This window comes from Magnolia sinica, chromosome 6 (assembly GCF_029962835.1).
Source record: "Magnolia sinica isolate HGM2019 chromosome 6, MsV1, whole genome shotgun sequence".
In the NCBI taxonomy this organism is placed as follows: domain Eukaryota; kingdom Viridiplantae; phylum Streptophyta; class Magnoliopsida; order Magnoliales; family Magnoliaceae; genus Magnolia; species Magnolia sinica.
Genome location: NC_080578.1, coordinates 81,047,472 through 81,119,560, shown reverse-complemented (window position 1 = coordinate 81,119,560; position 72,089 = coordinate 81,047,472). Strand labels below are relative to the sequence as shown.

General features: G+C 39.3%; 1 protein-coding gene across 1 annotated transcript; it reads right to left on the bottom strand.

Annotated features, from left to right (window-relative positions):
- Positions 1–32,059: 32,059 nt before the first annotated feature.
- Positions 32,060–67,915, bottom strand: LOC131248927 (pyruvate kinase isozyme A, chloroplastic). Its single transcript, XM_058249453.1, has 6 exons — positions 67,211–67,915; positions 65,329–65,419; positions 65,040–65,233; positions 64,754–64,875; positions 57,946–58,424; positions 32,060–32,511 (listed from the first exon to the last, which is right to left on the bottom strand). Exons 1-6 carry the CDS (start codon positions 67,763–67,765, stop codon positions 32,210–32,212), a joined length of 1,743 nt encoding a protein of 580 aa, XP_058105436.1. The 5' UTR covers positions 67,766–67,915; the 3' UTR covers positions 32,060–32,209.
- Positions 67,916–72,089: the final 4,174 nt, after the last annotated feature.

Here is a 72,089-nt window from a genome sequence, read left to right as displayed (position 1 = left end):
CAAATCATTTTTCTGCATTTCTTTATGGTTTTCCCTTTCTTTATATTACATCTATAAAGGAATTAGATGGTCATGATGCATCCATTCCATAAATGTAGGACCCATGGTTTGATAATCCAGGCTGTTGATCTAAAGGTATAGTCCTAGTTCCAATAATAAGATTTATGACAATATTGAATAACTATACACCGGAACTCGGTGTAGATTCATCTATACCCACAATCATTGCACATGCTCTCTAGATCCTGACCTTTCAATCCACGGCCCCTCTTGAATCTGGCTAGGCAGCAGAATTACACGCTGTTGAACTATATCCTGGCAAAGGGTCAGCAAAAATTGTGGACGACCATCTTGAGCAGACGATCAGGAATATTTAATCCGTGCAGTTTTCACGTCTGGGCCGTCAATGGGTGGTCGAGATTAACGGGGAAGTGAAGTGATTGGACGATTAGTGATGGGTATATACACCTAATCACAAACCATATTGATATCAATAATAATTTTGGTATTTTATATGTAGTTGTCTGATGTATGTGAAGACGTTGGGTTGGCGTGTCGTGTATCATTTCGTCCCGTAAAGCTATGTCAAAACACTATATATTATATCCGATTAGGTGATTACACTCCTACTCTAATTATATGAAATCAATAGATACATGTTATTAAGAATCAAGTTGAGTGTTTTCATCTTTATACCTTGGAATCCACGTCTTCCTTTTTCAATCCTCTCTCTCTCTCTCTCTCTCTCTCTCTCGTATATCTATGTGATACTATAAATATAAATACGCGAGTAGCTTTTGTACGCGTCTTCTGTATTTAGTATGGTAGAAAATACATTAAATGAATTCATACGTATTTTTAGCATTGAAAAATGTAATCTCTCATACTCTACAGTGTGGCTCATTTGAGCTTTGGATTGGCCTGATTTTTTGTTTTTATATATTGTAAACGCAGGGCGACTAACACCATGGGTGGAGTAGATCAAATGAAAACATCATGTAGGTCCCACAGTAGTCCATTACCACCATAAATAATGGTGGTATCGGTATCATCTGAGGCACATTTTTTTTTTTTACTCATGCGCTTACACCTCACACAAACTCACGCACTCACACCACGATGGAATTTCACCGCAATTGGTACTCGAACCAATGACCTCATGTTGAAACTCTTGTAAATTATCTACCACTAAGGCATGAGTACGGACCCCATTTGAGGCACATGCATACACATGCGTGTTTTTATGCATGTCCATCTGTAATAAAAATATTAAAAATAAAAAATAAAAAATAAAAAAAAGCCCACACACATATATTTTAGACACCTCACAATAACCCATTACCACTACAAATAATAGCAGCCCAGCTCAATTCCCAATTCTTTTTTATCACTCCATCAATGGTACCACGCGGCAACTAATGATTGGCTTGGGTTTATAGAAATCCAATTTCAACCTTGTTTTCTTGCTTTAGACCTTACTCAATGGTATGTAGATGATATGGAACTTTTATGTTAGTTTAGAGATGAGATTTGGCTGCACTTAAAGAGTCATTTTTCATTCTTAATTTAGATCAAGTGGTTTTATTATTTCGGATAGTTTTTTTTTTGGGTACACAACACACCCCCACGCACTCACGTCTTAGTGGGATTTCAACACCTATGAGTACTCGAACCCTTGACCAGGTGTTGAAATTCCTGAGAGTCTACCACTGGAGCAAGAGTAGGGACCTTATTTTGGGTAGGTTGATTCTTAACCTATCTCCTTTTAACTTATTTTTTCGACTTTTTTATTTTTCATCAATGACTTTCACAATACCTTGTCTTTTTCTTTTCTTGCTTTTCTTTGTTCTCTCATTTAAGCATATACAATAGGTAGTCATTTTCGATTCCAACTGTTTTTAACTGATTCTTTACTTCTTTTCATGCCAAGGTAGATAAGAATCTCCATACTTGAGTCCTGATACTTTTTCAGTAATCACCAAGTTAGACAGTAATACATTAAGGTAACTTCACAGAATATGAGTCAGACATGAAATTTGAACTAGATTCAACTAATGTTTAAATTTTCTAATTAATTCATTAAAAATATCTTTGTTCAAAAGTCTATTAATCAACTAGACTATAGACTTTCATAAATTACGTTGTATCTTATCATCTTATACTCAAATACATGCAGATACACAGAATATCAATCTTCAAAAAGAATTTTTAAATATGAAAATTGAAATTTATTTATTTATTTATTTTTCTCAAAAACTAAGAAAATGCTCATTAATTTCATTTAATTTCACCCCAACCTAAAATCTACATTTTCTTCAATGAGAAAAGATATGCAATGCATTATAACATGAGATAATAAAAATAAAAGAGAAATGAATGAGAGAGTACCTAAGGAAGATTAATATAATGTCATCGATTCTCCACCATCTAAAGGGATTGGTACTAAATAAAAATAAAGGTAAAATAAACTTAAACTATTCTATCCTAATCCTAAGAAATAAATAGATAGAAAGACATTCATCAGACTAGAAGGTTGATCCTGATAGATAAACATATCCTCTAAATCAGATTTCTCAACGAATGGTTTAAGGCAATGATCGTTCACTTTGAAAATGTTACCATTCATCATATTTTCTACCTCGATAGCCCAATAAGGATAGACTTTTTTTTACTTTAATGGGGCCGGTCCAACGAGATCTCAATTTACAGGAAAAAAAATATATAAATTCTCAAGTTATACAATAGGATTTTCTAGTTTTATTCAAAGCTTTTTCAAATAATGTTCCTGTTATGGAACACTTTCATCACGTCCTTGTATATATAAGAGTTATTGTAAGTATCATTCTGAATTTCTTTAAGTTCATTCCATTGTAACTTGCACAACGAACCGGCTTTGTCAATATTCAAGTTGAAATTCTTTATACCCCAATACGTTTTATGTTCCAACTCTCCAGGCAAGTGACAAGCCTTTTTATAAATGAGTCTATAGGGTGACCGCTCATCTGAGGATGATAGGGGATGCTCACTTTATGCAAAATACCATATTTCTTCATTAATGATTCAAAAGGTCTATTGCAAAAGTGTGATCCTCCATCACTTAAAATGACTCAAGGTGTTTTAAACCGGTATAAAATATTTTCTTTTAAAAACTTAATGATCGTGTGATAGTCATTATTCTAGAATGGAATTGCCTCAACTCACTTGGAGACATAATTAACAGCGAGTATAATGTAAATATTTCTAAATGATTGGGGGAATAATCCCATGAAATCAATGCCCAAGTAATTGAATGCTTCAATGATAAGAATGAGGTTTAGTGGCATCATATTTTTATAGAATAAACCTTCCAATTTCTGACATCACTCGCACGCTTTGCAAAGTTCATGTGTGTCCTTGAACATAGTGGGCTAATAAAAGCCACACTGTAGAATTTTCGCTATGGTCTTTTTAGCCAAAAGTGACCACTACACGCATATAAATGGTAAAAGGATATAACACTTTGTTGTTTATGGTCAAGCACAAATCTCCTAATGATTTGATATATGCAATATTTAAAAAGATATGGATCATCCCAAAAAAACTTGCATACCTCAATAAAAATTTAAAAAAAATAAAAATAATTTCTTATCTTGCGTAGTCCAGTGAGTAGGAATTATACATGAGGCAAGATAATTGGCAATATCATCACACCAAGATAATTAGGAAACTTTAAAAATTTGTTCATCAAAGAACATGTCATTAACAAGTATTGTCTCCATAAAATCAGTAACAACAAGCCTAAAGAGATGATCAGCCACTACATTTTCTACTCCTTTCTTATCTTAGATTTCAAGGTAAGACTTTTGGAATAGAAGAATCCATTGTAGTAAATGAGATTTAGCATCCTTCTTAGAGAGAAGGTACTTCAACACCGCATGGTCAGTGAATATAATAATCTTGGATCCTATCAAGTAGGACCTAAACTTGTCTAAAGCAAACACTACACTTAGGAGTTCCTTTTCCATAGTAGAGTAGTTCACTTGGGTAAGGTTTAGAGTTCTACTCGCATAGTCGAAAACGTAAGGTTTCTTCTTTTCTCTCTGACCTAACACAACTCCAATTGCATAGTCGCTTGCATCACACATGATATCAAAAGGTACATTCCAATCCAGTGAATATAATAATCTTGGATTCTCAGCTTACCATCATTATTATCCAAAATCGAACACCACGTCTAGGCCGACTCAATCTAAGGAGAAAGGTGGATTGTATCTCTTAAAAGAAAAGGATGATCTCAAGTATAAAGTGACTACGCTCATAAGAAAATTTGAGGCCATGGAAGGAAAGAAGGATAAGGTTAATGAAAGTGTTTGCGGCATCTGTGATTGCAACATTCATACAACTGAAAATTGTCCTACAATACCCACCTTTCGAGAAGTGTTGAATGAACAATCCAATGCCGTAAATACTTATCAAAGACCTTTCAATGGACCAACCTCTAATACGTACAATCCTGGTTGAAAAAATCATCCAAACTTTAGTTGGAGAAATGGACAAACTGCTACTCCTCAAAGTTTCTTCAATCAAAATCCAAATCAGGGGAAACCTCAAGAAGAACCGGTTCAAAATTCCATACAAGAGCTAACCCAGGCATTGCGAGATTTTATGCAAAAGATGGATTCATGTATGACGGTTATAGAAAAGGAGATGCTTCCTACACAACCGCTCCCCAATCCTAAACCGTAATACAAGATAAGTAATTCCAGCTCTTCAAATCAAATGGAGCACGCTAAATCCATCACCACTCTTAGGAGTGGGAAGATCATTGATAAAACTCTTCCAGTAAGGCCTGAAAAGCTTTAAAAACCAGAAGAGGATAACAATGATTGATCTAATGAGGCTCCACAAAAATTAGAACCGGAACTTCTAGAAAAGTCAGTTGCCCCATTTCCCAACGGTTGGTCGCACCAAAACCTCTCTCTAACTCTCAGGATATCCTAAAGGTGTAGAAACAAGTGAAAGTTAACATTCCTCTACTTGATGTCGTAAAACAGATACCTTCATATGCCAAATTCCTGAAAGACTTATGCACGACCAAACGACGGCAGAGTATTCAAAAGAAGATCTTCTTGACCGAGAAAGTGAGTATCATCCTAAAGCAAGACGTGCCACAGAAATTCAAAGATCCCGGTAGCCCAACCATATCATGTGTAATCGGAGACCATTGAATTGATCACGCACTTCTTGACTTAGGAGCGAGCGTCAATCTGATTCCCTACTCGGTATACGAATAGTTAGGTTTGGGTGAATTAAAACCCACCCTAACCATACTACAACTTGCTGATCGCTCTGTTCGTGTACCAAGAGGGATAATTGAGGATGTGTTGGTACAAGTTGATAGATTTTACTACCCTGTAGATTTTATCATCCTGGACACCGAACCCATTAATAACATGAGCACTCAGATTCCCGTCATTCTTAGTCACCCATTCCTTGCCACTTTAAATGCAATTATCAATTGCAGGAATGGCGTCATGATTATATCTTTTGGGAATATGACATTGGAGTCAAACATCTTTTTCAATAATGGCAGAAACTTAGAGGATGATGACGATTTCCACGACAAGAACAAGTTTTTGGTGCCGTTGCCAGGGATTGACAGTTACGTTTTCTGAAATTAACTAGTTTTAGGATTAGTTTAAGATTAGGATTTTTCTAACTTTAGGTTTTGGTTTTTCTGATTTCTAGAAACTAACCTGTTTTTCTGTTTTGTAGGATCCTGACATAAACTTCTAAATTGGTAATCCCTTTCTAATTCCTCTACTTTTTCTATATTTTGGATTAGGGTTTGAGTTTTAGAAATTTTCTAATTCTAGTATTTTTCTATTTTTAGGAACTAGTTTATTTTTAGAAACTTTCCTCTTTTGTTTTTAGAAACTAGGTTAGTTATTTTCCTTTTTAGAAATTCTTTCTAATTTTAAAAACTAACTCATATTTCCTTTATTTTATTTTTAGAAACTTTCCTTTTTAAGAATTAGTTTATTTTTAGAAACTTTTTAATTTTAGGTTTAGATTTTCTATTTTAGAGACTTTCTAATTATAGGTCTTCTTTTTAGAAACTAGCTTAGCTTTTAGGTTTAGGGAACTTTCCTTTTTAGAAACTAACTTTCTATTTCAATTGGAGGAACTTTCTAACTTTAGACTTTCTATTTTAGAAACTAATCTCTTTTATTTTCTTTTACAGGATCTTAACATAAGAACTTCTCATTTGGTACTTTCTTTCTAACTTTCCCTCCTATTAATTTCCATATTGCTGTAGGATCTTTTCTTTTATTTTTCTTAGGATTAGATTCAGAGTTCGGGTTGCACCATGTATATGTACGAGTGGGAACATCAGTATGCTGAGAAGAATAACATATATTGGGATGATGATTATGATGGAAATCAACCTATGTCCCAAAACTTTTCTGAAACTATTATCGAGAACCGATCGGAATATAAAGATCTACCGGTTAAGAAGTCCTTACGTGATCATATGCAGGAGAACAATTACACCCCACGGATTAACAAAATAGTATGTGAGTGTTGGGGTTATCACAACTATGGGAGTGAGAATTATTACTAACCATCAGATTCTCCCACCTATGATCCGTATGACTGTAATCAGTGGAAACATCAAAATTGGAGAAATGAACCAACAACATCATGTTATAATAATTATTCTCTTGGATCCCCTATCTTTGAGATCCAACCAGAAACGATCCAAGAGGATTCAATTCAGAGTAACATGGCCTGTCTTGTGGAAATTAGAAAAGCAATGGAAGCACTTAATTCTCGCCTCGATAGGATAGAGGAAGCTCGCTCATCCCAACCACAACCCAATCCAGAAATACAATGCGAGGAAAGTGATCCTCACTCACTTTTGAAGAAATCTGGAATTTGGAATGAGGAGTTGGATTCCATTAATGAGCATATGGTTCACTTTCCCGATGAGTCGATCTCGATGACGGTCCAAAGGAATGTTCAAGAGACGTGGGTATCTTTCAAATACAGTGATGATGACACACCTCCCTCACATGACACACAGGATTTCAATGATGAAGTAAATGTTAATTTATTCGAACCTCAACCTAATTCAGGAATGAAATGTAAGGAAAGCGATCCCATCCCGAGTGTGCACTACTGGACAGAATTAGACAATGATGCATATTGGGATGACTATTATGAACGTGCAACCCAAATTCCCCTAGAATCAATCTCAAGTTTGGTCCAGGTCAATGATCAAGTCGTACACGAAGTGGTCGGTCATAATGAGCCACTCCCTTCACCTGACATGTCTAATTTAAAAGTAGAGGATGAGCCCCTTACAACCGACCCTTCTAACTCTTATGAAACATGTTTGGACCACTCCTCTGAATCAAATGATGATGTGATTCGAGAGAAGGACGAGTTGCTCGCTACAACCCTAGAATTTGAAACCACTCAATTGAGGCCATCATCTGAGTTATACACATTTGAAAATTCAACGCCTCAATTGAGTAGTTTCAATGAACAGAGTGATTACATAAATGCTTCCCCTATTGATTTTCAATCTGTCAGTGCAGGACTGAAGCAAGAGAGCATACCTCCATCCACTTTCAAGGATAATGAATTCCTTGGACAGATCATCATGAGCTCCAATGTGAAAAATAAGTCACGCTCAGCTGAACTTTCCAACTCTTTGGATGATTACTTGGCACACTTTGCAGATTCAAACGATCCCATGTCAAAAGACAAAGTGGATGCCTTGCAAGACAACATCTCGGTAGTCATTACTGACCGAGAGTGTCACGCCCCAAACTCGGAAACCGGGCTCACAAAATTCCCAATCGCCGAATCCGGCGCCGACAGCCTCCGTAGAACCCCATTCTCGGCTCCCAGCACCCATTCGCCAGGTTCCGATCCTGGGATGCTACAAGGAGGATTTTCAACATCAGTTTGATTCGTAATAAGCATAACCAAAGGCATAACCCACAAACAACAACCAAAAATTTCATCACATTTCCACTATAATCAAAAACTTTACAAGTACAATGAGCATAAGGGAAATACAATGAAGATGAACAAAACTCCAAAAATGATCTGCCACGCGCCTAAGCCTCAGCGCTGCTACGATCCAACGTCACCTGCACGCAACAGTCGTGCATAAGCTTATAGAAAGCTTAGAGGGTGGTGAAAGTGTATGCTCAAGGTGGTAATACAGTTATGCAGTATCAGAGTAATGCGGAACATGCTGATGAATGCCAAGAATACCATAGCCGTACCAAGGCCATGCGATGCAAAGCATGAATGATGTCGGCCATACCAAGGCCATGCAATGCGAAATGCAACTCAAGCATACAAATCCTCATCTAAGTCCACATATCAATATAGCTCAAAATCTGGAATATCACCGGGGTCTAGTACACTCCAAGCCAGATTGTCGCCCCATCGCGCGCAATAAGGTGAGTGGAAAAGACCTCACTATCCGCCTGCTAATATCGGGCTCGGCTCGTCAATAGCGGACCCATTCCTCGAGTGGGTCACTCAACCTAGCATTGCCCTCTACTCTCGGGCGGTAAGGTCGCACCCCCTTCCAACCGACCACATCATAGTGGGAGACGCGCCGTCTGGTAATCGGCACTCAGCGCTCATGCACCCACTTGGTCTAGACGTTGGAGCAACCTCCTGGTACCATAAGGGTTTAGGGACTTTCACCCAGGGATATCTATCGCACCCCATGTAGAACAGTATTTTCGGTATCCAATCCTGCCAACCACGATACGTCTGTGGAGGCTACGGCCCTGATGTCGCTAGGGCGTACAGTAACCATATCACACAATGCGAATGCATGAATCACACTATTCAGTCATGCAGCAATCCTGCGCGTATCGTGCGCTCATGTAGGGCAACACCCCCTGTACGGGAGCCCCTAAACAATCTGCCCGAAGGCATATGCTATGATCAGTCATTTCTCATATCAAGCATACGTATGATGCATATGATCATGAATCATGGAACTAAACATGTTATATAGGATGGATGATGTGCATAACGAAGATGGGCCTAGACGGCCTACACATTACACATACGAGCCTAACAATGGGCCCTCGGAAAAGGCATAATGTGGACATTTAACCAACATTATACTTACAATGTGGACGTCAAACCGCCATTGCTCCCAAGGTACAGCCCGACGTAAACATCATTACATAACCCATGGTACATAGAGACCTTAGGTACATCCCATTGGGCCTTAAATACGTCAAATGGGCCATGTCATATGGGCCTTATATTCATCAAGTGGGCCACATCATTGGGCTGCACCAATGAGCCCTATGTGCATTGCAATGGACCATGACCTGTGGGCCTTATAGTGCATCAAATGGGCCTACTCACATGGGCCTTATGTGTATCAAATGGGCCTCGCCAATTGGGCCCCATATGTACATCAAATGGGCCTCAACCCATAGGTCCTAATACATCTTAATGGGCCTTAACCCATGGGCCCCTAACACATCAAATGGGCCTCGACCCATGGGCCCATAACACATCAAATGGGCCTCGACCCATGGGCTTCTAATACATTAAATGGGCCTCGACCCATGGGCCTTACATATATACCAAGGTGGGCCTCCATAACAGGCCACAAGCAAACTGAGGTGGGCCTTACATATATATCAAGATGGGCCTCAATCACAGGCCACAAGAAAATTGAGGTGGGCCTCCCACACCAACAAATTATATATAAATATATATGTACAATATTACACATAATATAATATTATGTATATATATATATATATATATAAATGTACATACACACACGCACACACCACACACGCATGCAATAGGCCCACCGTCCCTGGACGGTGGGGATAAAACACTTACATCACTGCTGGCCCCACCGTCCGCCTGGACGGTGGCCATAGAACACATACATCAATGTGGGCTCCATGTGGGGCCCACCACAATGTTTCTATGCCATCCAACCCGTTGATAAGGCCACATGGGCCTAGATGAAGGGTGAAAACAAATTTCACTCTGATCCAAAACTTCTGTGGGCCCAAAAAGGGTTTCAAAGGTAAAGGTTCAATCCCATTGATTCCTACGGTGTGGGCCGCCTGAATCTTGGATCAGGCTGATTTTTGGGGTGGGCCCACGTCAGGGGGTGGCCCACACTATGAACGGGTTAGATGACATATAAACATCAAGGTGGGGCCCAAGGCTAGAGCTATGGGTTGCTGACCTCCAGCCCGTCCGCCAGCGTACGTGCGCAGGTAGCAGCAAGTGCTGTCTGCTCTCTGACAACGGCAGCAGCGTTGCTGCTGCCCAAGCAAACAATCTACTCCGTCCAACGGCCTTCCATAGCTCCTGACAAGCAAAACAAGCCCAATATTGGGCCTGTTTCGGCGTATAGAAACAACAGGGAATAATTCAATGGTAAACCCGTTGTTTGTCGTGCCATGGCCTGCCTGAAAGTCTGATTGGTCCCATCTTTCGGCTTAACGCCTAAAACAAGCTTGGGAAAGGAATGGACGGCGTGGATTGAAGACATACATCAAGGTGGGGCCTACATGAGTGGGCCTCCTCTATTAGCTTCGAACTAAGCTTATTTTTTTGTGTTTTCAGCAACCGTCCAGCGTCCCTGGACGCTGGACTCTCTGGCCGAGCAAGGTGTGCCTGCTCATGAGGGCCACCACTGATGGATGGTGTGGGTACAATACACGTAAAGTGGGCCCCACTTGTAAATGGTTTGGATAACATACTAACTTCATGGTGGGGTCCATTCAAGTGGGCCACACAATCTCATTATCATAACAAAAAATAAAAATAAAAATAAAATAAAAGGGAGAGAGATAGAAAGTGAGACCCGCGTGATGGAGGGACCCCGGCACTATGGGCCCTCCCTTGCACTAAATCATACATCAAGTGGGTCCCATTACATGTGGGCCCATTAAAATTAAATCCAACGGTGGAGATCCCTTCTCCACTAAATTAGATGGTCTAGATGACCCTAAATATGCAAGAAAGTAAACATCATGATGGGGTCCATGGAGAATGGCCCCATCATGGAATGATCATGATGATCCAAGTGGGCCATTGGCCATATCTTAGGGTCCAAAGTGAGATCCAAACCATTGATCGGTTGGCCTCACTTGGCCCATCTTAAAAACATCAAAATCTACCCTATCAAAACACCCACCACTTGATCTTCTTGCTCCCTTGGCTTCCTTAGCTCCTTGTGCTTCTCTTTGATGGAGGAAGATGAGAAATGGATGGTTGAGATGAGAGATCTAAGGATGGAAAGGTGGGCCACACATGTTGCTTGGGAGATATGGGGAGAGGCTCATACGTATGGGATTTTTGCTTATGGGAGAGTTTGAAATTGAGAGAGACTTGTAAGGGAGAGAGAGAGAGAGAGAGAGAGAGAGTGATGGGTGATGGAGTGATGGATGGGAGAGAGAGGGATGGGTGTGTAAGAGGCTTTTTGACTTTTTTGGCAAAAGTTGTAAGAGAGGGTATGGGTGGTGTAAGAACTTTTTGACTTTGGGGTTTGCTTGGGAAAGGGTGAAAGGTGATGTGTACTTGACATGATGGGATTGATGGGATTGATTGATTGATGTGACACCTTGTAGAGATTCCCTCAGAATTCGCACGCGCGGCGTTTTCCTCGCACCGAACGCTGGCCCACATCTCCCAACCACGGTATCGCCTCGGCGCGCAAGTCGCGGCATCGGAACCGCGGCGACGATGCGGTCGCTAAGGTATAAGTCCTGGGTTGAGTCGACTCGGGTCAACGGCATGAGAATCAGGGTCGCGCGCAAATACCGGTTAAGGGTCGAAGGTTGCCGAAATTCGACCGGGAAGACCGCGGAAGCCTATAGAACGGTACGGTTTAGGATACGGGGCTTACAGAGAGAACCCTTACTCTGAAGCCCCTCCTTCTCCAGACCCTGAATGTTTACCATTAAAGGAAGATGAGTTAAAAATTGAACTGAAGTCTGGAACTTCGGAATGCATTGAGACTACATTACTTCCTGAGAATTTTTCTGAATTTTATCTACTTGTAGTCTCCGATTCACCATAGGGTACTAACTCTGAAACTTTCTTTGTCATAGATGATTCATATATACTTTGGACACCTCAGGAAATTAAAAGGAAACCTTATGCTGAGGTCCATAAATTTTTCTGAAAATTCATGCTCCAGGGCATCTAAGCCTATTACAAAAAGGGCTTTTGGATGATCTTGTTGAGAAATCTAATGAGAAATTTATCAAGATACTGGCCGGAAGAAGAACCTTGCGGCATGACTAAGTAGTTTCTCCCCTGCTTTCATAGGATTAGGTTAGTTTGCTTTCCCATTGTTTTAGGATAGTTTACTCTTGTGCTGACCCGCTCTCACGATGCGATCTCGTTGGTAAAAGCTTCTTGATTCCTTCGTCCAGGTAAAAGCTTCTTGATTCCTTCATCCAGGTACAATCTTCCCATCACTTCTCATTTACTTTCATTGTCTCAAGTACATTGCGAACTCCTATCTTTTACATTGAGGACAATGTAGATTTTTGGTTGAGGGTGGGAGACTAGGTTACCTAATCAGTGTTTGCTTGGTCTTGAGCGAAATTTGTGAAAAAATTTTAAAATTTTTTGGACTTTCTTGTGAATTCGAAGTGATTTTGAAGGATAGTCATGATTTGAGAAGTATAAGATACAGAATGTTAGTGATTTACTACTCTTGGATTTAGTTATCTGTTAGATTTCACAGTTACAGTTTGAATTGTTAATCCATGATTAGAATTTTTAAAACATTGATTGAGTCAGGATTTTACATATCGCATCTCGCTTTCACATTAAGGTTTCAGTTTGATATTGAAGGGTTAACTTGGTAATCACTAAGCATGTAAAGAATCAAGCTTCGAAAATTTGTCAGTCATGATCAATTAAAGAAAAAGAAAATACCCAAAAAAAAATCTAGGGTTGTGCGAATGGTCTTCACCATAGGTTTGCTCCCTATAGGTGAAAGTTCGATTCCCCACAGTTGACATTCGGAAAAGGATTGGGCGAATGGTCTTCACCATGGGTTTGCTCCCTATAGGTGCGGATTCGATTCCCCTGCTAATCGATGGAAACATCAAAAGCTGGAAGAATGAAAAGAAGAACTGTAAGGCAAGTTCTAGTTTAGGTTGTCCTGAATGCTCTTTTGATCATCAATGTATGGAAAGTGACGATTAGATCTCTTAATAATGGTAAGCTGAGACTACACTATACACCCATGGAACTCGATGTTTAGAATTTTTCTAATTGATGGATTAATACTCTGAACTTGATTATGAAGTTTACCGTGCACTTGAGTGCAGCAGAAATTAATGTTCAACATTCATAATCTCAGACTTTTAATATTTGGATTGTTTTCAAAAATCACTCGAGTTTATAGAAATTGTCCTGTAATTCTCAACTTATTTTTTGCACACTTTGCTCGGGACTAGCAAAATGCTGGTTGGAGGTTGTGTTGAGGGTCAAATATTGCATATTAGACCCCAGTTATTTTCTGGATTTACGAACATGGTACTGTTTAACGGCCTGATTTAATCGTATTTGTGACGTAGGGTGTATTTACAAGCTTAGATCGAAATAAGGTGCTAAAAGCATAGATTTGATGCTCTGGCATCACCAAGGCATTGGACGGGACTCCATGGGACCAAGATCGAGGAGTTACACACCAGAGATCAGAGAAATTCCAGCCACTCACTTCAAACAGGCCTAAAAAACATCCAGAATGCAAGATCACAAGGTTCCCACCATCTGATCGGCTCGAAAATTTATACATGGCCTAAGGACCATAAATTAACCGTACACGTCGAATTTCAACTGTTATATCTCTGTGGAAGTGACGCAATGGATAGATCATCTCATAAAATAGAGATTTGGGGCCCACCTGATATCTGGATGCGCTTCAATTTTGGTTTCAATAGTGTACATGAGGTGAAAAAGTGGATGGATGGATTGGATTTTGCATATACATCAAGGCGAGACCCACTTTATGAAAGTGGAGTGCACAGAAGCCGTGCACTCGCCGTGCACTGAGTGAACCAAGTCGATCAGCAGGCGTTGACCCGACTTCTCTTACTAAAACGGAAGTTTCCATTTTCAGCAGTGTGAAAACTGTAAGAGGGAGTTCTGTCGACTCCTGGTGGGCCACCATCATCACATTTTTTGAAGATCCACACTGTTCAGTAAATTCACGAGGTCAAATCGACCGGACCTTGATTCACCTCCTGCTTTTCTCGGATGCTACATAAACATGGAGGTGTAGACGCAGGATTAGATGGCGCCAAGCAAAACGACGTGAGTCTCGACGAAGCTGATCCAAAACCGATCATGACCGACCTTTTTTTCATGGGAAATCGAATGGACGGACTGGATTTCGCAGATGGAATCAATCATGGGTTCACCAACCGCAGCGCAAGACTCCTCTGTTTGCACACTGTCCGCCAGCGACCGAACAAAGGATCTTGGTGGGCCACCATCATGATCTTTCTGATCAATCTAAACTGATAATCTGTTCCAGGGGATATCCACGACCATGACCACGTGGATCTTTGGTCCCATGCAAGCAATTGCGAGAATATATCATCCAAACGGAGGATGGATGGTAGAGTAGAAATCCTGATGGGCCAGACCGAATTCAAGCCGTACCTCGTCATTTCTGAAAGTATTTTCGTGCACAATCCAATGAACGGATTGGATCTTGCGAGAAACACCAGGAAATGGGCCCCACCAACGCCACAGTGAAAGAGATTCGCATCCCTGTTTCGCATCCGGACGTAACCCGATTTCTGCGGGCTGTGGTGTGTGCTCGGTGATGAACAGACGGCTAATCTAGACCGTCCATCAAATAGGTCATCCCAAAATGGCCCAGGGGGCGATAACGTTTTGGAAAGAAAGTAAGGAAAGAGGAGTTTTCTGGATCGCTTTTCTGTTGCATAAGGTGTTGCGGATGCTACAGTCGCTTAAACAGCTATCCATCTCTTACCATGCACAACCGCACCGGCTCCAGCCCTTTAGCAGCTAACCTCTCATCCACCGTCCTTGATGGCTATAAGAAACAAGGAGAGAGAACGTGAAGGGCATTCAAGTTTCCGACGAGATAGAGGGAGAAGGAGAGAGAGATTTGTTTTATATTTTTATTTGTTTGTTTTCTGAATTTTTGGAGGATTAGCCGAATCATGTCAGGCTGAACCTCTTAGCTAGGGCTAAGAGGTGAAGCTTGTGGCGTGATGGGGTTGATCCTACGGCTTCGATGCATGTGATGAACTAATGTTGATTCTAGTTTGATTAATAGGAATGCCTTTAGTTTTAATAGTTTGTTATGACTGAAATTACAATAGATCTGCGATGGCTTTGAGTATTTCCTTTGCATTATAGGGTTTGTGAATTTGGGAACCCTGTTGTTCACCATCGTCTCCTGGGCATGGTTGGATGACGGAAACCTTCCTAACATTCATACATCCCTTAGAATGGATGTGGATTGGTTTAATTCTGTTGTTTGCTTTGTCTCATAGGCATGGTTTTGTGATGGAATCCATTCTAATTTACACCCGTCTGATCTCTAGAAAACTAGATTAAATGAAGTTCAGAATTGATTTTCAGGTTATATCTTCCAACTGGATGAAGATGGGACTCAAAGTCCAATTGAGTTCATGAATTGACCGTAGATCTCCCAGATCTCCACAAGTGGATCCTCTGAATCCCTAGTTTCCTACCTCTAAATTTCTTAAGTTTTACATTAATATTTCACCATTATTTCTCACATTATAATCAATTTAGATTTCATCTTAGTCTAGTTCTAATTCTACCTAGTTTTAGATGACGTACAGGTTTCAGTCCCTTGGGATTCGACCTTGGTCTCACCGAGTTTATTACTACATCACAACCCTATACTTGGGGAGTGAACAACTATTCTATGTGATTTTGATCAGACCAAATTAAGGATGAAAATTCCACTTTCTCGCTGGACTATTCTGCACAATTTAGGTGGCACAAAGTCTGCTTTTGGAATTATTTCCAAATTTTCTTTTTTAGAATCGGAATTTCAGAATAAGATTTTTCTAGCCAATTTTCAGGATTCATTTTCTTCACTACAAATCTTTGATTCTCTTAATTCCTCACTTAGTTTCCTTGGATCTTTAGCATGTGAATTCTTCATTAATAACTTTCAAATCTCCAAATCTTCATTTAGTAATTTTTAACATAAATCTTCTCTTTAAGCGTTCTTTTCTCCTTAGTTCTCAAAATCACATCGCAAGAGAAAACATGTGAAAATATATCAAGTAAGCATATTTATGTTTCCAAAAATAATAAATAACGAGGCAAAAATATGCAATATTTGACCCTCAACACCTAACCCCCCCCCCCTCAAGCATTTTGCTAATCCCGAGCAAAACATGTGTGAATCAATCTTTAAATCCCAAATTTCAAACCTCCTTCAAAAAATAATCTTTTTGTGCGATCAAGTATGAATGAGTAGGAATCAAAGATGAGAGTGTGAAATTTTAAAAACCTAAAGTCGAATCTCATGAGTAATCAATTAAATCAAGTCTTCCTACTTCAACTAACTAAGAGCATAAGTTCACATATCAAGTTTCTAATGTGCTCAGTAAATCCCAACTCACTTTCCATAAAAAATAACTATTGTTTCATAATGTTAGCCATGCTCATCACTTCTAAGGCGAATGGATTAACACAAGCACTGATTCCAAACTTGTCCCTCTTTCTTCTTTTTCCAGCTTTAGATTTTTTTATTGACAGCCTTTTTCACATCATTTTTAGATTTTTCCTTTAATTTTTTCCAGTGAAATTTCTTTGGATGCATTGCCTTTTTGTCGATCTAACTATTTTTTTTACTGGATATTTTCATTTTTTTTTAAAGGTGGATCAAGCTCTCCAGACTTGGTTTTCAGTTTTCAATACCCAATAGTGATATACATACTAACAATTAGAAATTGTAGTATTCTCCACAAAAGACAAGTCAAGTGTGAATTGTGAATTAGATTAAGTTAATATTCAAACTTCCTCTTAACCAATTAATTGGAAGAACTTAGTAATAGTCTACTTAGTAAATCAAACTTCAACAATTCAATCATTTAAAATTAAATCAACGTTAAATTTAAATTTAGGAAGTTATTTTAAATTAGTTCCTCTTAAAATTTCATAATTTAAATCAAATTAAAATTAACAAATAAATTTAAATAAATTCCAATTGTAAAAATTTTAGAATTTAAATAATAAAAATTTTAAATTATCGATAGACCACTCAACTCTAAATCACTTGATCACCTCGAATCAACCCAAACTCAACCTAGACACAACTCGAACTTGACCTGAGTTGAGCTCTCTCTCTCTCTCTCTCTCTCTCTCTCTCTCTCTCTCTCTCTCTAGTTTCAGACGTTTAATTTTCATGAGAATTCTCAACCGCTTCCGCTGGAAATTTCTAGAAATTAGTTTTCTTTTGCATGTCGCTTGATGGGTTCAATTTTCTGACACATTGGGTTTGATTACATCTGAGAAAATAATCATTATCGTGGGTTCTAATATCCCATGTAATGAGTAGTTTTGTTTAGAATAGCTAGTTGTTTAGCGATCTAATCTATGGTTGGATTTTCTTAGCGAGAAAGATGACTATTGTTGAGGATCATTACATTAGACAGATTTCAACAAACCGATCTTCCTAGATGATTTGACTTGTTGTAATGGAGCATGAGGATCCAAAGTTTTGAAGTTTTAGATACGTTTGCTCAGTGAGTTCTAGAGATTATATTTTCTACCACTCCATAAGGTTGAAGAAGTATTGTCAGTTAAGGAGTCGTTCGGCAGTGATTTTCTTGGGATTACGGAGACTACAACGGCATTGTTCCCATAGTTTCAACGATCTTGATCAGTAGGTCAGGGCTTCACTAGGATGGATTAGTTTCCACAATCTGAAGATATCATAGACAAAGGAGAAGATGATGGTTTCTCGATAGCGCCCAAAGAAAATGGGATGACAAGGGTTGTCGAGTCCATCATTTGGATGGTCTGGATTGAAGAGGGATGGGTTTTGCTGCAACAACGTCCGAAAATGATAGCGGTAACACCCGGAGAAGATGGTGAATTATATTTTACACAGTAGTTGCATAAGTTGGGTTTGGATTTTGCAATAGTGTACACTGCCATGCCTCTCATCCGTCATTGTGCGTAAGTAATATGAGGATTAGACGATTAAGATTAGATGACTAAGGTGGTGGGTCACTACACATGGTTCCAAAGTTGGATAAGAAGAGAAGAATTAGATAAGAAGTTAGGGGTAACACAATCAGTTTCACCGTAATGTATGTAACTTGTGTCTATTTGTATTGGCCCCGGTTCACACGAGTGAATGGGTTGGATTGGAGATTGTACTCCACCCCTACGATTATGTATGGAGGAGACCTCTTAATAGATAGGTCAGATTAAAGGAACGTGGGATTTAAACAGATCTTTTATAATATGGTCTAGAAAGTTTGTAAGTGCTTATAGTTTTAGCACACTTAAGGTTGTCAAATTTTATAAGACAAAAATGATACTAGACAGATTGCAAGAACTGCCAGATCGCAACTACTCTACATGTTTGAAGATCAACTCAAGATCGGCTTATCATCTCAAGAGAAGATGTCACTCTATCTCAAGTTTAATTGAACTATGTATCTGCTAAACAACAGATGGTATAACCCTAGAAAGACCATAGGTTAGGCTCTTTCAAAATTTCATTCATTCTGGGTAATCTATAGTGTATTTGCTCTAAAGTTCGACCAGCCTAAGTTCTGGTTCGGCCAGCCTAACTTCCTCGGCTAACATAATTTAAAGTTCAGGCTAAAAAATCAAAATTTGTTAAAAATTTGGTTAGCTTAACTTTTGGTTCGATCGGCCTAAGCTTGAAATTCGGCCAACCTGAATGAAGTTTAGGTCAAATTCCAGCAATGCATTCCTTTGGAAATCGTGGGAATTTGGCCAACCGAATTTCACCTTGAGCCAGCCAAATTTTGGATAGATCTTATCCCGCGTAATCTAACAGCCATTGGAACAAATTTGGTGGAATCCGGCCAACCAAACCTATTCTTAGGCTAGCCGAATTTTCAATATCTTTGGTTATAAATAGGGACCTTCTCTCATTCATTTTGATAACGAAAAATCACTCTAAACCTTCTGCAAGTGAGAGAGAAGCTCAGGTCCTCAACAAGATAATCGTGTGGTATTTATAATTTCTTTTAAACTTATTCAATTCCATTTCTCAAGATCATTTCAATCTTATTTTATAACAGTAATTTATACTCCTCTTGAGATCTAAGAGAATTGAATCAGTAGCTTTTGGTTTTTTTTCATTTTTTAAATACTATAGAACCCTATACTCCTTCTTTTGAGCGAATATTGCTTCATCTATATTTAAAAAAGAAGATCTCTGCTACAAGCTTATACTACATTTAGCCAAATATATACATTATCTAGCCCTTTATAAGTGGCATCACGATCAAGGTCAACCAAGTAGCAAGTGACAAGCCTCCATGTCAACTACATCACATATTATTTTATCTTTATAATGTTTGTCAATTGAAAAGGATATGTTGTACTATTCAGTTACCTTCGTTTCACTGACCTTCTCAATCCAACCGATCGTATATGGGGAGGGATGGCGATGTCTTTAATTGTAACTTTTCCACCATGACCTTGGAGACGATGTTCTCTCTGCTCCCATTGTCAATGATTATGTCATAAACTTTTCGATTCACCGTATACCTAGTTCGAAAGATATTAAACCACTATGGGTGTACTTCTTTCCTTAGCGCATACAATAGCCACTTCACGACGAGCGACTCGCTATGATCCTACTGAACCCAACCTGACTCATCTCCCTCGTCCTCTATGGCGTGCACCTGTTCCTCAACATACGGATCTTTATCAGTGTTTTCAGCACTACCGTCATTGATGACAAGGTTCACCGCTTGTCATTGGGGACAAGTATTTAATAAGTTACCTGGTTGGCCACAATGATAACAATTGTCAGGTCTTGGCCGAGCATAGGGGTTCGAGATCCTACTCGGACAAGCAGCAATTGATACCCCCCGTTGGGGCCTAGCTTGCCCAATTCCTTGACCTCTGGTCATGGGTGTAGGAGGTTAAGTCCGCTCATATGGGATCTTTCCCTCTTGCTATGGAGCTCCCTAGGACGGACCTTCCGCGGCGACCTTGGCAGTAAGATAGGTCCATGTGTTGGGGCGTTCAAGATGTGTTTCTGCTTATGTATCCAATTTGATTGCATCATTAATCATCCAAACGACATGCATCTGGACCCAATCCTAGATGGGCATACGTAATCCACCGTTAATCGGGTGACTTGTTGCGATTGAGTCTCCAACAAATCGTTGCGCACCGCCAAGTGGTAGAATTCTTCTGCGTAATCTCTCACTAACCGACTACTCTGCCGACAATTTTGGTATTGTTAGAATAGTACTTGATCGTAATCACTATGGAGTCATCGTGCTCGTAACAGCTGCTTGATCTGCTACCATGTGCTGATTGGTGCTTTCGTCTGCCTCATTCATGCAAGTTGTAGCTGCTCTACCAAGCTGAAACTCCGCCCTTCAACTTGTAGGCCACAAGTTTGATCTTCTTCGTTTCAGGAATCTCCATGTAGTCGAAGAATCACTCAACTTTAGAAAGCCAATCGAGGAAATCCTAAATATGAAGTTGGCCATTAAAGTTAGGGATATCGACCTTCATCCTGAACTCTCAATCTGACTAATCTGCTCAATCACCACATTGTCTAGGATGTTGAAGGATTATTTCATCGACCTCCTCGTCTTTGGATGCCCCTTCCTCGAAGATGATTTTTTGGTTTACTGCTGGCACCATCCTGTGATTAGGGTGATTACGAGTTCCAGCAACTGCTAGGGGTGGATCACCACCATGAACACGGAACTGTCCTAGGGCCTCCGTTATGCGATCCGCCATGCAATCAATTGAAGCCTGCAGTACTTGCATGGCTTACCGATTCTCTCGTTGTGCTACTTCGAAAGTCATCGTCGTTAAAGGATAATTCCATGAAGCACCGTCTATGGGATTATTGCCCGACCCGTCGTTAGAAGCCATAGATCCGAGGAAAAGCCTTGCCCTGATACTAAACTGATACAGGGAATGACGTGAGGTCGAGCACCGTCTTCCCCAAGGGGATAACTGTTCCGAATCCACGAACTTCTTTGGACTACTCACTAAGACTTCTTGAATCCACAAGAAAAAAAAACAAGAAAATAGAAATAAATTCTATAAAATTTGTAATTTGATTGATGAATGAAATAAATGAGTTCACAACCCTTAAATAGGGATATTAAGCCATGGGAGAAGTTTTGGAACTAAACTACAACTAAAACTAGAGTTGGGCATCGGACCGAGTCGGATCGGATTGGGTCCAACTCGACTCGGTCCGAAATCTACATGGCCTAACCCGAGCTCGATCCAATCTGGGACCAAGTCCGGGTCATCTAACTCGAACTAATCTAAACCACTACTGGCCTAATCCGATCTGAGTCCGACTTGGTGAAGAAAACTGAGTCGGATCGGATTGAGCACGATTCAAATTGGTCCAAATGTTTTTTTCTGAAAAATTTATTTAAAAAATTCTAAAAATAGTAACAAAATGGTGGTGATTCTTAAATCATACACAATGTATAGTTTCACGAAAATCTAACATACACATTCTGACATAAAATGAAAAAAAAATAAACTATGTCCAAAATCAAAAGTAAACAAACCTAACATGCATATACTGACATATAGATTAGGTAAAACTTTCATACATTCAATATCCTCTATATGATGAATACCTTTATGCCATGTAACTAAATTAACCTTGTCCGTAATAGTAACCCCCTCCTCCACCTTCACCTTCGTCGCATGATTCATCCTTCGGTTCTCTTTTTATGATTCAACTACAAAAGAACTCTTGGCCAATTCTCAACTCGATGTGTCCAAAAAACAGTCGTTCATCTCTGCCGAATCAGATGGTGGGGATGCCTTCCCATCGTCCTCATTCACAAATGAAAGAAGTTTTTTCAGACGCTTTTTGTGATCCGATTTGATGGTTTACTCATGCCTGCTTCAACATCATGTTGTCTCCGAGGTGGATGTTATTGTCTGGTACTTCTTGATCTAGATGTCATTTATAAGCTTTCTTTAACGGCCTCTTTATAATCGTGTTCTTCTTATTTCTTTAAAATTCTCTATTGTTTTTCTTCTCTATTAATTGTGGAAGGTCTGGAACCAGAGCCATAGGTAGTTCCACTGCTTAACCCTTCTTCATTTATAATAGGCCTACTTCTATATATTCTTTAGTTAGTTGTATTGGTTGTACTTATAGGGTGAAGGGTGTAGGAAGTCTTTGTATTTGAGTTGAGAATGGCTCTAAATAAATCTCGAACTTCCTGAGGAGCTTTGCTACATGGTGTGACGTCTGCTTCCTGACAAGCCAAATGTAATTATTTTTCACACAACTTACATTTCAACTTTATCTTTCCATCCTTGGAGTAGACTTGGACTCCATAATACCAAATATCCGTCGATGCATCATCTTCCGATGACATATCTAGTGTATATCTAGTTAGGTTAGGACAAAAAAAAAGTTAAAGTCATGAATGAACGCAATTACCCAACAATATAATAAGAGATTTAAACAACATTAACTAATTGAATAGTACAAATAAAAAAAGAGAAATATCCATCTACCCATAACCATAATATTACAATATAATTGTTAAAACAAAATTACAAATATCATGATATAACAGAAATAGAAAGCTTCAACCGAACTCTCCTCTATCTTGCATCTGCAGGTACAATCTCATTTATCTTGTCACTCTCCTCTTCATCAAACTCCTCATCAACAGAGTTCTCTTTTCCCCATATCGGACGCAGCCAATCCTGAGTACAAATGAGTGCTTCAACCGATTCAGGTGTAAATGAGCTTCTATACTTGCTTACAGCCATACTCCCTATATTAAAAGTAAATTCTAAAACTACGGTTGAAATTGGAATTGATAATATGTCTCTTGCCATTAACGAGAGCACAGGGTAATGTAAAGTACCAGATTTTGGCCTCCACCAATCTAAAACATCAAAATCATCACCTTTGGATTTTACAATTAAAAGTTCCTCCTTAAGATAGTCTTCAAGTTCTAATCTATGCGTCTGTATTTGATTCCCTTTCCACTGTGCATAGTATGATATGGAATCATCTATCATTTCTTTTTGCGGTTCATTAACTGCAAAACCAGAACCCATATGAGGAGATTGTTCTTTTACGGCGCACACATAAAAATTGTACAATTCACTGACTGCATCTGAAATCTTTTCGACCTCAACAACACCCATCACACCATACAACTTACTATATATGAATTCAACCATAATCATCTTGTATCGGAGATCAAGAACGACTGCAACAGCCATTACCAAACTCACTCAGACCAATACTTATCAAACTTTACCTACATACCCATGGTCATTAAGTGTAAAAAGTCTAGTCAACTTACTGTTTTTGCGCAAGACATCTTTTACCTTCCAAAGTTCATGCAGAAATATATTTTTTGTTGGATATTTGCTGCCTGAAAATTTCTTCGTACTGTTGTAAAAAACTTAAAGGAACTTATGAATTGATTCAACTCTTGACCAATCATCTTCAGAAGGCGGCCAAACATACGCGCTATCACACTCCCCATAGCGAGAGAATGCATGTCTCAAATCTATCACTGAATCCAACATTTCAAAAGTTGAATTCCAATGTGTTATGATGTCCAACTTCATCGTTCTTTGAGTTGACAAATTTAACCGTTTCATGATCTCATTCCATGTATGTAATCGTGAAGGTGACCCCCATATGTACTTCACACTCTCTCTTATGTTCTCAATCGTGGGATCGATTGTTTTAAGGTCATCTCATACAATCAAGTTTAGGATGTGGGCATAACACCTAATATAAAATATCTTTTCACCAAAATATAGGTCACCGGTGGCCCTAAACTAGTTGCGCAAATTCGTTATTACGCTATCATTTGCAGAAACATTGTCTAGAGTTATTGTGAAGATCTTCTTCTCAATTCTCCACTACATAAGACATGTATATGTAGTCTGAAATCATCAAACCACTATGAGGAGGCGCAAGATAACGAAAGTTTATTATTCTCTTACAAAGCCTCCATTCAGCATCAACGTAATTAGCAGTTAGTGTTATATACTCCTTTTGTTGATTGGATGTCATCCGTAAATCTAATGTCAGGCTAATTCAGAAAATCATTTCCAACTCTCCTTTCAACTTAACCTTCTCGCTTTCATACATCTTCATACACACCCTCTTTATTATTGTACGGGAGACCTTCTCGTATCTGGGGTTAAGGTATCTGGCTAGTTCAATAAAAGCAAGACTCTCTACCATCTGAAATAGTCTTTTATCTGTAATAATTAATTTATCCGTATACTCATTCATCAGCTCTTTGTCATACTTGTGATGGACACCGACGGCGACAAACCCACTGCAGATTGTGTAAATGAAAGTATTCGTTGCCCTACCGCACTTCTCACTTTTTTATAATACTTTGATATGTTTCTTCAAAGTTATGGTCGAACCATCTGATTGCTTAGCATACTGAGTCTTGCAGTACTTGCATTGTATCTTCACGGTGTCGTTCTTTAGGGTTAGTTCTTCAAAATCGTCCCACGCTACTGATTTCTTTTTTATTTTTCCCCCAACAAGTGACTATGTGATACTAGTATCAACGGCGGGCACCTCTTCATGTTCAAAACCTAATCCTTCATCTTCGAGGATCATCGGTGATGTAATTGACCAACTGCCCGGGGTATTGAAAAGACCCTCACTTTCCATCTGATAGTTAAAATATACTAAATTGTATTAGCATTAGTAATCTAATGCTAACAGAGTTATACTAAATCCTAAATTAATTACTCATCTAAGGTTGGATAGATTGTAATACTTTCATATTCTCATTTAAACGTCCACACCGAAAATCCGGCAGCATCTTCCTATGCCTCTCTAGATAAGTTGATCTTACGTTACATTCCAATGTTAAATATCTAAAATAATGTGAACATATTTGGCATTGGATACGAAATGGAAGAAACATATCCAGAGAGAAATGAGGAGATAGACCGCAGATCAGGCATGAACATTTAAATAGATTATATGAAAGCATACTATCTATCTAACATTGAACTGTCCAAAATGGGACAATTTGAGCGATTTCTATGCCACCAAAAACACACTATATATATATATATATGTATGGCTACATAGAAATTCTCAAATGGGTAACTAATTATCTAACTCACACTCACAATTAAATCTTAAATTAGTTACTCATCCAAAGTTCGATAGATTGTAATACTTTCATATTTCCATTTAAACGTCTACGCCGAAAATCTGACAACATCTCCCCATGCCTCTTTAGATAATTTGATCTTACATTACATTCCGATGTCAAATATCTAGAGCAATGTGAAAATATTTGGCATTGGATATGAAACAGAAGAAACATATCCTAAGAGAAATGAGGAGATGGACCACGGATCAGGCATGACCATTTAAATAAATTATATGAAAGCATACTATCCATTTAACCTTGAACTGTCCAAAATGGGACAATTTAAGTAATTTCTATGCCACCAAAAACATACTATATCTATGTATGGCCACATAAAAATCCTTAAATGAGTAACTAATTATCTAATTCACAAATCACAATCGCAACTCACAACTCACAAGTCAAAATAATAATCTAAGCAAAGAAAGCAATGTATATATTAAGTTAAGTATACAATGCACAATAATATTAAGCTAACTTCTACCAAACTGCTAAATAATCATGTTTAATGTTACCTAATTCAGAGATTGATTGATACTTACATCTAACCTCAACAAAGCAAAATTAACTTTGACAACCACTAATTCTCTAACTAATAAATAACAACCTTTGTAACTTTCTAACTAACAGTTAACAACTAACCAACAAGGCAACAACAAAAGGAAAAAAATTACAAAAATATCCTCAAATTAGCATTTTGTTAATAAAAGTAATCAGCCTCATCTAATGTGGCTCACCTAAGAAGTAGATAGAACTGATTTTTAGATATATAAGATAATCCTCATGATGGAGCCAACCTATTGGACAGGCTGGATGTCTACACACACGAGCCAACCTATTGGACTCCATGCATTTCAGTGCAAGTTACCAAACAAAATTGAAGATTCAGAATCACTTTAATTCCAGTGTAATTGTGATTTAGATTTCAATACATTTCAAATATAAGATTCCAAATAATAAACCACCCTCATTGTAAGATTAAGCTAATCTAAACATTAGATATACTATACCCACTAAAAAACCTACAAATTTATGTGGTAAGCCACTTACAAGTTAATTAGCCTAGCAATCGGTTGGACTCAGGTTTAAGTTTTAAACTAGTCAAGCTGAGCCTTTGGGCCCAAGCCTAGTTGCCAACCTTATAATCAGTTAGATTAGCCTGAATTTTTTAATATCATATTTTCATGATAAGCATTGGATGACATACATGCACATGAAGGTACTTATAATAATCAAAGTGGACCCCAATTCAAGATACATATTACTTTTTTTTCCTATCTTTTTTTTTTGTTGTTGTTGTATTTACAAGTAATGGGCCCCAATTCACAAAAAACAGCATGTCTATATAAGATTGGCTTGCTACATCATCTAACACATTCAAAAAAGAAGTAGCCGGATCACCAACGGGCAGTGAGCCATGGCCAAAAATTAGAGAGGGTAGGGATTTTGGGGAGGGCAAACCACCAGTGGGCAGCGACCCAGACATCAGGGAGGGTGGACCACCAGCAGGCAGTGGCTAGCCAGGGCGGGCGGACCACCAGCAGGCAGCGGCCCATGGCTGGCCGACGAGCCACAACCGCACAACGGTCCACCACAGCGAACCATTGGCCCATTGTACTCATAAAATAATAATAAATAAATAAATAATCTAATCGAGTGGCTAAGTGGGTCCTACCTGATGAATGGAGAGACTCAAGTGGCCGAATCGGGATCAGGAGTGGCCTAATGAGTGTGTCGGGCTGCGGAGTGGAGTTTGGATTGGCCGGATTGGGATCGAGAGTGGCCTGAAGAGCGTGCCTGGCTGCCTGCATTCGGGTAAAGAGTGGCTTTGGAGATTTAGGGTTCAATGGGCGGTCGGGTGTGGGTAAAGAGGGTAGGGTAAAAAGTAAAATAAGTTTATGTGTGTGTGTTAGGGTAAAATAGTAAATATACATACTTATTAATAGATCCAGTCCAGATTGGATCGGATCCAATTGGATCAGATCGATTCGGATTGACATTGATCCAAACCCGATTCGATAAACGATCGGATCTGCCTGATCCTACTCAAACCGCACCAATCCAGGCCTTCAGTTCTGTTCGGATCGGGTCAGAAATGCCTAGCTCTACCTAAAACTCCTAGAAATCATGACTTACTATTTATAGACAGTCATGATGTCTACTAGTGCGCATGGTTTTCGGCTTTAAAAAAGTAAGTGTCCTATTTGCCCGAACCATGATGTTCTCCTAACTATTCTAAGCACTTCTTATGTTTGGCGCAACTCCTAAAGCCCAACAGATAAGGAGTTATACTCAAACTAAAACTTACTATAAATAGTAAAAACAAAAATAAAACAGGATTTCGACTGTCAATCTGATGATATTTCGCAAATTCAATAGAGGAAACGCGGCATTGCAAGGTTGGGTGGCTAAAGTAGCTCATCCTACCCCAAAATCATATATGGTACATCCGATAGTTCATTCCAATTTGCAAGATACATTCATTTTGAGTTCTGACAATCCGAATCACTTTCACTTGCGATCTTCTAGTCTATCTTGGCCATAAAACTGTCCGCGACCCGCTCCACATCAGCCTATCATGGATAGTTCCCTGGATGGAGCCCTAAGGTCAAAACTCTATTTGAATTCAAACTTATGAGTTTTAGTAGGTTTTTATTTTGTTATTTTCATTTGTTTTAGGATTTGAAGAGCTCAATTCTAATTAAAAGTCTTTATTTTGAGTTTCCCAAAAGTGGTTAATAAATTTAAGTGATTTAAACATTTTTGTTATTTTTAACATTTTTTTTACAATTAAAAATAAATAAAAATAAAAATCTTTTACCTCAGGTGAAATTAAGTCTTTGCTTTACATGATCCAAGTTAAATGCATTATAAAGAAGCTTGTCTTAGGAAAGAAGACGTCCATCTTTCCTCCACTTTTTACACACACCTTACACCATCAAGGGCGTTATTATAGTAACATTTACTTGAGAAGAAATAAAATTAGTCTGAATTGTCACGCATCACAAAGCCACACATGTTTAAAGGGGCTGCAAAATCCACAAGGGCCCACCAAACATTCAAGTGCTGCCACGTGTACAGTTATGACGGGAGAATCAGGCACATGGGCCATGAGCACCTGACTCAAGCTTTAAAGCTTTTTTCTGTTTGAAAGATTTCAGCTTTTAACGCAGAACTGTCTTTTCTGATGGCAGTCTGGAGAAATGGAGCAGCCCACATAATCACATTGGGACAGGTGGAAAGTCCAATCAAACGATCTGGACGGTCCATTACGTCCAGCCCACTACTCCTAGATCACTACCATACAAATGTTACAACAGTTATGTTGATGAGGTAATCCTAACCATTCCATCAATGGCGACAGAAAAGTTGAATTGTGGATAGTTTGATCATCCAATTTGTGGGTCCCATGAAGAGGAGCATGGACATAATAATGGACGGTCCAGATTAATTGGTTGGACACATGTTCCAATGAAATCAGAGCAGAGTAACTAAGAGTGCTTTCTAAGAAGTGGGCCATTTCTCGGTAGTTTCAACATTGCGCGTTGAGAATCATTTCCCTGCAATGGAATGAAAAATTATGAAATGGGAACAAAATGATTAAAGCATCGTTTAAAGCCTGCCTTAGTGCTTTTCGAGGCTAACGTTTGTTATAGCTTTTAACTTTTGCAATTGGAAAAATGAGGCATCCTTTTCAAGCCATAGCCACACCTCTCTGCGTTGCACACGTGCCAACCTGGCTCTTCTACAGGCACCTGAGCTGTCCATAAGGTGGGTCCCACTAGGGTGGGTCAACTTAGCTCTTGTATAAGCCCTTGAGCTGTTCGTAAGGTGAGTTCAGGTAAGATAAGTTAGGTTACAGTTGGAGATAGCAAGGATCTGATATCAACTTCATACATTTGTTGAATTACTCATATTAAAACATTATATAATATAATAGAAATTTAAATTTTAAATAAATCATAATTCCAAAAGATATTACGATGAATCCTGCATCACTAAAACCTTCTCTCTTTTCTCCGTGGGTATGCATAATTGCAAATAGCTTCACCTTTTCCCTCCTCCTGCCGGCGCTTTGCTATTAATAATATGAGTTTATGAGAAAATCTTCGGTACTCTGACATGTGTCACATAAAAATTACTTAGAAATTGCATTTATGGAAGACAAACAATTCGAATTAAACTATATAATTTGACTCGATCCAACAAACCCGACCCGACCCCACCCTGCCCGAGAAGGGTTAGGGTTGAGGATTTGGTAAATTGGATTGGGCTTGGGTTAGATCAGGCGACGGGTTAACCCAATTTGATGCCTAGTTGGGCTCGGGTTAAGATCAACATGAACCAACCTGCCCAAGTTGTACCCATAGCCCATGACACCCAAAGTTGATGTATAAACCGTATATGCTTGACTAATAAATGTACATTCAAATTGCAATCCGACGGACCATTCTACGCACTAATCTGGGATGGTCCATAGTTTAAAACCTATGAACATTTTAATAGGCATGATTTTTACACCACAGCCATCAAAATAATGATCCATCAATAGGAAGGTGAGTGTATCACCACCAGATCAAATGGGCCTACTTGTTTTGACATTTAATGAGATAATGGGTTAAGTTGGTCCACTTCTCTTTAACATCTTGCATGATACTAGGCTCAGCCCGAAAATCGTCCAGATGGGCTTGAGCTCATTGGCCTAAGTTTGTGTTAGGTGTGACGCTACATCGCAACCAGTATGTGTCTGTTCGTATGAGACAGGACACCGCCACATGTGCTATGTCCGTTACTCTTTAGTGGGACCCACTTCCCACATGTACATGCACATGTGTCCATGCATCACATTATGGAAGGTAAGAGGTTCTTCTCATGTAGCCCATGTTAAAAGCGATAGATGCATGCATCTCCTTCATTTTACACTTTCACAACTTGTATGTAAATGCATCTTATTAGTTTCACCTTCAATGCTATGTGAGGGGTTAAGCATCTTATATATATGTGTGTGTGTGTGTGTGTGTGTGTGTGTGTGTGTGAGAGAGAGAGAGAAATGGTACTATGAGCTCAAGCTCTGTCAGCCCCACTGGGAAATATTTTGGACATCCACACCGTGCATTTGGTGGGTCCTCTTTAGGATATGGGATACCCAAAAATCAGCCATATTTGGAACTCAAGTGGGCTATAGCATCTGAAACCATGTGAAATTGTGCCTAAAACATCTAAAACCACTTGGTGGGGCCCACCTGAGTTTTTGATACGACTGAAACTTTGTGTGACCCCTTATCCAAGTGGGACACACAATGGATCAGCTGGATGTCTGAATCACGTCTTAGTGAGCCCTATAAACGATCATGAAGCTTTCAATGGGTGGGTATCTAGCTATGATATGGCCCACCCAAGCCTAATTTTTAGGCCCATGGCTCACCATGGAAGGGTTCATCCAATATGTTTCCTTTCCTTAGTGGGCCCTTCTTTACAACTCTATTCAAACATTTGTGGAACGAAATAAATAGGAGTGGATCTAACCTTAAACCAATGCATCTCAATATAGACTAGGGAAGAATATGGATTTCTCATTCACCAGTTGAATCATGATACATCCGATTGTGATTTACCACCATTTTATTTTATTTTTGCGATCTCTTGAATTGTCTGCCAATCACTTCTTTTCGAGGTTTGTGGTTATGTATTCGAGGTATTGTAGATACACAGTTTCTGGATAGTTTTTAAGGCTTCTTCATTGGCTCGATTTGCATCAAAGGGGCATAATGCGTAGCTAAATGTGTTTCTTTAACAATGATCTTTCTTTAGGAGTTCTATGGACTTACGTCAAGGGGTTCGCCCTCCCGTTTCCTATTTCTTATGGTCATGGAAGATTTAAGTAGATTATTTATTAGAGTGGAAGAATGTGGGATGACCTGAGGTTTTCCAATCGATAATTCATCTTTCTCGAATATGCGGCTCGGCGATGATACTAATGCTTTGACAGACCTCAATGGGCAATGTCCCCAATCTCAAGCACATTCTTAGAAGTTTTTGAGGCATCTTTAGCCTTCAGGTGAACATGAGCAGGAGCACAAAGGATAGAGAGGTGGCTCATCTCTTGGAAGAGGAGCTATCTTTTATGAGCAGTAGGATAATGCTTATCAAATCCAACTTTGCAAACCTGCATGTTTATTTCCTTTCCATGTTATACAATTCCGGCACTGGTTGCTTTGAAGATAGAATTATGAGGGAGTGTCGTTCCGGCAGCTCGGCAGTGAAACCGAAGATTCATCTAGTCAACTGGACATGCAAAAAAAACTAAGGACGCAGGAGAGAATCAAACAATGAGGCCATTGCTCCAGCCCTTAAAGGCACTTCTCAGTCAGATTTTGTATATCAGAACTTTGATTTCTCAATGTTTTACAGACATCTTTTCAAGGTTTGCTTGGTGAGAGAGGATGGTGCGTGCGCACGGACGGAGGGTGCGGGCTACTTGTAGTGAGCAACCCGCACACGTGCACACAGGGGGAGGGAGGGAGATTAGCATGGCCTATTGCAAATGAGGTGGTTACTTTCTTCTCATTTCTTTTTTAAAAATAAAAATAAAATTAAAAATCCATAGTTCTAGGGGTTGTATATGGAACCAAAGCTAACACATTTTCATAAAGTAGCACTAAAAAAAATTTGTAAAATTTCAATCAAGAAACCAAACCAAACAAAAATAATTTCTCACCTTGTGGAAGTAACTGTTCCAAAATCATCCAATAAGAGATATGCAATCTATTGTTTTAAGGGACATTCACCACTTGAATGGATTGCAACATATCAGAGACCGCAATTACGAGGTCCCCAGACTTGATCATCCCTCTTGCCTTAAGCAAAGAAAATGTACGGTTGAGGTTATTCTCCATGTCATCCGAGAAGCTTAGGCGGAAGGGTATGAGGCCCCATTGCAGATTCAGGCGCCTCCGAACAGATGTCGTGGTTGTAAATGCAAAGATTGGGCAGTCAGGACGGCAACGAGACAGAAGAGAGGCCATGTGTCCCATTTTTGTGTACACAAAAAGTGCGTCCACCTCCAAATTGTTAGCTGCAATCATAACCAACGTCATCAAAAACAACAAAAACGCATCATTGTCACAACTGCCCAGCACATATATCGCAATGATCATCACAGACAACATTAAGAACCTGTACAAATTCTCATTAATTATCATTTACAAAAGAATTGCATGTCCATTGCCATCATCAAAAACAACAAAGACACACCATTGTCATGTCAAGAACAACAAGAACACATTATTGCCACCATCGACAACAACGAGAACAAGAACCACAAACAAATAAACATGAAAGAGTCAGATTTTTATTATGAAAAACAAAGGCTTATTTGATTGTCATTTTAGATTGTGGAAATTAGTTTTATTCTGACTGACTGCAGTCATTTTAAATAATAATAAAAATTATGATGACAGGGTGTCCCTGGCCCTTTTGTAAGGCAAGTCTAATCCCTGCGGATGCAAGCAATTACCTGCAAATCACATGCATCGGGTAAAGCACGGGGAGGGGAATTGATCTCATGTCTGTGGGGAGCAAACCCACAATGCTGACCATTCGCCCAAACCCTGGGCGGGTTTTTAAAATAATATAAGATACAACAACCAAAAAGAAAGTACTTCTGTCGCTGGAAAAAAGTTGAAGGAAGAAAGTTTTAGAAGGGATCATCCATCCAATCATATAGGTAAATGTCAGCTGAAATATCCACACTAAATCAAATAGAATTCAAGTTGGGTGGAAGAAATAGAGATGTGCCTCTAGAGTTTTATGTGATTGTCATGTACCAATCAAATTGAAGGGGAAATTTCATAAAATATCTATAAGACCAGCCCTGCTTTGGGCAGCTAACAAACAACATGTTCATAGGACAAGTGTAGCCAAAATGAGGATGTTAAGATATATGAGTGGCAAGACGAGGAAGGACAAAATTAGAAATGAATGCATTCGAGGGAACTTAAGAGTAGCACCAATAGGTAATAAGATCAGGGAAAGTAGACTCATTAGATGGTTTGTTCGTGTGCAACAGAGACCAAGAAATGCACCGGTTAGGAGTGAGTTAGTGCTAGTTGAAGGCTCTAAAATGGAAATGTAAGGCCCAAAAGGACATGGGTGGAGGTAGTAAGAAAAGACCTGATGACCTATGGTCTAACTGATGTCATGGCCCTCGTTAGAGTAGAATAGCAGAACAGGATTCATGTAGCCAACCCCAGTTATTTGGGATAACGGTAGACAATGATGATGAGTTTGCTTGGGCAGTTGTTATGATGCTAGGCCCCAAGAAGGACGCAACACATGGGAAACTTGAGTCCCACCAATTTTAGAATGTTGCATTCAACGACTTACCTTCTGGAACAAAAGACTCCAACACCAGTCCACAACTAGAGAAGCTGGCTAAAGGTTTGGTTACAGAAATGGGGTACTACTAGACACCCATTCCAATTACACAATTGCATAGCTTCTCTCAGTAAGGAAATTGGTGATGAATCTGAAAGGAGAATGCAAGAGTCAGTAAAGCTTCTGGCATCATCATCATCATCATCTAAGCCTTATCCCCAACTATTTGGGGTCAGCTACACAAATCCTAGTCTGCCATTCCCCTCTATCAAGGACCATATCCTCAGTTCCGACCTACCGAGATGCCAGATTTACAATAGCATATCCAAGTACTCATAAGGAGGTTTTTTAAACTGCAAAAAGGCAGGGAAGAGAAATGGCAGGATTCTTTCTAGGGAGGTTCCTTTTCAATGTGTCATTAGGCATCTAAATGACATGACTGGAAGCATCAAATGATTTCAATGGGAATTGCACGAACCCAAATCCCAGTAGCCGAAGACTAGTGATGAAAATCTCCCCCTCCTTTCTTCTACCAAGAGAATTGTACAAAGCCAAAATATTTATTCCCATAACATAATTAAGGGTACAATGGGCCGAGTAGGCACAATGGGTGGCCTGACAGAGATCAGGTATGGTATAGTTAAATGGTTATGGGTGCAGGTTTGGTTATAAATTTGAGCCTGATTAATGATTGGGCCAGGTTACTTGATTATATTATTTTTATTATATTTATATACATGCTCCATGATGTATGTTGTTTGCAAATGACAGTTTTGATTTACAAGACGAGGGAGAGTAAAAACAGCTAGATTTATTGAGCGCTTTAGAATCAAAAGGATTTAAAATAAGCAGTGTTGTCAAAATCCTACAATTTATGATTTACGATATACAATTTTAGTCGAATCTTAAGCAAAATGATTTGAATCCCAACCTTGAATCCCTTTTCTTGTGAATCCTACGATTATATAATTTGAATCCTACGATTTACAATTCAAATCATACTTGTTCTCATTTATTTTAAGCTTCACTTGGCCTTCATTTAAAATCATTTTATGTTTTTAAATTGGTGGGAGCTTTAAGAATCGTTTAGAAAAGGTAAATTATTTTATTTGTTCTTTGTAAGAGATTAAACGATAAATATTCTCTTCAACATTAAATCATGTAGCTTTTTTTGTGATTTCTTACTTCTTAACTAGTCGAAACACCAAATTGATGTATGACTTGTAATATTATTATGGATGGTTACGATCATGCTATAACTTATATGTATTCTGGAAAGATATTTCGAAATCAAAATATCTTTTTTCATTGGTCTACAGTATCAAAGGTCGCTTTTCCACCGTGATTCTACATTCTAGAAAGGTAACAAGAACAAAAATAAGTAACGGACCCTTGTATATATATTTTTTAAGGGAAACTTCTTAAAAGACAAAAAAAAATAAAAAAAAATTAAAAATAATAATAATAATAATAAAAATGAAGAAGAAGAAAAGAAGAAGAAGAAGAAGAAGAAGATGAAGAAAAAAGAGGGGAATAAGATTCCGTTAACACTATCATGGCATGGTATTACTCAGTGCACGTTGATGGCAAAAGGAAGATTGATGAGTTTAAAAAAAAAAAATCTGTTTTGTTTAAGTTTAAAATAAAATAAATAAATAAATAAAAATCAATTTTTAAGGGAAAAAAACTTACGATTTGCGATTCGATACGATTCAAACCCTAGTACGATTTGCGATACAATAACGATTTTGACAACAATGAAAGTAAGTCAGATTAAACCATAGCATATGGAGTGCAATTTTAGTAACAATAGGAGTGCAAACAAGGAATTAGTTAAGATTGTTGATAGGAAGTCTCCCAAAATGACTACTTTCAATATCTTAGGTTAAGCATGAAGAAATTGAGACAGATGTTGCCCATAGAATTCAAGCTAAGTGGAAGAAATGGAGATGGGCCTCTAGAGTGCCATGCTTTATGAGAAAGAATGTTGGGCAGTTAAGGAACAACATGTTCATAGGATGAGTGTAGCTGAAATGAGGATGTTGAGATCGATGAGTGCAAAGACGAAGAATGATAGAAATGAAAGCATTTGTAGGAACTTAGGAATAACACCAACAGGTAATAAGATGAGGGAAAGTAGACTCATTAGATGGTTTTTGTATGTGCAAAAGAGACCAAGAACTGCGCAGTTTAGGAATGAGTTGGTGCAAGTTGAGGACTCCAAAAGGGTAAGGGGAAGTCCCAAATGGATGTTAGTGGAGGCAGTACGAAAAGACGTGATGACCTATAGTCTAAGGTTGTGACCCTCAATAGAGTGAAATGGTGGAAAAGGATTCATGCAGCTGACCTTGGTTAGTTGGTATAAGGCTTAGATGATGATGCTGATGATGCTAAATATTATATATTTATATATGTGCCCAATACTTGAATTAATTATATATTTATATCCCAATATTCAAATTAATTTATAATCAATAATTATTACTAACAATGATTAGCACTTTTTTAGCCCACAAAACTATAAATAAGAGGCCAATTCCTGTATTTAAAATTTAAATATTAAAAATTTAAAAAAAAAAAAATTTAAATGTAGGATAAGCTTGTCCTACAACACTTGGCATGTGGGGCCCACATGATGTGTAGTATGTATACCATCCAACCTGCCAACTTGTGTGTGCAATATATATGCCATCCAACCCATCCAACAAGGTTGCCCCACCATGATAACGTGAGCAACGCCATCATGAACGGATGTTGTTTTCCAGTTTTAAGAAAAAATCACAATTTTTAGGAAATTCAACAAGCCTTTAAGGCCTGTTTGGATTTGTGGAAAACCAGAGGAGGACACGGTGTTTGCTCGGAAAACAACATGTTTAGGAAATTCTGAGGAAGGAAAAGCCATTTTACTTAATTGTTTTTCCACAAGATTTCTCTTAGAAAATTTTCCTTCATTTCCAAATTTGTTGTTTAAAAAAAATGAATTTTTCATGAAAAAAAATACTTGAAGAATGAAGGCAGCATGTGCGCATTGAAGATGGATTATCGCACAAGTGTTGCATTGGTACATGTGGGACAGTGGAAAATGTGTCGCATTGTCACATGTGGCATACTCACACATGTGGGCAGCTTGAAGATGGACAATAGCACATGTGAGACACTTAAAGATGGATGGTGGCACATGTGAGGTGCTTGAAGATAGTCAATGGCACATGTAGCACATTGACACACATGATGCGTGTCACATGTAGAACTTGAAGATGTAGGGTGGTGCATTCACAACATTAGCACACGTGGATGCTTGAAGGCAGCACATGTTGCACATGTGGGCATTGGAATGTGCAACATATGGAAATGTGGGGAAATGTGGAGCACTTACCACTTAACGGATGGGTGGTGGCAGCCCACGTTAGACATGGGGGGCACTTGAAGATGACGGTGGCACATTTGGCACATTGGGACATGTAGCGTATTGACATGTGGAGCACTCAAAGATGGCTGGTGGCATGTTGGCACATGTATGGTGCTCTATGATGGATAGTCACATATGTTGCACCTATGGCACATTAGCACATGTGATATTGACAGTTGCACATGTGAGACCTCTTCTCATGATCTAGTGGACCCCATCCAGGCCTCTTCTCGTGCAGGCATGTGCGATGGGGTGTGATTGCATCGATTCCCACCTACTTGAAAAGAACCCAAACTCCATTTTTGATGGCGGTGAGCTCATGGAGCTCAGGGTTGATGCATTTGAAATGCCCTACTGAAACCCACGTGTTGTTCAATCTCATCATCTTTGATTAATTCCTCGAGTTGTCATGGAATTTCCGAACCTGAAATGTTTTTTTCTGCATTCCCGTTATCCTAATGCCCAAAGTAGTTGTCTTCCACATTGAAGAGAGTGTTGTTCTTTTGTTCACATGAATGTCAATGACATATGCATTTTCTCCCAGTTGTTTCATGATTCTTCACGTAGTAGGCACCCAAAATTCTCAAATGTAGTTTGCTTTAGGATCCCCAAGAAATCATTCAGTCTTGAGGTGAACCGTTACCTTGTCACCTTGCTGGAACTGCACGTGATGTCACCTCGTATCAGCACGTTCCTTGCAGTTCTCATTACTGAACGCTGCCTTACACCTCATTTCCTCTTGCTCAGTTTAGTTTTGAGCAGTAAAGATACCAAATCAATAGGTTATTGATGCTTAAGTCCACCAAGGATCTCAAAAGGGGATAACCCTATTATTTTAGAGTTTACAGAACTATTGGAAGCAAACTCTGGTTGGGACAGGAAAAGATGCCACATGCTAATATGTTCTCCTATGAGACATCGTGAGAGGTTTCCAAAGCTTCTGCCGACAACATTAGTCTGTCCAAAATCTGCAGTTGATACTCACTCAAAAAACTTCAACTTGCTTCCTGTCTTGGCCCAAACTGACTTCCAGAAGTCACTCATGAACAATGATTCCAGCATCGATACAAAACTATCAGGAAGTTATAGAATTCCCTGGTATCATGCGATGTATCGCAGTATATATTGCAAACTATTGTCCCATGCCCTTCATATAAATCCCTTGTATTGTCGATACGTATCGTGCCCTTCATATAAATCCCTCGTATTGTTGAGACGTGCGATGCATATCCAGAATATATATATATATATATATATATATATATATATATATATATAAGAATAAAAGAGAAAAACAAACCATACGTGGATTGGAATAAAAGAGCCTCTCTCTCTCTATATATATAAAATAAAGAAGCCTGAAAAGTCTCTAACACATGGCTTGATATTAGTGATGCTTTAAAGGGGAATTATAAAATACTCCAGCGGCCTATGACGCTTGATACTCTTGCAGTCAGAAATTGTACACAGCATATATTGACTCAAAATAAACCGATTAGATTGTCGGACGCACTATTGCTAAGTCACAGTCCCAAATCAGATTGTTCAAACGATGCTAATTGCTGATTTGTGGACACTTGTTTGTTGAAATAGGACCACTGAATATTCCTCGTTCTTGACTGTCCAATAAATATCCACCAATCTGATAGTCAGACAATGAAATAAGCATAATTTTTATGGAAATGCTCCAGTTCTCTTAGAGCACTATAAATTACAGGGCTCCTAGTTGCATTGAGACACTTAGTACAGTCAACTTATCTAGACTGTTCATTAGGTCCAGAGATTTCATGGGCTAGCGTGCAAGCATCATGCTGATCTGACAAATGTTAACCATTTGATCAATGGCCTTTAATTGGACGATCAATACCATTTACACAAAAATAGGTTCAATCAACAATTTAATCCATCTGTTTGCTAGGGCCCATCATTAATTGCTTATGATTCAAAAGAATCACTTTTGCTAAGCAACGGTAACCATCCCATCCATGGATTGGAAAATGGATAGCTATGGAAAAAGGTCAATTCAAGGATGGATTGGATCATCCGATTGGTGTGATTTCTACATGGTAGCCCATTAAATGTTTTTTAGATGACACAAGGTGTCCCCACCCCTTTTGAGGTGAGATTATTCCCTGAGGATGCACGCAATCACCCGCAACCACGTGTATAAGTAATGCAGAGGAGGGAAGTTGAACCCACACTTGTAGGGAGCAAACCCACGGTGATGGCCACTCACCGAAAACCCCGTCGTGTTGTGGAGTTAATGGACAGTTCAAATCGATCGATTAGATTGTCCAAGGAAACTGAAGCAACTAGGATCACTATAACCTATAGTAATTGTAGAATTAAACAGAAGAGAAGGGAAATAGAAAAGAGAGAAAAAGAGATGAAAAAGAAAATAGAGAGAGTGAATTAGTGCTACACCCCCATACTAACCAAATGTGTGGTTCCACATGTCACATGTATAGGCCATTGGGCTAGCTTGGGTTCTCATGTGATTTGCTTTCTTTTATGGGCTTAAACATGTGTTGGGTTAAGGTTTAAGCCAATAGGTTGATGTAATACAATAACTTAAGCTTGAAGGGCATACTTGTAATTTTGTGTTAATTAGTGAAGCCCTAATATAATAAAGCAAGAGGTGGGAGCATGAGAGGTGTTGTTGTTGGCCTCTATTTTTCCTCATCTTCTCTCATTCCCCCTCTCTCTATTTCAAGTTTTGGAACATGGTATCGGAGCTCCATTGATCCAATACCTTGTTTCATTTTCTTTTTTCACATTTCCTATTATTTTTTCTTCTTTGATCTCCTTGAGGTGGAACCCTAAGTTATTTGAGGGCTGATTTAACCAAATTTGGTTTTCATCGTTGTCCTACCATTTGGTGGGGCTGTGTAATCATGTTCCATGAAGGTGTGTGAGGCCCACTTTCATATACTACCACCATGATAGGTCAAAGTACAGGGAGATAGGAGCGTAGGGGAATATTAGTCAGTCTTACGAAGCATGTGGGAGGAACTGAATGTGTACCAACCCCTGTATACAAATTATGAGACTCAGACCACGAGATGGCAGAGAGATGAATTTCATGTTGCTAGATTCCTCTTTGACCTTCATCCTCAGTTTGAGCCTATGGGAGTTCAGATCTTGGGGGTAGTGACGATTCCATCTGCCACAGAGGCATTTGCCCGAGTTCAATGTACAAGCAGCATAAATACGTTGAGTTCATCCTGATCTAATTAATATGTATTTGTCTTTGCATCTAGTAGAAGAGATGGAAAAAGTCAAGATGGTTGTGGCTGTGGTGATGATTTGGTAATAAAGATTATGGGGAAGGTCGTTTCAAAGGCAAGAATATGTGGGGAGGTCGCGGCACAGACTTTGGTGGCAACCGTGGTCATGGTCATAGTAATTGGCAATATAACTACTGTGGTCTAAATAACCACACAGTTGATACGTATTAGGATCTTATTGGTAACCAGCTTGGGCAAATCGGGTTCGTGCCTTAGATGATGGCTCTAAGGGTTGTCTCTAAGTCTGTCTCCACCAATTCTGAGCCAAGTATTGCATGTGATACAACTACATTGTCCAAGAAGGAGTATGCCAAGCTTCTAAAAGATCGCTCCACTCATGCATCATCCTCCATGGTTACCCTTGTTCAATCATATTTGATTTGTTGTGCTTCTTCTGAGAGTGATCCTTGGGTACTTCAACCCGTGTGTATGCATTGTGTACTACTCGCCCTACCCCAACTCTTTCATTATCGTTAGTACTTCATATTCCTAAATTTCCTTCAAGTTTGTCATCGTTGAGTAAGCTAACTAATACCTTAAATTGTTTTGTCACATTCCATCCCTCCTATTGTGAATTTCAAGATCTAAAGATGAAGAGGAAAATTGATAGAGGACATGAAGTGAATGGCCATCATTACATTGACAGTGGGATTGTATTGCAGACAGATGTCTCTCCTCATCAATGGCATTCTAGGACTGGTCACCTTTCCGAAGGTCGCTCTCTCCAGTCTCCATAGCTTGGTGACATTTTGCCAAAGATTTATTCAGAATTTCAAGACAATTATTGCACCTGGTGTTATCTGAATTGTACAATTCACAATACAAATCATACAATTCATATCGTATCGGTGGGTGTACAATACTAATCACAATTCAGTGTGAATCATACAATTTGTATGTGAATCGTACAATTCGAAACCAAGTATAAACCACAAGAAAAAAATTGGTGGAAAATCATTTTTCCATTTTTGATAGCTTTTCCCTTTTCTTTGGTCTTTTATTATTAAAAAGCTTGTTAAGGCCCGCCCGCATTAACATAAGCCCTCTTTTGTTTCTTTTAAGAGAGGGAGATAGGATTTTTTGAGCTTTTAAGCTTAAAAAACCTAGAGGAAAGAATTCAACATATCTTTTTCATCAGTCAACATAATCGAACACCGATTTCTCCATTACAATTCTACATCAAAATAGGTACAAAATTACATAAAATGCTTGTATATTCTTTTCTTTCTTTTATTCCTTTTTTTTTTTTCCTGAAGAGCTCTTTTGTTCCTTTTTTAGGATAAAAAAGTTGAAAATATTCAATATTTATGTCTTTTTCTTTTGTTTTTTGTTTGCTTTAAGATTTTTTTGAATCTTAAAGATTTTTAGGCTAAATAATTACTTTTGCTAATAGGTGGGGTTGTGTTGATTGTTGTTGAAGATAGTGAAGAAGTTCAAGGCTAAAGATAATGATCCTACTTTAGATTATTACTGAAAGGTGGATGAAAACAATAACTTTCACTTTAAATGCAATTTTTGTAGGAAGAGTTATTAGAGAGGTGTATTCCGAATGAAACATCACTTTGTCCAAAAGAAGAAAAATGTAATTGCATGTTCACAAGTAGGTAATGAGGTAGTGGAGAAATTTAAGATGTTATTGGACAATAATTCTAGTGAAAAGGAAAAAAAAAAACAAGAAGAAGTCATGTATGATGTTGGAAGAGTTTCAATCATACATTAGACATGGAAGAATTGTGTGACAGTGATAAAGGAGAAATGAAGAGGACATCCATGGATGACTTTGTTGGAAGAAAGAGTGGGAAAAAAGAAAAAGCAACAAGCCACTCTAAATAGAATTTGGAAGAAACAATATAAAGATTATGTCTCCTCTACAAAAATGCTCTACCATTCAATCTTGTGAAGAGCCCCCTCTTCGCACCAATGATGGAAGCAATTGTTGCATTCGAATTGGGTTTGAAGCTTCTGACTTATCATGGAGTGAGAAACAAGAATTTAAAGTTGAAAGTTGAGAACATAGAGAAGTCAATTGAGGTGTACAAGAAAGAACAGGCAAAAACGTGATGTACGATCATGTTGGACGGGTGAACAAATTGAGTGAATCGGTTGATTATCAACTTTTTTGTTAATAATCTAAGTGGTACGTTTTTTTTTAATCTATTGGAACAATTAGCATTTCCAAGAATGTGGACAATTTATTAGCATTACTTGAGTCCATCATTGATGAGGTAAGTGAGGAGAATGTGGTACAAGTTGTCACAAATAGTACATACGCATATGTAAAAGCAGGTCAAATGCTGATAGAGAAGAGAAGAAGTTATTTTGGTCACCATGTAGCCTATTGCATACATCTTATGCTTGCAGACATTGAAAATTGCAAGTACATGCAGAGACTATGGCAAAGGAAAGAGTTATAACTGACACTATCTACATTTACAAACATTGTTGGGTCTAAATTTGATAAAAAAGCATACAAAAGGCAAGTTGACTATACCAGCTATGACACGATTTGCTATATGTTATTTAACACTGACAAGCATACATGAGCATAGGATTGACATGAGGTCAATGGTTACCTCAAAAGAATGGGAAAAGAGCAATTTTTCCAAGGCTGCAAGGGGAAAGTACGTACGTGATATAGTCTTAGCCAATGTAGACCTTTGGCCATCCATCAATTATTGTTTGAAGACAACTCTTCCATTAGCTAAGGTACTAAGGTTGGTTGATTCAAATGAGAGGCCGGCCATGAGAATTGAGATACATTTATGAAGCAATGGATCAAGCAAATGAGACAATAAGAATTTAGGAGAAGTTTTGAGACATAATTAGCGAGCGGTAGAATCTTCAGCCCCATAAGCCCTTCCATGCACTAGCCTACTTTCTAAATCCAAGATTTTAGTGTGATGAGAACGTTCATGCGGATCTGAAAATCAAAACTAGCCTATATGATTCTATTGAAAGAAGGATCCTAGATTCAAGGAAAGAAGTCATTATTGATGAACAAATGAACAAGTTTAAAAGGCTTATGGCTTATTTAGAAGAGAAACCACAAAGTTACCAAGAACAACAAAGCAACCAGATAACTTCTGAATTATTTTACTTGCCAATTGTTTGTTAACTTTAACTAGTTAAATATCTATTTGATTTTCAAGTTAATAAGTTTAGCATTTAATTCTTTAATCTTTATATTATATGATCCATAGGTTTATAGTGGGAGAGTAATGGAGATGAGTGTCCAGAATTGCAAAAGCTGGCCATTCATATTTTGAATCTAACATGTAGTGCTACTGGTTGTAAGCACAATTGGAGTACTTTTAAGCAAGTGAAAATTTATTAATGAATCTCATTGTTAATTGTTCATATTCTTAATTAATAAGTATATCCTATAGTTAATTATAAAACCATGTGTTTATGCAGATACATTCTAAAAAGAGAAATAGACTCGAGTAGCAGAGATTGAATGCTCTCATTTTTTTGTAAAATACAATCTTCAACTTCAAGTCCATCATATGATGAGAGAAAAATCAAAGGCTCGATCTAATCTGCTAATTGGATATGGAATCTGATGATGAGTGGATCACCGAGAAAGAAGATCCTGCCTTCCTACAGATAATGACTGGATAAACATGGGTGAATGTTTTGTCGAGGCGTTAAAGGTGATCAATGCGTAGGCTCTACCTCACGACCAGACAAGCGACGTGGTATGATTGCATCTTAGAGTATAGTCATGTACTTTTAGAGTTACACTTAATATTGTTATTTAATTAAGCTAAACTGATAAGCATAAACTATTTTGTAAGTCCTGGAAAACTTTCAATTAGAAGAAAAGCAAAAGTGGGAGAAGAGGAGGAAGATGAATTTGTTTCAACATTAAATTTTGAAGACGGAGATGATGCTATTCCTAATGCTAACATTGATGTTAATATTAGTGATGATGAGGACGATGGCACCGACTTAGATGAGATTTTATTTTGGACACTTTTTGGACATTTTATTTTCTTTTTGAATTATAGAAATGAATAGTGAATACATTATTCAAGTAAATGGGTATAGGTTTTTTTTAAAATTATACAGATGAATACATGTAAATGGGTAAAGGGTTGATGTTTTGAACTTGATTATGACACAATGACAGATTCATACACTACAAATGCACTACATACAGTTGATCACATGATAATGTCATGATTAGCATTTTTTTGTGCATATTCATGAGAAAAAGGATAATTAATGTGTTTTTTTTAAAAATTTCCGATTTATTTACATTTTTAAATTTTTTATGATATTTTTTTGAGAAAATCAAAATAGTAGTAGTAATAATAATAATAATCTTACAATTTACAATACAATTCACGACGCGACACAATTTATCCCAATTACGATTCACGATAGAATAACAATCATGACAACATTGGTTGTACCTGTCACCAATAGCATGCATGAAGGCAAGTTCAAGTAAAGTGGCGAACCAAAGCTTAAATACCATAAAAAAATAAAAATAAAATAAAATAAAAAATAAAAAGATGGCAGATGCTCTAGGTTCTGCACTTATGGTCTTCAATTAAGTCTTTGAAGTGGAAAGCAACGCTTCAAATATTGGCATTGGCGCAGTGTTAAGTCAAGAAGGAAAGTGAAAGTCGATCGCTTTCTTTAAGGAGAAGCTTAACGATGTATGGAAAAACTACACATATAATCTCGTGTTCTATACAATGGTCCAGGCATTAAGACATTATAGGAATTACCCGATTCATCAAAAATTCATTCTATATTCGAAACATGATGCATTGAGATATCCAACTCCCAAAAAAAGCTGAGGGGTCGTTGGTTTATGGAACTGGGAGTGTCATTCATTGCGATTATCCCAAAGGTCACCGGTGCGGATGGTATGAAAGATTTCGGGCTGATAAACCTAATTGGAAGGACATACAAAATCCTAGCAAAACATCGGGATCGAGATTTCTGACAGTTTAGCAAAAGTTGTATCTAAGGTTCAAGGTGTTTTTATTGCGGGAAAACAAATCATTGACAGTGTTCTTATAACTCATGTGTGTTGATTCACGATACAAGGAGGGAGGAAGAGACATTGTCTGCAAACTAGATTTGAAGAAGGCTTACGATCACGTCATCTAGAAGTTTTGGGATTATATGCTAAGGCAGATGGGGTTTGGGACGAGATGGAGAGGGAAGATTTAAGGAGTGTATTAGTTCAGCTCGATTTTTATCTTGGTAAACAAATCTCAGAAAGGATTCTTCAAGCCTTTGAGTGGAATTTGGCAAGGCGAGCCTCTTTCTCCATGTTTGTTTGGAGTGGTGGATAGGGTATATCCCCTTATTTCACATCTCCAATTTGCCGATGATATGCTTCTGTTCTGTGAAGCCAATGAGGACATGGTGGAAAAGTTTAGAATAATCATCCTTACTTTGAAGCTATTTCGAGCCTTAAAGTGAACATTGCCAAGAGTAAGATGTTGGCGGTGCGCATGCCTTGGGAGAAAGTGGATCAGCTACCTTGGTTCTTTGGCTGTCAAGCAGGGTCCTTTCCCTTGACCTACCTTAGACTTTCCTTCAACATCAGGAAACCGGCAAAGCATTTACGAGATAGTGGTGATCTATCAAACCTGCTTTTGTAATTCATGTCTCTATTTAGATGCTTTAAATTAGTTCTTGCCAAGCTGGAAAAGCTAAGAGATTATTTTTATGGCAAGGGTCGGCTAAGAGGAAGATTTTTTTTACCTCTTGGGACGAAAAGAGGTGTGCAAACCATTGGACAATGTGTATGCGTATCTAGTATTAGAAACTTGGAAGTTGATGAGCCAAGCCCTTTTGGGAAAATGGTTGTAGAGGTTGAGGAGTTGGAAGGATCATGGTCGAGAGAGGTCATTGCAGGGAAGTATGGACGCTAGGAGGTGGGTTAAAGATTCCTCTCTACAGAGCCTCTGGTTTGTGAAAAGGGATCTTGTCACAGCAGGAAATCATATATGGGGTTGGCTTATCCCTTGGAAACGGGGAGTCAATTAGTTTTTGGGAGGATGTGTGGGTTGGTGACACCCATCTTCAAGTCGCATTCCTAAGATTGGTGCAGCTCTCCATGGGGAAGAATAATTTGGTTTCTAACTTGTTCTCCCTAGTTGGAAACTAGTTTGGTCCCTTCCTTGTCGTACAAATTTGTTCAATGAAGAACTAGAGGAATTCTGATGCAGGACATGAAAATTAAATATGATATGCGAGATTTCAAGCTTAAGATCATGTTAGTGCAAAAACAATGACGCAAATTTCATATCCCACATGAATGTCCAAACATTCAATTAAGGGGAATCTATGCGGGTCCAGGCATACACATGATAAGGCTGGATCAATAAAAATTATGAACCAAACGACATTCAAAGATAAGAAATAATCATCCACACATGCGTAGTAATCAGTCCCTAATCCAAGGGATTCAAAAATTCCAATTCGGGGAACCCTGGGTAAGAAAAGGGGCAATATTTGAGTAATTTAGGGTTAGGGTTAGGTTTAGGGATTTTGAGTGAAAGAGAGAAGAGAGACGAACCAGAGAAGTATCGCACGCGTGGACAACAACAATGGCCCAGACGCACATGCATGTGATCTCGGCCACACATGTGTAGGGCCCACTATTCAGAAAAATGTCACCTTGGCCCTGGTCGGCCAACGATGGACTCCAAAACCCCCAAATCTCAGCTCAATCTGATGTACGGTTTGTGCGTGGTGCTCCATCGAAGTTTCAGCCCTCCTGTAGGGCCAGATTCTAAAATTTTGTTGTGGGGAGGAGAATTGCTGTAATAAATAATTGATTTGAAGTGTAGATGACGGGGTAAGATGAGAAGAAGGGATGATAGAAGATGGGTATTAGAGATGGCGATAGATGAGGGCGAATCAAGATAGATGTGGCTTCGCACCACGGTAGTTAACCTTTCAACGAAGAAAGAGCTTCGCACCCAATTAGGCTTCACAACTCAGAGAGTAGGAAAACGCATAATTTTTATTAATCTTCAATTAATCAAAAGAACTACAAGGGATGCCTATTTATAAAAAAACCATATACCTCAAAACTCGCGCCATGTGCGCAACCTCTTACTTGGCGATGAAGTAAACTAAAATAAAAATCAAACAAAGAAATCTAAAGCGTTCATGATGTTTTAAATAATATCAATAAGCAAGACCTAAAATATGAGATCAATCTGACTAGTGGGTCACGATCATGAGATCCCATGATGGGCTTTACTTTACTATCAAGCCCACTCTTTTGAACCAAACTTCGTCTTCTAATTAGGAGGCCCTCCCTGTACGTCGTTATCGATCCAGATCGACGGTGGGGCCCTCCTTCGGGAGTACGAGCATATGGGGTGGTGTGCGTGCACGTGTGGACGGCGTGCGCGGGATGTCCCCATCAATTCTCCCCGGCTGCGAAGATTTTGCCACTAGCGAAATAAAACTCCTGAACTACTTTGAGATGTAAAGATCAAGTCTCTGAAGCTCCTCCTCAGTGAGCCACATATTGTTTAAAGCTGGACGTGATTTCAACTTAACCAGGAACTTCTTGAACCCACCGTCCGATTTTGAAACTATCTGATGGTCCATGATATCTTCTATTTCTTCTCTGGGTTTGTGAAGGTTAGGTATAGTAGGTAGAGGTTGGGAAGAACAGTCGGGACGAGTATGTATGAGAGGTAGAGGCTGAGAAAATGGGTCGGAACGGGTAGGTATGGGAGGTAGAGGCTAGGAAAATGGGTCGGGACGGGTAGGTATGGGAGGTAGAGGCTAGGAAAATGGGTCGGGATGGGTAGGAATGGGACGTAAAGGCTGGAAAAATGAGTCTGAAGGAGGTCATGGATCAAGAGAAAGGTCTGATGAATCAGGATGGCTAGGCAAAAGGCTGGACAATGCATCAATGGCCCCTTGAAATACAACTAGATCCTCCACATTAAATGTGGAACTAATTCCCATGGAGGGTGGAAGATTTGCCATATACGCATGGAGACCGTTTCGTTTTATAATTTTGACGGGTCCAACACTACGCGCGTGTAACTTACGAACAGCTCTCGGAGGATACCGCTCGGGCCTAATGCGAACCATCACGGAGTCCCTTACATTGAATTTCTTGAAACATTTATGTTGATCTGCAGAAAATTTGTAATGTTTATTACTAGTAGTGATCTTCTGCCTAATTTTTTGATGTCATAAATGAATGTGATGCACAAAAGACTCTACAGACTCTGACGGCCTATGGGACAGTGACATAGGGACAATATCAATAGGTTTCTCAGGTTTATAACCAGTAACGACTTCACAAGGACTAAGACCTGTGGACCTATCAACAGAACTATTAAATGCAAACTTAGTTATAGGTATTACGGTGTCCCATGTTCTGGTGTGCTCTATATCCCTCCTAGGGGGAGACTCATCCGGTAGATCATCAAAAAAGACATCATGAAACTCATCCACTATTGGAATGGCCTCAGTAGGTAACTCTACACTAGCCTCTGATGCACTCTCTCTAGCCACGAGGCCGCACATGTTGTACCCCTCAAAATAATAGTCTTGATGTCCCTCATGGGGTGGGGATAAGGGTGCACGCCCATGACTGATTCATTGGCCACCTTCATTCATTGGTCTATCCTCCTAGCCACCTGCCTGCGATTGGTCATCTTCCCTAATGGTGGGGTTTGTCCTGAGGGAGGCCTTTATTTGGTCAAAGCGTTGGTCTATGTCTTGTTCCAAGCGCTTACCCCAAGACTCGATCTGCTGGGATAGCTTGTTTAGTGACTCTAGCAGTTGTTCCATGCTTAGTGTAGGGTGCTAGCCAAAACCATGACCCGTACATGTGGGCGTACAACTTGCAACTCCACCTAAGGACTTTATACGATGACTATATGGGACTAAATGATCATATGAGACTATATATGAAGGAAACTACGCAGTGCTACTAAAATCCAACAATATAGTTGTCAAAACAAAGGAATAACAGAAATTTACAGCAATGTAAATTGCTAACTTCCTGATAACAGAAATTTCAGCAACTAATATCAGGGACTATGGACTCTTAAAAGCTTACATATGATGAACTGAATGCATGATGGACTCAAACAAACTAACCCTAAATATGTAATGTATTCACCTATAAGAACCCTAAGCTCTAATATCAAATTTGATGCAGGACATGGAAAATTAAATATGATATGCAAGATCTCAGGCTTAAGGTCACGTTAGTTCAGAAACAATTACACAAATTCCACATCCCACACAAAAGTTCAAACATTCAAGCTAGGGGTATCTGTGTGGGTCCAGGCCTACACATGATAAGGCTGGATAAATTAAAATTAGGAATCAAACAATACTCAAAGATAAAAAATAATCATCCACACATGCATAGTAATCAGTTCCTAATCCAAGGGATTCAAAAATTCCAATTCGGGGAACCCTAGGGTACGAAAATGGGCATAAAATTGAAGATTTGAGTAATTTAAGGTTAGGTTTAGGGATTTTTGGTGAAAGAGAGGAGAGAGATGAACCAGAAAAGTACCGCACATGTGGACAACAACAATAGCCCGGACGCACATGCGTGTGATCCCGGCCACACGTGTGTGGGGCCCACTATTCAGAAAAAGGCCACCTTGGCCCCAGTCGGCCAGGGATGGACTCCAAAACCCCCAAATCTTAGCTTGATCCGATGTACGGTTTGTGCGTAGTGATCCACCGAAGTTTCAGCCCTCCTGTAGGGCCAGATTCTAAAATTCTATTGTGGGGAGGAGAATTGTTGCAATAGATGATTGATTCGAAGTGTAGATAATGGAGCGAGATGAGAAGAAGGGATGGTAGAAGATGGGTAGTAGAGATGGCGATGGATGGAAGCGAATCGGGATAGATGTAGCTTCGCACCACGGTAGTTAATCATTCGATGAAGGGAGGGCTTCGCACCCAATTAGGCTTCACAACTCAGAGAGTAGGAAAACGCATAATTTTTATTAATCTTCAATTAATCAAAAGAACTACAAGGGGTGCCTATTTATAAGAAAACCATATACCCCAAAACTCGCGCCACGTGCACAACCTCTTACTTGGCGATGAAGTAAACTAAAATAAAAATCAAACAAAGAAATATAAAGCGTTCATGATGTTCTAAATAATATCAATAAGCAAGACCTAAAATATGAGATCAATCCGACTAGTGAGCCACGATCATAAGATCCCATGATGGGCTTTACTATCGGGCCCACTCTTTTGAACCAAACTTCGTCTTCTAACTAAAAGGCCCTCCCTGGACGTCGTTATCGATACAGATCAACGGTGGGGCCCTCCTTCTGGCATATGAGCGTATGGGGGGGTGGTGTGCATGCACGTGTGGACGGCATGTGCGGGATGTCCCCATCAAATTCGTGAGGCTCTTTAATCATCTGCAACTTTATGTGCCAACAAGAGAAGAGCAGGACAAGATGATCCGGCTAAGGGATAAATCGGCCCACTTCTCGGTTCGCTCCCTGTCTTCGTTTCCAGTCGAGGGTTGCTCCTTGTGCTCATACTGCCTTCATGTGGCACTACGGGGCCCCTCCAAAAGTAGCAACCTTTGGTTGGTAGGTTGGTAAGGAGAGAGTACTCACCATTAACAACGTTCGAAGAAGAGGCATGGTGCTCCCCAACATGTGCATGTTGTGCATGGTGGATGTCGAGTTAGTAATCCATATTTTCATCTATCATAAGTTTGCTTCAGAGATGTTGAGCCGATTTATCAGATCCATCGGCATATCTTAGGCTATGCTTGCTTCGGTTGAGGAGTTACTCCGGAGTTGGCATGGTGTGAGAACTGGGAGACAAAAGATTTCTCTTTGGAGACTATTGTTGCTTACCGTATGGTGGGCGATTTGGGGAAGGGAAATAGATGCTTTCACAATGTCTCTAGCAGGGGGGGTGTCCTCGAGAGCTTATTTGTTCTTGAATGAGCTTCTTATATTGAGTCATTAGAAGATAGTAATTTAGTTTTCTTGCTTTCTGTGTAGTTTTTGTGCCAACTCAACACTTGGTTCAATAAAAGATTGTTACCCTTAAAAAGAAGAAGAATAAGAAGAAGTTTAGTGCTCGTCATGAAAAGTGAATGGCTTTTCTACAAGAATATACTTTGCATTCAAAGCTGAAGCCAGAACAAAGTGATACATGCTTTGAGGAGGGTGGTTCTACTAGGAACACTCGTCGTGTTGGTCATCGAATTCAAAGCATTAAAAGAAAAATACAAGGATTCCATTATTTACAAAGTGCTCTAAAGATATGTGAATGGCCGAGATCCAAAGTATGAATTCATATCATAATGGATATTTATTCAAGGGTTATTGCTTATGCATTCCCGAATGATCGTCACGAGAGAACTCTATATGAACTACACGAAGGACAAGTAGATACTTTGGAAGAGATAAAATATTGGCACCATGGTCGAGGAGAAATATTACCGGCCTTGTATTCATTGTAATATCAAACAATTTGTAGCACGAAGTTGTCGATTCCAAGTCTCCAAAGGTCATTTACAGAACACTAGCCTTTGTACACCACTTCTCGTACCAGTTGCAACATGGGTGAATATTTCTCTGAACTTCATTCCAATTCTTGATGGAGACATCAGAGGATCTACTCGGGTGTACCGAAGACGGAGGCAACCACCCAAATCAACACAGCTTTCTTTATGGATGAGAGACGAGTTCAAGATTGAGCTCGCCGAGCCATTTTAAAGACCCCACATGCATTGGACGTGCATCAAGAAGACTCAACTTAGGGATGATGCATGTGAGCCGCTTAGGAGACCATTTTAGTCATGGAATTTTTATTCCGTGTCGATTTTACCATTGGATCTTGTCAATCAGGTCATCAGGCCACCAGATCTGAGCCCCTTAGACTCTGATCTTACTTCCTTTATGTTTTTTTTTTTCAAGGATTTATTTTATGGTTGAGATTGATAATAAGTGTTTTAGTTTCTTTATTTTGGATTATGGGTCATTTCACTTAAGTGAATGGCATAGTTGTAATTATTTTGATTTTTTGTTATAAAAGCACGGGGGGTGGACATCCAACCCTAGTGGAGAACTTAAGAAGAAAAAGACACACACACACACAGAGTGAGAGAGAGAGAAAGAGAGAGAGAGAGAGAGAGAGAGAGAGAGAGAGAGAAGCTCTCTTATGTGAAGGAATTTTCCTCATTGTTTTTTTTTAAGATTCGTGAGAAACCCTCCCTTCCAATTAAATTGTGGAAGGGTAGAGGCTTGTTTGGTGGTGGATTCCTCATTGTGCATTATTTTTCTCTCTCTTCTCCAACAAGGTATTCATCTTCTCTTTTTTCCCTCATTTCCCTTCCCTTACAACCTTTTTCAAATCATCAAAACCCAACTCAATCCACCTTCTCTCTCTTTCCCCTTACCTATCCACGCGTGGACCCGCACACGCAAATGCACACACGTGCATCCGTGCGGGCAGCCACGTGTGGGCCCATGTTTAGTGTTTTCCCTCTTTGATTTCACTTCAAACTTACCTAATCCCTAGATCCTTTGAATCCCTAGAAATCCAATTCCCAAATCTCCATCCATGTATCCAAAACCCTAATGAAAATCTGAAAATTTTTGTGAAACTTTCCCCAAATCAGAATGGTTGTTGCACTACCCACGCTAGGTTGGAAGTCTCTACTTCCAAGTGGACCACTCTTGAATTATTTTATATTTTCGTGCACCACGCATATGATAACCTAGGACTTTCGGGTTATAAATCTGAATTTTCGAATCTATTATGTGGATACGTTGATTTTACATGTTGATTGCTAAAATTAATGTGTAATTGATCTCTCATCTTGCATCTTAGGATAGTTTCCATCATTCTACATCAATTCTTCCTAAGACTCGAAGCATATTCGATTTCATTTTGGTGGACCCTTTTCAAAGATGGCCCGCTTCATACCGTGTAAAAGGACGATGGATGCTACACATATCACCAACATATTCTTAACAGAAATTGTATGACTTCACAGGGTACCAAAAACAATAACTTTGAACCATGATTCGAAGTTTGTGTGGCACTTCTGATGCACTTTATGAAAGCAAGACTAAGCTTTAATTTTCTTATGAATGTCATCCTCAAACTAACGGTCAAACCAAGGTAGTCAACAGGAGCCTTGGTAACCTCTCGAGAAGTATCGTAAGCGACAATGTATCTAATGCAAACATCAGTGGGTGCACCCTTTAGAATGTACTAGAGGAGGAGGTGCCGCCAACAGAATACCGAAGCGAAGGAGTTGATGTGGATGAACTTTGGGTCCATCAGACCCATTTTCTAATGCGCTATGAGTGCAGGAGCAGCATGACCGCACCCTGACCGCATGCGCATGGGACGGATTTCACATCTTGTCGCCGGGTGTTTTAGTTTTAGATGCCTTTTTGTTCTTTTCCTTGTTTACAAAAGCTTTAGTACACTATTTGTTTTTTCCGTGACTTATATATACATTGTGAGAAACCCTATTTTATTATTGAATGAATGAGAATTCGAATACTTTCTTCCTCTTTTACCAAAGAGATTAGGGTTTCAGGATTTGTCCCTTGGGTGTTGAGGATTCCACCCCGGTTTCAGATTTTCCTTCTTCATAGATCTTCGAGGTGCAAGAAAAGGTAAAAATCAGCCATATTCTTTTCTTTGATGCCCTAGAATTCGTACTCTCTTTCATCTCGAACCCATCTCTTCTTCATCTCTTTCGTTCCTCTCTGGATATTCCCTTTTGGTTTGAATGGAAAGGAGGGATGGCTAGTCAAGAGAATCAGATCCAAACTTAACTGTGGGCTGGCTTATACTAGATCTGGAATCTCCTCATATCCCGAGGTACTCCTTGTTTTACTGTTTATGCGATTTTATGTTAAGAGGCATGATCCTGACGAAATAATTTCATCTCTGTGTTGAGATTTGCTTAATCCCCTTGATTGAAAACAATTAGTTGATTAATTTTATTATTTGAATCTCTTCAACCTGGTTATACACGCATCTAGGGTTAGGCCATCACATGTCCCTGCATCAGTATCACAATGGGACTTGATCTACCCCAAGTCGAGTTTTCCTACAACAGCTCAATAAATTGTACCACCAAAAATCACCATTTGATATCATAAGTGGGAGAAGTCCACATCATGTACTTAGTACTATTGTTGGTAGAACATCAAGTGAGAGAAGATGTTGATGCTTTCACTAAGCACATCTAAGACTTACAAGCTTAGATGAAGAAGAAAATTGAAGAGAGCAAACACCCAATACCGAGAATCTGTGAATGAACATCGGTGGGAGATATATAAATAAGGTGACTTAGTTATGGTTTATCTCTACAAAAAAAGGATTCCAATGAGAACTTGCAACAAGGTCTAAAAAGATTGATCCATGCCAAGTCGAGAGGAAGTTGGATGACAATGCCTATAAGATCGAGTTGCCAGATGACTTAGATGTCTCGTTGATTTTCAATGGGCAGATTTATCCAAATACCATGGCAAGGTGTCTAACGTGCAAGATCAAGTCATTATTGATATGGATAAACAACTCCCGAAGAAAAATAAGGTAGAAGTTGAGTAGGTGTTGTGCGTGAAGACTACTAACAAAGGTATTCCGTAACGGTAACGGTGGCCGTAATGGCTACCGTCGTTACCATTATAACCTTTATTTAAAAAATAAAATAAAATCATTGTTCTGGCCCCATAACGGGGCATTGTTTAACATGGCGGGTTACAACTTTTACACAACCATTTGTAAATAGCTTGTTAATGACACTCGACAAGGCCAATATAAGCAATGCTAGGAGAAATGGAAGAACAAGTTATATTCTGAATGCACATGAATGACAAGCGACAAATTGAAAAGATTTGATCCCGACCTTTACTACTTGTATGAAGCATCAAACTCGCCAGATTCGAGTTCTTTCCAACCTGGGGGAATGATGTAAGCCCACGGACCACTATAGCGCCTAGCATGTGCTGATTATAGACTGTTTGTTGATAAATTTAGGGCCTAAATATTGGGAATTGCAATTTACTATTTGTGAAAGATATATGGGCTTATTTAAATATGTGATTAAAGATTTTAAGGATTATTTCCTATATTTGATTTTACTATTATTAGACTTGTTTCCATCATAAGTAGATTAGGTTGATTTGAAATCAATCTAATGATTGGGGGATTCCCATTAAAGACTCATAAGGATTGTTTTTATGATCTATAAAATGGGGAAGTTTTCTAAGTGTGAGGTAGTTTTGCTTTTCTTTTGTCTTTGCCTCTGTTCTCTTTTCCTTCTTTTCTTTTCTTTTCTTTTTTTTTTTTTTTTTTTGGCTTCTAGCCTTTAATAAAAATCAATATGTTTTAAAAAAAAAAATTGCAATGCAAAGATCTTAATGGTGGACAACTTGAGGAAAATTTTGGAGTACTATGAGCCAGTATCAGGACTAAAGGTGAACATTACGAAGAGCAAGATTTTAGGCATTGGATTATCCAAGAACGAAGTAACAAGTCTGGCAAATGCATTTGGATGCGGGGTCGGGTCATTTCCATCTACCTACTTGAGAATTCCATATGTATGGGGAGGCAAGTGAAACATCTATGGAGCAAGGTGGTTAAAAGATTCGACAGGGAGCTATGAAGGTGGAAGAGCCATCATTTGTTGTTGGGGGCTCGAATCATGCTTATGGAAACAACTCTATCTAATCTACCACTCATACTTTATGTCTATGTTCAAATGTCCAAAAGCAGTTCTAGATAAGTTGGAAATGGCTTTTTTTTTAATGAATGTCGCCTTGCTAGGAAAGTGGATGTGGAGATATGTTAACAAAGAGGGGAATTTGTGAAGAGAGGTGATAGCGTCCAAATGGGGGGTTGGGACTTGGGAGGTAAAGGAAAGCTCGACTTACAGAGATCAGGCATATGGAAGACAATTATTTCAATATGTCCTTCATTTAAGGAAGGGGTGGCTTTCTTGCTTGGTGACGAGAATTGTATTTGCTTTTGAGAGGATATTTGGTGCGAGGATCAAGGTGTCATAATGGCCGTTAGCCCATTACTTGGCAGTAGCAGGTAACAGTAACGATGGCAACCATCATGCATTACAGGGTCATAATGGCCATTACAGAAAATATGACCCGTAATGGCCATTACAAGGCAATACAAGTTCTTTTTAGTTTTTTCGAAGAAAAAAAATGTAACGGATGTTACAGCCCACATCATAACGGTAACGGTGGTGGCCATTACGGCCACCGTTACCATTACAGAATAAACCGCTAGAGCTTGACTTCCCGAAGCTTGCATGGTTAACTCCAAAGAAAAACGTCAACAGTTGCTAGCTGTTACTCTCAAAATGGCAAGGTTGGCGCTTGGTGTCCCCCTTGTTGTCAGGACTTATTCGACGAGGAAGTAGGTGATTTCACTAGGCTAGAGCACCTACATAAATATCATCCATTTCCGACCTTAAGAGGATTCTATGGTTTTGAAAGTTCATCCATTACGAAAATTTTCAGTTCGATCTTTCTACCAATTGATATGGAAGGTGTCGGATACGAGGAGAGAGGAATTTGCTCAATGCTTTTGGTTCTACATCGCACACCCCAAAGTGGTGGCTTTTGCATGGTTGGTTGGGAGAACAAAGATCCTATCCATAGATAATCTCCAAAAAAGGTCCATGACTCTTGCCAATATTTGTACTATGTATATGAATGACGCAGAATTGATAGATCATCTCTTTATTCACTGCCCATTGGGGCAGAAAGTGTGGAATATTTTCCTAGGAAATTTCAAAATTGATTGGGTAATGCCAAAGAGGGGAAGACAGTTGAAGATCTCCCATGGACTTTGAATGGCGGAAGAATAGGAAAGGAAGAGACAGTGATACGACATCTGGTTTTGTTGGCAGTTTTATGGAACATATGGGACAACGCAACAGAAGTTGCTTCCTCAACAAAAAAGGATCTTGGGAAGAGAGAGTTTGGAAGAGTAAAAGGGAAGTGTTGGAATGGGCGTCCAAGCTAAAGAATATAAAAGCTTGTCAAGTTTTGTCTTTGCTCAGATTTAATTATTGGGATTGTATTCTTAACTGCAATGACAATTGTCAAAGCAGGCTTCGCACGGTGGAAGAATAGGAAAGGAAGAGACAGTGATACGACATCTGGTTTTGTTGGCAGTTTTATGGAACATATGGGACAAAGCAACAGACGTTGCTTCCTCAACAACAAATGATCTTGGGAAGAGAGAGTTTGGAAGACTAAAAGGGACGTGTTGGAATGGGCGTCCAGGCTAAAAGCTTGTCAAGTTTTGTCTTTGCTCAGATTTAATTATTGGGATTGTATTCTTAACTGCAATGATGATTGTCAAAGCGGCTTTTAATAAAACCTAAAAACCAAATCAGTTATCCTTAAAAATAAAAATTTGAGAGAATACTTACCCATTTTTGCAGCAGAATTGCAAATTTCCTCAGAAATGCTGTCAGAAAAAGAAGATGCTACTTCTGGAAGTTCCATGGCTTCATGTCGCTTCTCCTCTCTCCACCACCTCTCAATTCTAAGGCTAACACTTCTCAGCACAGTCAATGCCTTCTCTGGATACTGGCCCACAGCTGACTCACCGGAAAGCATTAGAGCATCTGCCTGCTGCCTAACTGCCTCAGAAACATCTGCAACTTCGGCTCTAGTGGGTGTAGGATATTCAATCATGGACTCAAGAAGCTGAGAAGCAACAATGACTGGTTTGTTCAACTGCCTACACAGTTGAACAATCTTTTGCTGGGCTGATGGGACCTGCTCCAATGGGATTTGAGCACCAAGATCTCCTCTTGCTACCATTGCTCCATCTGATGCACGAATTATCTCTTCCAAGTTCTTTAAGGAATCAATACTCTCAATCTTCGCAATGACAGCAATATCACTGCAGAACACCAAATTAGTTGGGTCACATTCAGAAAGAAGCAATACTGAGTACCTCACTAAAAACAAAAGGCCTTTGGATCCTTTATGAGGAATCTCGGAAGGTGTTCAAAAAAGACATCTCTGCCCAATTCTTTAAGTTTATAGATTCTTAACCATTTCAAGAGAATGCAAGGGTGTGCAAGTCTAGCTTGTGTATCAGAAAATAAAGCTTTTAATCATTCTAAGAGCTACATTGGTGCCACATGTTCGTCAAGGCATCCAAGGATTTCTTTTCTGATCAGTACATCCAATGTATATTATGCTCCAGAAAAATCAAAATAAATTTGAGATCATGAAAGCCATCACACATCCCATCAGACCTTTTCATAGGTTTGAACAAATGGAGAGGCCTTCAAACTAGGTGAAATGGCTATGACATCCCTAACAAGTATTATTCACACAACCATAAGAAGGCTATTTCCCATTCCAATGACTAAAGCAACTTTAACGGGGAAAAAAGAAGAAGAAAAGAAGAAGAAGAAGAAAAACAACAATTAAAACACTCGGTTTATCATGTGTGACATCATCAAGACTGTGTGACCATGTGGGGCCCACAAATGAGACGTGTGTTCAGGTGGGTCCCACATTGTTCTCTTTCATTTCTCACATGAAGAGGGCCTGCTTGCATCATTATCCCTCGAAACATTTGAAACAGGTGGTTGCTATAAAATAATGAAGTTTTAGTATCCAGTTATCTTTCTATGATGTTTGGAGTAAAACTTGATCAAGTTTGACATATGTTAACCACGTGCAAAATCTCCGTTACTATGACAAGTAAGAGGGTACTAATAAAACAGATTTTTGTCTTTTTTTCTTTTCTTTTCTTTCCTTTTTTTTTTGGTAGAGGTGAGTTGGGATAGAAACCCGAGAAATCAATATTGAAATGTCAAGCGCGTACAACTGAGCTAAGTGCAAGACACACATTAAATGGGTAGATCATATGCCACACCCCAGATCCGGTTTCCGGCGCGCGTTTGTTGTACTCGGAGTTTGAGTTTGACAGCCTCCGTAGTACCCCGTTTTCGGCACTCGGTGCCCATTCACCAAGTCCCGGAGACAGGATCCCACAAGGAGGATTTTTATTATTATTATTATTTTGTAAAGAAGCATGGCCATAATGTATCACAAACCAAGACATCATAACATACGTTTATTATACAAGGATTCAAGTACAGTGATGGAAAGGGAGATACAATGCATAACTAAAACTCTAAAAAATCAATCACGTGTTCCAGTCGCACTATTGTTGCTATCTAGCTTAACCTGTACATAAACAACGTGCGTAAGCTTACTACGAAACTTAGAGAGTGCGTGTGAGAGTGCGTAATACACATAACAAATATACTGATATTAGACCATACGGAAATGATGGAGAGCTATGCCGCTAAATCCATGAATGTCATCAGCCATACCGAGGCTATATAATACAGAGGCCTATCAGGCCAGAGGTCATATAAAGCTATGCAACACAAGCATGCAAATCCTGATGTCTAATCCACATCACAATACAGTTCTCATGTAAAACATCACCAAAGTCTTATACACTTCCGACACTGGCTGCGGCCCATCGCGCGCATAACCAAGCAAGTGGAAGAGACCTCACTAACCGCCATGTCAATGGTATGCCAAAATCTCACTCGACTCGTCGATAGCGAACCCATTTTGGAGCTGGTCACACTCAACCTAGCATATAGCCCTCTGTACCCAAGCGAGTACGGTCACACCCCTTCCAACCGACCTCGACACAATGGGTGACGCGGCCTACTAGTATTTGGCCCTCGTGCGCTCATGATTCCACTCGGTCTAGACATTGGAGTGTTCTATTAGTATAACAGGGTTTAGGACCTTTCACCCATGGACAGTCATCGCGCCTAATATGTTGTAACAAAATTTTCGATGTCCATAAACTCATCTGCCAGCCACGGCAACTGTGGTGGCTATAACCCTAATGCCGCAAGGGTATAAGCTACGACCCAGATGTTGTTAGGGTGTAGATGTAATCCTGACATACATAACACATCATGCATGGTTCACAGTATTTAAGTCACGCACCAATCATGTGATAATCATGAAGGCGGCCCTATTTCGTGCGGGTTCTCAATGAGTTGTGAGTTATATAATGTAGGCTTGCTTTGCATCAGGCAATCTAATCCATGTTATGAATACAAACCAGTACCTCGTGGCTAGGTGTACGTTGTGATGCATTCACATCCATACTCAAGCATACATACGATGCGTATGAGCATGTGAATAGGCATAGTATGCATTATACTAAGCATACTATCAGTGTCGCCCATTTTCAGGCCAGGTATATTAGCATGTTACCAATCATGGCATATACACATATTCTCATTTATGTATACAATGTAGGGTGCATAATGCATGTGATAATCAACTTTAAATAGCCCAATCAACAGTGTGGGACCCAAACGGTAGCCCTACTAGAAATTTAAATGTCCATGTGGCATGGCCAACTCGAGACTTGCATCAAGATGGTACTTGTAATTTTTATTTTTTTTCTTCATCCATCCCTCTGTGACAACATAAACAAGTTGGTTGGCAAATAAACTTCAAGGTGGGCCCTAAGAAGCTTTAGGTTTGCATCATTGTGAGGGGTCCATTACGATCTGGATCTGCTCCAAATTAGGGGACCATAGTCCCCAAGTACTTGGAAAATAAAAAACAAATGGATAGTGTGAAAGTGTCACACGTCCGGGGGGTTTCAAAGGTGGGGTCCACAAAAGCTTCGGACCAAGGTGATATTGGTGTATTCCTTTCGTCCAGGTCTATATGACCTCATGCATAGGTTGATTGGCAACAGTGGCTCCCAGGAAATTTCAATGGCAGTTGATCAGTGACCAGTCCCCATTGCTTGCTGCACGGTTCACTTGAGATTTGGATTTGCAGCCCACTAACATGATCTGTAAAATGGCAAGATAGTGTGGATATCTCACAAATATCGCGTGGACCCCACTGCATGGTGGGCCCACTTCAAACCAAAAGAGCTAGAAAACGGAGGACTGCATTGATATCATACTAGCTCTAGAAAGGTTTTAACGGTAGGTCGTTTCCACTATTTCTAACAGTGGTGGGGCCCACAAAAGCTTTGGGTCAAATTGATGTTTGTGTTTTCCCTTCACCTTGGGTCACATGACCTTATGAACTGCATTGGATGGTAAGTAAACATCATGGCAAGGTCTTGGGAAGGTTTCAAAGGTAAAAATCATTGTCACCACTATTTCCTGCAGTGTAGTCAACTTGAGATCTGGATCGGCCTAATATTTGGCCTCATGCCCTAAAATAAGATGGAGAAACAGATGGACGGTGTGGATGAAACACATACGTCATGGTGGGTCCCACGAGTGGAGACCCACTCCACGTTGCACGCTGGCAGCGTCATTGACACTGGAGTCTCCAGCGACTTTAAAGTTGGCATTTGTTTTTTTTGTATTTATATTTTTTTAGATGGGGCCCACATATGGATGATCCAATCCATTCATCAATTCGGCCAACACGTGGTGGGCCCAATGAGCTTTGGAAGTGACAGGTTAGATAGCATATAAACATCACAATGGACCTAGAAAGGTTTCAACATTGGACGCTCAATCTCATTGTTTACTGTGGTGTGGTCCATCAGAGATTCGGATGTCTCACTTTTGGACCCATGGCCTACAATGATCTGTCAAATTGGATGGACAGTGTGTATGAAACATACACATCAAAGTGGTTCATGCCAAAAAATGGCGTCTACCTCTATGCTGCTAGACGACAGCGTCCTTTGGATGTTTTCTTGTTCTAGCGGCAATCCACCTCCCTTTTTTTCTATTTACTGGCTAGGTGGGGCCTACCTTAGACGATCCAGTCTGTCCATTGAGTTGGTTAGCCCGTGAGGAACTCAAAGAGACCTAGAAGTGATGGGTTTGGGTGGAAAATAAACCTCATGATGGCCCTAGAAAGATTCTAATGGTATAAGTCACTATCTCCACTGACTTGTATTGTGCGGCTCACCTAAGACCTGGATCTATTTCATATTTGGGCTACAACTCTAGAATGATATGAAAAACTGGGTGGACGATATGGATATAACATATATATCATGGTGGGCCCCACGAGTGGGCCCAAGATAATGCCCCAAAAATATGTTATCCACATTTGGTTGAAACTCCACCGGTTCTAAGCAAAGCCGGTGCTGGCTCAACCGGATTGTTCACATCCAGCCCTGACTCTATAGATTCCATGTTATAGCCAATCCACTCAATTCATCAGTTTTGCCACATCCATATCTGCATGATACACGGTTAAAAAAGGAAAATAAACGTCATGGTAGATCGAAAAACACTCCCAACTGTTGAATGGATGGACGGCTCAGATCATCAGGCTAATTTTTTTCTAATAACCCTCTGCTTGACTTTTCTTCTTTCTGCCTCGAAATCCGAGTGCAAAAGCCCCTTTAAATAGATGGATTGGGGGTGACATGTAAGAGTAAAGGGATGATCTAAGCAAGCTTTACCCATCCGAACCTAGAAGGGATGCATATTCGCCACGCTCAAGCGAGCCAAAGCAGAGGATAATTAGTGAAAATTCAGGGATTATTCCCATTGCACATCCTAGTTTAATCTGACTCAATCTAACCCGATTGTGTTCTAACTGCCATTATTTTACCCATGAAAATGTTCTGATTAGGGTTTATTTGAAACTTGAAGGTCTATAATGGACAAGAGTGCACTTTTCAAGGTCTAGGTATAACTGTGATTCAAAGTAACATGCGTGCACATCCCATATACAAAATGACCGACAATTTTCATTTGTACCCCATGTACTTTAAAATGATCGTTTATTTTGATGTTTGAATGGCCCATTTGGCAGATTCAAGTACAGTATACGGTCAGATAATGAGCAAAAATTAAAGTAATTGGATGGTTAGAAGCCTGGTCATGTAAATAGATTAGTGTACAGTCAATGTTGTAAATGAACAAGCACAGTGGGTTTTTGGGATGATCCACGTATATTGTTAGGTTCAAGTGATTGTTCGTGTACCGGTTACTTAGATCGTTGTTCTGATGGTAGGTTAAGCATATTCATAGGTGATGAACAAGATAAACGGATCCGAATCTTAATTCAATGTGTAAACAAGAGGATATGGATATCTGGTAGTTAGTTTACTATGATCGGGTGGCCCAAAATTGACGTGAACGGTTAGATATCTTCATCTAGTGGTGAGTAGTTAATTGGACTATTGGTTTTTAATGTACAGATGAGAATACCAGGGTACGGGTCTTACATCATATACGTAAAAAATGAGGCCTAATAAAGCAAAGATTTCCTTGAGAAATGGGTGGATCATAAGAGAGCTTCAGCATGGTTCAATTTCCTTGAGAAATCGAGAAGTATACCAACAGTGGTGCATGCATGCCTTCAAGGTCGGTCACATACGCGATAAGCATAAATCGAGTGCAGGGCACAAGCAGGCAGCTTTATCAGACACACCATCAAACAGTTAGTATGTGGCATGCAAAATGGTGTCAGGATTGTGCTTGGCAAATCCAAAGGCAGAGTTGAAAGCAGTTGCTGCCTGGTTGATAAATACAAGAGATCAAATTAACGAAATATGATTTGAATTCTAATGAGCAAAGACCAGACCAGCAGAAATGCACAGAGAATACATTGGACAGCCATAGGCAATGCTGAAATCAGACATTGAATAAAACAACATAGGTATAACCCTTATGATGCCATGTTAATGGATCATAACCACGAAAAATAAGAAATATTTCAATCAACACAAAACTGGGGCTGTCCAGAAGATTAGAGCTCCCATGAACACAAGGTTATATGTCTTCACTGATGCTAAAAGCAGAGAACCCAACTCTTTTACATAGATAAGAGGCTGATAACAACAAGTACCATGGTCATCGCACTGTTCATTATTTGAATGACACAAAACCTTGTGTGGGCCAAATATATTTGTTCAGATGTTTGAAGTAGTAGTACCAAAAAAGATATCTTAATTCTAAACAGTAATATGAAAAATAACATGAAGAGCACAACCACCATTGTACCATAACACATGCATACACATGTGCACACCTCATCCTCAGTCTGATGCAAATGAATCAGCATTCGTCTCTTGGTTACTTGCCCTTTTTCTCATTCTTTTAAGATTTTCAAAGCTCCTGAAGCTCGAAGTTAATTTTTCAATTACACTTCAGAGCTAACTAATCATAAATCACAAAGACATAATAGAAGAACACTACAAATAAAAAGAAATTCAAGAAAGATTCTCATTACCTATCACGAGACCGTGCAGCAATGTAGCTTTTAAGATGATTAATCACTTCTGCAGACTTGACAAAAGAAATTGCTATAAAATCAACACCCTCTGCAATCCCAAAATCAATGTCCAGCCAATCCTGCATAAATCAGGAAACATAAGAACATGAGAAACCAGGCCCAGCAAACTGCATAATTGTCTGGTTTCCTCTCTTTGGTTGGCAGTACAAACCAAACTGCCTGGGTACAAAAAAACTTCATAGATACCTGGAAGTGTTCAATGGTTGCTTGGAGAGACACCAACCTTAGAAGAAATTGTGGGGAGCATGGCATTACGTTCTCGCACCAGACTTCCATCTCGCCAGAACGTCAAGTTTGCCCGCGGTAACAACAGACCAGGATCAGTACAGCGGCACTTAACATCTGGGCCAATCTTCTCAATCACCTCAAACCTCACCATTCCCCCATCCACAAGGAGTTCGTCACCCACTTTCACATCTGTAACACATCCAAGCTAGTTTCAAATTCAAACAGACTTCTTTTTACTGATAGAAATATTTGACCAAAACAAAGTTGTCTTCAGAAATTATGACCTTCAGCAAAGCCATCATAATTCACATTAATGGTGCGATCTGGAAGAGCCGAATCAAAAGCTCGGACACTGAAGGTCCAAATCTCGCCATCCTGCATAAAGCATATTTGTTATTACCATTAGATGTCCAGATGTAAATTGAGGACCTGTATACATGTAACAGTGAATAGAGCACACAATGATGAAGGTTTATCTAATAAAATTATGAAATTTATCAAGACAAAGCCCTACGCTGAAGATGATCTAGAGCTAAGTATATACTAATAAACAACATCCACAAATGAACTGAAGCGAGAGAAGTCTTGGCCTCGTATTATGCAGTGACCAAAACACAATTTTCAGAAATTGATAAGTAGAAGCTGCACAAACCTCCAGGCCTAGCTCCTTGCACTCCTACTTCCACTGCTTAGCGGTTTACATTCTACAAGTTGATTTCGAAGCCGTTTTACATTCTTAAGCCATATCCTTTCCATCATTGGTACTATGGAGCCCCTCCTAGAGCCGTGACTTTTGTTTGGCTCGTAGGAAAGAAAGAGAATTCTAACCATCGACAACTTGCAAAAGTTATCCCTTATTCTTCCAAATATTTGATTGATGTGTATGGGGGATGCGAAGTCAACTAATCACCTTTCATTCATTGCTCTTTTGTTGACAAGGTCAGAGAACACCTTCTCGGCTTTTTAATGACGCTTGGGTGATGCAGAAGATACTGGAGGGCCTTCTTTGGGGCTAGCATGGAGGTGGGATAGGGAAATCTGGGAAAGATGTTTGGAGGCTTACTATGATGGCTATTTTTTGGATTATTTGGAGGGATTGGAATAGTCATTGCTTCTAAAACAAGAGATCTTCCGTGGAAGAACCTATTGGCAAAATTAAAAGGATTCTTAAGGATTAGACTTCCATTGTAAAAGCAACACAGCCTGCTAGTCTCCTCTTTTTATGAGTTGTAGAATCAGATTGTATTATTTTCCCACCTTTCAGCGGGCGTTTCAATAAATTTCAGCACTCTGTGTGTGTGTGTGTGTGTGTGTGTGTGTGTGTGTGTGTGTGTGTGAAGCTAGTTTAGTTGCTCTTCCTTCATTTTATACTAGCAAAAAAATCCCCTCTATATCCTAGACCAAAATAACCCATCTAAATGGGCCTATGTAGGCCCATACCATTAACACTTATAAATTGATATCTTGTGTTTTGACCATCAATACATGTTATCTCCATTTCAATTCATCGAATCACACTTAAATCTGGTATTTTGACCTCCAAAGTATACCTAGATGTACTTGGAAATGACTTTCTAGCCATTCTGTATGCTTTTGAATGAAGAAAATAGGCAGACTATGGAGATGATTCACAAAAAAATTTAAATAAAATTTAAATTTTAAAAAAAAAAAATCACATAAAGGGCTTTTATACCCATATGGACAGATACAAGCGGGTGTTGGCCACAGCCGATATCAATACAATACAGCTGTATCACCCGGTACAATATTCTTAACCCTGATTTTATCAAATAACTAAGATTGTCCGATTGGTGTGGTTTCTACAACGTAACCCGTGAAGAGGGTAATGTACATTGGACTGTCTGGATCTCTCCACATGTCCACAACAGTTGATGCAATATACTTACAATGCAGTGAACCTACTAGAGCATAATTGACAATTTCATCTTATTCCTGTAATTTTGCAAGTAAATAGGTATGGAAATTCCAAAAGCCTAAACAGAAACCAAGCTCCTCCATATAATATCAAAATACAGGAACTTCAACCATAAACACAAAGAAAATATATCAAATTAAAAATTACAAAAAAAAGTTACAACAATAATAACAGCAAATATTAAAATTTTCATTTCTTTCAAAGAGACTGAAAGTTCAATCTTGGATTACCTCAGCCTTGGTGTCGGCGGCCCCGCTGAGATCTCCCATGTGGATCTCACTACCCTCAGTATCCATCATGATGGCGACCGCATACCCCTTCTCGATGTTCAGCCCCCGCACACGCTCAATCACACGGCAGTGCCACTCACGCGTCCCGTGGCACATGTTGATACGGGCGACATTCATCCCACCGACCGCCAGCGCCTCCAGCTGGTCGAACCCGCATGTGGCAGGCCCAATCGTGCACACCAGCTTTGTCCGCCGCGTGCTCCGGAACCCATTCTCCTTCAGCTCTGCCTCCGTCGCCATGTCCACCTCAATCGCCCCCGCGTCAGGTGCGGGTGACGGCCACGGGAATCCATTTCCGCTGCCGTTGCCGCCTTTGCTGTAGTTGGATTCGAGGATGCGGGCGGAGGATTCGAGATCGGAAGAGACGGCTGATATGGGCTTGCGGGAGATGGAGATTCGGGTTGTGCGGCGGAGAGCGAGAGAGGAGGGGGTTTTGCAGAAGGAGCGGTTGGGAGAGGGAGAGAGAGGGATTAGGGAATGTATGGATTGGGCCATTGTCAGGAGAGAACTGGACGGAGGAGATCCAGAGATGTTGGAGCCAAGGTGGGGCGGGTTTTCAGTGAACGTTCGATTTCAGGATGGATCTGGGAATCGCCGCAGGGGTTTTGATGGAAATGTACGGACGAGGGGCAGTTCGAGGGAGTTGGATCTTTGCGTTCGTCGCCCCTCAAAGGAGTATCGAAGAGAGAGGGAGGGAGATAACGGGAGTAGTGACAAGTATAGCCGATATTTTGAAAACATCGCCATGTTATTGCGGAATTTGACTGGCGATATATCGCGATATTTTTATAATATCGGAAATTATAATTTCTGCTATTCATGATGAAATTAGGGTCTGTTTTGGAGCGTGGCTTTGGAGTCCCTGGATTCGGAAGCCTGAATTTGCAACCCCTTGATTTGAAATCCTCCCGTGTTTAGCACCCTGAATTGTGAATAAACTATAATACAAAAGTAGCTATGCATGGTATATTTACATGTGTTTTAATTTTATTATTAAATCAACTTTAATCTCTTTAATTAGTGACGTATGTAATTTATGACACAATGGTTGTAATAAGACCACTGAAATATATGTTTTGCCTGAAAATGGTGAAATTTCGAGTCTCGCACAGGCCACAAGCACAAGATCTTGTCTGAGCAACTAACCAACGATCTCTAACCATTGACTTACATGGACAATGTTTGGATGGTGCTGACTACCATATTAAAGTAATTATAGTGATGCAATTAATGATCTAATTGATTAGTGGGTCATATGGCCAATAGAATAATAATATGGTGACACATATATTACACATACAAATATTGAAAGAATTTTAGGTTTAATCCAAGCTCTCACTGTAGATTTGAAACTATCTTTTTTGTAGGGATTTGAAACACCCTTGATTTGAAACCCTCAATTAAAGGTGTGCATGAGCCGAACCAAGTCAAGTTTGGCACAGCTCAGACTGGGCTTGGCCACTAGCTAACCCTAGGTTGAACTTGACTTGGCTCAGTCCTCGAGCTTGACTGGCTAGCTCGGTTTGGTTTAGTGAGCAACTCAGGCCAATTCGAGCAAGTTCGAGCCAAGTTAGCAAGTGCAACATTTTCACAAACACATGAACTGCACCTTCAAATTCTCACCGTGGTTTTATAGGTATTTCATTAAACACCTTGTATGCAACATTAAAATTAAAAAAAGAAATGATATTTATTTCATATACATATCTTCCTTGCCACCAGCTAACACTTCATTGAGTCATTTCATCAAACACTTTGTGAGCAATATCAATATCAAAGTAACCAAGTCACCAAATGAGCTTGATTTGAGTTGAATCGAGCTTGGGCAAGCTCAAACTCGCTTTAAAAATTTTTCAAGATAAAAAAATCAAAACCAGCTCGACTCAGCTCAAACTTAGTTTCGAACCAAGTTGAATTAAGCTTTTTCGAGCCGAGTTGAGCAAACTAACCAAGCTAACTCAGTTCATGTATAGCCCTACCTTAGTTAGTTTATGCTCCCAAACAACAGAGTATTTAAAATCCCCTCAAATTCCCCTAAATTCATGATACCCAACGAACCCTTATTGTTATTCTATAGTTTAAATCAGTTTATAATTTTATATCAATTTTTAAAATTACTTAGAATTTATAATGACTATTTTCAATATTTTGTTTTCAGACTGATTTTTCCGATACTATCGCGAGGAAAAAATGTCAGAATCTTAAAATATCTGGAGAAATTCCTTGGCCGGGACGAACAGGAGGAAATGCCAAAGTGGAACTTTTCTAGGAAAATTCGTGTATACCCCCTTTCCTTCTTAAAAATTATAATTACCCCCCTAGTTTTGGACATTCGTAAACCCTTCTGCCGACAACTTTCGCAGGAAGGGGCATCTCTAGTGAAAAGGAAAATTACTAAAATGTCCTTCATTTTTGGAAAGGAATTGAGTAAACGCCCTCTCTGTGGAGTTGGTGGCAGAAATGCCAAACTGCTCGCGTTAATAATATAACATCGTGTGTAAATAGACTATATCTTAAACATGCCCCCACACTCCAATGGTTTATATTTAATGCACGTGCGAGGCTGATTGGGTGAGTACTTTAAGTGTGAGACATTAGCAATGCATCGTACCTATGAAGTATATGTTTTCTCCATACCGTCCATCCATTTTTACGGGTCATTTTAGGGCTTGATCCCAAAAATGAGTGGAATACAAATCTCAGGTGGACTACACCACGGGAAAACAGTAGTGATTGAATAGACACCATTAAAATCCTTCTAAGGCCAATGTCCTGTTTATTTGACATCCAATCGGTTGATTAGGTCATGCAGACCTAGATGAAGGGAAAAAAAAAAAAAAACAAAGATTAGCTTGATCCAAGACTTTTATGGCCTCCAAGAAGTTTTTAATGGTGGAAGTTCAATCAACACTGTTTCCTCTGATATGGTCCTGAAATTGGGATATACCTCAATTTTGGGATCATACCATAAAATGATCTAAAAAATTAGATGAACAGCATGGATGAAACAAATACATCATGGTGGGGCTCACGGAGCACCAGCCACTAGCCATTGGCTAGTGGCGGGGTCACCGGCCAATCCGCTCTCCTTTTACATACCCTACCAATGCTAATGATAACACGTGTGTCATCCTTGCTGATGCCTTAAGGGCTAATCCCTTTTTTCAACCCATCTGATCAGACCTAATAATTAGTGGGTTTGAGTTCAAACCCATGAGATGAATAGGTCATTTCAAAATTAACCTAGCTTGGTTCTCCTCAAATCTAATTTTTAAATGAGTCCAATTTGAATTATATTAAAATAGACCCAAACTACACCTGGGCTTTATGCATATCCAATAAAAAAATGTTAATCAAACATATAAACCTCTTCACTTTTGGGCTATACTGCAATAATTAGTTATCAATTACTTCTTTTTTTATAAATATTTGTATTCGTTCACTTGTGATAATTTTAATTGTGCAAATTATATGCCCTTTATTGGTGGAGAAATGCTGAAAATCACACTAATTTAACGATCTTAACTATCTGATTTTACCCTTTGAATTTGAACTTTGCATTTCATTACTCGATTGGATCCATGTGATTTGTCAAGTTTGGGTCCTTGTGTACCTATACTTGATTGTTAAATAATTCAGTCACCTATTTTTTACTTAGACCCAACCCAAACGTAACTCAAATTTCCGTGATACAAACGGTGTAAAATTGCCCTAAAACCTCCATTTTCATGCCTTATGGCCCACTTTGATTTTAAATCAAGATAAAAAATTTATATCCCCTTCATCCTTATAGATCACACTTGATGAACTGTTTTGATGAAAGATAGACACCACTGTGACCCACACATGAACCTACGGTTAGCTTTCATCTTCATTATTCGGTGTGGCTCACCTGGACAATGGGTCTAACTGAATTTTGGCCATAGGGTATAGTATCCATGAGGATACTTGATAAATGGAGTGGATTTCACATATACAATGTGGTAGCCCCAGGGAGGTTGGTATTTTACTGGGTTGCTAAAAGGTGTACTAAAGGATTAGGCGACATATGATGCTTGATACATAGGCACTCAGAAATTGGATATGTGGAATTAATTAACTCAAATTTAACCAACTAAATTCTAGAGCCAACTATCTTTTAAGTAATAATGCCAAATTCATATTAGATAAACATCCCAACCTCTGATATGCAGACACTTGTTGGATCACATATCTATGGTGCATTTGAACTGTAGCCCACTATGATGTGCACGTGGAATCCCAACTGTGCATCTTGTTATGCCAACCGTGTGTTATGCCTACAATATAAAATACAACCTCTTCCATAGCTCGGAAGGGCCACATAAAGGGAATTATGAAGGACATTGGGAAGGATGACTCTTATCATATAAACTTCCATGTGTAGTATGTATCACCTAATTTTTTTAATTGGATGATTCTTTAGGTGTATGGTACACATATGCTGGCTAGCCATATGCACTATGAGGATTTTACATAGGCATTACAAGTGGGCCCCACAAAGCTATAGCGCATCATAGGTACATGCACTTTTATGTATGTGAAGTGAACCTATTGGCATTTACACGTATAAACTGGCATTTCGTCTTATACTGAATACTTGACCGACACGACTGTTAGTATATTGATTTTTGCATCTTGTTTGTTAATCACGTGCATCCATGTGTCAAGGAGTCGGTTGAACTATTGAAAGTTGAAGACCGAAGACACATGAAAATTAGAGCATCAGGGAAGTGAAGAATAGATAAATAAAGTGCCTCAGTGACTCTAACCTTAGACCCAAAACAACATAAACATTTAG

What these genes read in the sequence shown, in the direction of transcription:
- LOC131248927 (XM_058249453.1), bottom strand. Translation starts at nt 67,765, where the DNA reads ATGGCCCAATCCATACATTCCCTAATCCCTCTCTCTCCCTCTCCCAAC. An exon ending in GCTGCACGGTCTCGTGATAG is followed by an intron (nt 58,425 to 64,753) that starts GTAATGAGAATC and finishes GGTGTTCTGCAG; the next exon opens with TGATATTGCTGTCATTGCGA. An exon ending in CAATTCTGCTGCAAAAATGG is followed by an intron (nt 32,512 to 57,945) that starts GTAAGTATTCTC and finishes TTATGATTGCAG; the next exon opens with CTAACAATTTGGAGGTGGAC.